General features: G+C 38.7%; 5 protein-coding genes and 1 pseudogene across 6 annotated transcripts; 3 read left to right on the forward strand and 3 right to left on the reverse strand.

Annotated features, from left to right (window-relative positions):
- The first annotated feature begins 1,192 nt into the window (after positions 1–1,192).
- LOC115753738 (heparanase-like protein 3) lies at positions 1,193–4,656 on the forward strand. Of its 2 annotated transcripts, none has more exons than XR_007198212.1 (9): positions 1,193–1,681; positions 1,855–1,891; positions 1,992–2,175; positions 2,288–2,436; positions 2,653–2,883; positions 2,974–3,163; positions 3,257–3,382; positions 3,724–3,833; positions 3,909–4,036. XR_007198212.1 is itself a non-coding variant. In XM_030692506.2 (9 exons), exons 1-9 carry the CDS (start codon positions 1,445–1,447, stop codon positions 4,272–4,274), a joined length of 1,620 nt encoding a protein of 539 aa, XP_030548366.1. In that variant the 5' UTR covers positions 1,193–1,444; the 3' UTR covers positions 4,275–4,656. The 2 variants fall into 2 exon arrangements, 1 of the variants encoding a protein (XP_030548366.1); XM_030692506.2 differs by having other exon boundaries at positions 3,734–3,833; positions 3,909–4,656.
- LOC115753739 (ER membrane protein complex subunit 7 homolog) lies at positions 4,550–7,411 on the reverse strand. Its single transcript, XM_030692510.2, has 7 exons — positions 7,254–7,411; positions 6,940–6,983; positions 5,906–6,014; positions 5,571–5,634; positions 5,376–5,492; positions 5,185–5,293; positions 4,550–4,981 (listed from the first exon to the last, which is right to left on the reverse strand). The coding sequence occupies exons 1-7, from the start codon at positions 7,346–7,348 to the stop codon at positions 4,887–4,889; spliced, it is 633 nt and encodes a 210-aa protein (XP_030548370.1). The 5' UTR covers positions 7,349–7,411; the 3' UTR covers positions 4,550–4,886.
- A 17,601-nt stretch (positions 7,412–25,012) lies between these two features.
- LOC125314748 (alpha-aminoadipic semialdehyde synthase-like) lies at positions 25,013–25,393 on the forward strand. Its single transcript, XM_048277710.1, has 2 exons — positions 25,013–25,233; positions 25,313–25,393. Exons 1-2 carry the CDS (start codon positions 25,033–25,035, stop codon positions 25,391–25,393), a joined length of 282 nt encoding a protein of 93 aa, XP_048133667.1. The 5' UTR covers positions 25,013–25,032.
- Positions 25,394–51,176: 25,783 nt separating this feature from the next.
- On the reverse strand, positions 51,177–52,913 carry LOC125314808 (F-box/FBD/LRR-repeat protein At5g56420-like). The gene is made up of 3 exons (XM_048278006.1): positions 51,819–52,913; positions 51,532–51,693; positions 51,177–51,446 (listed from the first exon to the last, which is right to left on the reverse strand). The coding sequence occupies exons 1-3, from the start codon at positions 52,911–52,913 to the stop codon at positions 51,177–51,179; spliced, it is 1,527 nt and encodes a 508-aa protein (XP_048133963.1).
- Positions 52,914–59,823: 6,910 nt separating this feature from the next.
- On the forward strand, positions 59,824–62,179 carry LOC115753743 (60S ribosomal protein L15-1-like). The gene is made up of 4 exons (XM_048277947.1): positions 59,824–59,855; positions 60,445–60,610; positions 61,439–61,636; positions 61,761–62,179. Exons 1-4 carry the CDS (start codon positions 59,851–59,853, stop codon positions 62,004–62,006), a joined length of 615 nt encoding a protein of 204 aa, XP_048133904.1. The 5' UTR covers positions 59,824–59,850; the 3' UTR covers positions 62,007–62,179.
- A 3,666-nt stretch (positions 62,180–65,845) lies between these two features.
- LOC115753731 lies at positions 65,846–68,297 on the reverse strand (annotated as a pseudogene).
- Between the last annotated feature and the right edge of the window lie 3,035 nt (positions 68,298–71,332).

Raw genomic sequence — 71,332 nt, forward strand, 5'->3', positions numbered from 1 at the left:
CTAGAGGTATTCACACTTTGAACTTGATGAACTCAAATTGTAAGTCAAAGTTGCGACCTTTCCTGTGTTAGTGTTTAGCCCCTGTTTCCTATTGATAATGAATCATGAAAAACAGTTACAGCTTAATAAGACTTATGTTTTTCCATCGTGTCGGGTTGTCCATTCGCCTTGAGCACACTTACTCGTTCTTTTTTCCTCTCTTTCAGTCTTATTATAACTGGCAACGCTATGGAAATCGAGACCCTTTTCGAAATTTTAAAGATCATACGGACCTTAAGTTGGTTACTGTATGGCCCTTTTTCTCGTCTTTCTTAGATAGCGGTTCCGTCCGTTCTCGGAGTTCTTCAATATCTATGACCGTTTCTGTCATCATAAGCATGACTTTCTTTTAGGGATGCAACCACTTTGCCTAGGACAGTTTGCTTCCAAAGAGCATACCGACAAATTATTCACCCTAGTGATTTTGATAGTGATGGTTCCATCCAAATTTTTCTGATGGGGAAGGGAAGAGCTCTGAACAAGATAAAACACGGTCAATGAACATTGAGAGGATCTTTTGGAGCCTTCTTTTGGTGTATAATAATGAACCTTTACAGGTTCATTGTTCTGAAAGTTTGTGCTATCTGCTCGAGATCAGTAACTTTTCGATATATTCTAGTGCAGAAGTTTGACCTTTCCTTGGATTTCTGATTAATAAATTGATTAAACAAAACGCAAGTAGGGTAGTGTTAGATATACATATCCATCCAGGGAAACATGGAACTGGGGATACATGCACTGCAAAAAGAGTAAAGAATCTGTGGGGCTTCAATATGCCTTGCACACTTTCATTCCCTGACTTTTCTATGTCACAGTGTGAAACTAGACTCCCCCACTTACCCACTTTGAGTCATTTGGGTCCCTCTTCAAAGTTCTTTTGTCAAAATTTCTTTGTACTAGTGACCTCACTTTCCATGGTAGGACCCTTGGCAACTTAAATCTGCATAATTTAATACATGCTCAAGGAATCAAATGTTCCAGGCTCCTTGTTCCACCCATTTGAGCGTTTGTTTCTTTGGAGTCAACAAGAATCATGAGCGCCGGCTCTCCACCACTGGTTCATTCTTATCATCAAGATAATTCAGCAAGAAGCATATTCCTAACCATGCACGCAGCAGTTGTACTAGCTTCACATAAACAATTAAGCATCGAGGGAAAACATTGATCACTTCAGTTGTCCCGGAAGTAGATGAACATTTAAAATATCGAGGAAACTACCATTTCTCCACGGACCCTCCAAAGAACACAGCTTTCAAGTATCAACTTTTTCTTCTCCTCTCCTTAGACATCCTGTGTCTCACAAGTAGTCCTTCAATTCCGAGAAGAAGATAGCAACAAAAGCGTTCATGCTTCCTCCACCAATGAATTTGTTTGGAGCCTAGGACTGTTCTTGCCATTGTTTTAAATGTACTGTGGGATGGGGTCTCTGCTTGTTCTTGTGGGGTTGGGTGTTTTGGTGTTCTGGGCACATCACAACTCCATCTCAGCGGTTTCGCAGAGCACCGGAACTTTGCTCATCAATGGAACAGCATCCGTTGCTAAGACAGACGATGATTACATCTGTGCCACTTTGGATTGGTGGCCTACTGATAAATGTGATTATGGCACTTGCAGCTGGGGAAGAGCCACCCTCCTCACTTTGGTATGCCTCTCTCTCTCTCTCTCTCTGTTCAATTATGTATTGATACTTGCGTCTAGCTCTGGACTCTGCACTCATGCGCAAACAGAGCCACCAAAAGAAAAAAAATTAATCAAAGAGAGCATAACTTTCTTTTTGCAAGTCTTGGCTTCTCAATATTGATTTTCTCTCCCCAGGATCTGAACAACACACTTCTGCTAAATGCTGTAAAAGGTATGTGATTGTGCATGCTGATCCTCATTGAACAATTTCAACATGTCACATCATCTTGGTACTTCAAGATTAAAGTTGTAGATTCTATGCTGTATTGCAGCTTTTTCACCCCTGAGGATTAGAATGGGAGGGACTCTGCAAGATAAAGTAATATATGAAACACAGGGTGATGAGACACCTTGCAGCATCTTCACCAAGAACAGCTCGGAATTTCTTGGTTTCTCACAAGGATGCTTACCAATGGCCCGATGGGACGAGCTGAACTCGTTTTTCAAGCAGACAGGGTAGGCCTAAGGCTGAGATTTAGTTTACTATTTGTTCTACGTATGGCATTAATTCGAAGCCCCTTGTATCCTAATATCTGAGTACACTGACGTTGCTTTGCATATATTACAGGGCGGCCGTCACATTCGGGCTGAATGCGTTATACGGCAGGATAATCAGTTCAGACAGTTCTGTTAATATGCCCTGGAATTCTAGCAATGCCAAATCTCTCATTCAGTACACTGTCAATAAAGGCTACTCTATCCTCGGTTGGGAGCTTGGTAAGCATAGTGGTTCATGTTTCAGCATGGACCAGGAAAGGTGGAAAAGATACGGTTACGGGCCAGCTTAATATATTACCATATAGTCATCAAATTAACTAACCCTTCGGATATGACAGAGAGACATCAGAATATCAATTCCTGACATTTTTCTGTAGTGTTTTCTCAACAGTGAAGTGTTGTGTCTCTGAAATCTGTGCTTGTCTTGCTGGTTAGGCAATGAACTAAGTGGAAATGGAGTTGGAGCAAGAGTTTCAGCCCACCAGTATGCATCAGATATAAAAACCCTTCAACACCTAGTGGATGATATATATGCAGGTTTTGAAGTTAAGCCACTGGTCCTAGCACCAGGAGGATTCTTTGATGCAGATTGGTTTGCCGATTTTGTAGAACAAACAAGTAAAACTCTTCAAGTTGTCACCCACCACATTTATAACCTTGGTCCAGGTAATATCACTTCAGAATCAAAGCTTTGCTGTACTATACTATTTTGAGACAATGTGCATCAGCTTCATCAAGTTGAACTGATTTATGTAGGAGTCGATGACCACCTTATTCAAAAGATCCTCGATCCTTCTTATCTTGATGGGGAGGTGCAAACATTCAGCAGCCTTTGGACTCTTCTAAAGAATTCTGGAACTTCGGCAGTTGCATGGGTTGGTGAAGCCGGAGGCGCTTATAATAGCGGCCGCAACCTTGTCACTAACTCCTTTGTTTTTAGTTTCTGGTAAAATAGAACTGCCACGCATAACTACTTTTATTGGTGATTCTGATGAGAGATCATGACACTAAGAATTTTTATGTCATCTGTCTTGTATAGGTATTTGGACCAACTAGGAATGGCGGCCACTTCCGGTACAAAAACATACTGCAGACAGACATTGATTGGTGGAAACTATGGCTTGCTAAACACTGAAACATCCCAACCAAACCCAGATTACTACAGGTTGGTTAGTCATGAGATTTTAGCTTAAGACCTTAATCCAACTCAACTATTACCTAGATAAAATGAAAGGAAAGGGGTAAAAGAAGCTATCCTAATAGCCCTCTCTCTTTTTTGATATATTCCAGACGAAAATATTGGATCTCTAATACTACACAATGAAAAACAGTTAGTTGAGTGGTAATGGAATAGCTTTGCCGGAGGAGACTGTAAACTAAGAAATAATCAGCTTTTGACAGTGTAGAGGCCGGTCCGAATCCAAAGTTGAAAAGCAAACTGACAATCTTATTGTGCTAAATGAACAAACTAATTGAACGTTCAAGCTGATGCCGATACGTCACTAGTGCTCTGCAGTGCTCTTCTTTGGCATAACTTGATGGGAAGCGATGTTTTATCAACTAGCTTCTCGGGCACTGATAAGATTCGCGGTTATGTTCATTGCTCAAAAAACTCTGTAAGTGTCTTCTGCTCTCAAAACAAGGGATAGACCATTATAGTTGGGTTATATGCTGTTTCTTGATATCAACAGCCTGGGATCACTTTGCTGCTGATCAACCTTGATGGCAACACAACTGTCCAAGTTCACGTTTCGACTGGAAATGTAGCCAGTAATTTGAAACAAGAGAGCCAAACTCGCAGGACAAAATTTGCCAAAATGTCAAGAGGGTCATCTAGTGATGGGAACATCAGAGAAGAGTATCACTTGACTGCTAAAGAAGGAAATATACAGAGCCAAGTCATGCTTCTCAATGGAAAAGTTCTAAACACAGATTCATCTGGCAATATTCCTTCCTTAGATCCAATACATGTAAGCAACTCAGATCCGATTACGGTGGCTCCATTCTCCGCTGTATTTGCTCGGATTCCTAGCACGAATGTCACTGCATGCCAATAGTGCAGTACAGGACCACAGGCGCAGTGAACTTGCTATTTGTAATGGTAATTCTGAGGTGACCATAGCAGATAATTAATTCTTGAAAAGATTGTGACAAGCACCGGCAAAATTGAAACAGTCGCGAGTGAAGGCCAGTTAATTCATGTTTTGAGTTCAAATCCAGAGCGCTAATGACATGTGAACTTAAGCCTCTTTCTCCCTATCGGTAAATTGAATCATCACCAACAAAAATAAAGAGCCTTTCCTCATACACCCATCAGACATTAGCAGCAAGCTTCATAGAAGTGACTCAACTCCTGTATATCACCCCCTGTTTTGTGGCTACTAGAACAACGCAGCAGAGCTACAAATCTATATGAAGAAGGTACACGTTTGGTGAGTCTCCCAAAAGTATGCCTCAAGCATCAAGCTAAACAACTTCATCCCTAAAGTAACCTCCAAGAACCAAACATCCACTAAGCGGTTCAAGAGAAAATGCTTCAGAAATGCTTTTAGATCCTCTATTCAGTAAAACTTCTTGACAAGTAAACTTTCGGCCACGTGATTCCTGTAGATGATTTTGAAATGCCATCCAAAGAGAATGATAGATTCCTGGTAATCAGACTGCACTATTTAGTTGCTCCTTGCCGCTCCAGGCAACAAGTTTGACAGAGATGGAACTCCCTGATTCCTCATCTCTTCTTGTGCTCGCCTCATTTCTTCAGGATCTATTACCATGAACAAGCAAATTAATAAAAGGACAAACAAGATGATATGTGCTTGCAAGCCAACTCAACTGGAAATCAATTAAAAGGCTCAAATATTCATTTAATATCACTAGGTTGCTAGCAAATTTCGTGATGCACACCAACAATTGCATATCCTCAAGATCATTATGGTGGGATAACGCTATCTGGAAATGAGTGCTTACCCATGTTCTCAACTAATTTCGGCATTAGGAAAACGACAACCAGCATGAACCCAACCATCAGACCCATCGGGCTCTTCACCAGGGACATTAACGAGAAGGGTTCTCTAATCTGTTGAAAATCAAGATTTGAAGGGAAGAAGTTAAAACATCGTAACTAGAAATCAATAAGACCAGGCTCTGATCAAATCAACCTCATAGTACTGTTCCTCTCTCAACGGCTCTAAAACCAACTCATTCAAGATCCTCCTATTCTCCGTCAGGGCAGCCTGTACCTTGCCAGGATTCCTAGCACTGACATCAACTCGTACCTGAGCATTTATAAAAACATTGAAGTCAGACAGTGATCGGAACTTGGTGGATAACTAGCAAATCAAGATCATACCCACCGGTGAAAAGAAATATCCAATGGAGGCCACCTCAATCAGATGTGTCCCAGCCGAGATGTTATGGCTTTTTCGAAGTATAAATTAAGGAACATTCTCATGCCAAACACTATCAGATACAAGTGTATGGCCATCATCTTCGCCCATATCAGCTTGTGACAATTGAAGTAAAACTTGAAGGAGGTAATAGGGCAAGTCATGTTAACATTAGAGAAAGGAGCCCTGCATTCACTTTTTTCCAAAAAAAGGCATAAGAATTTACATGGAACAAAGCAGGATATGCCGAAGGTGTAATAAGAAGCATCGAGGGAAAAAACTACAGTTTAAGAAGAGGATACAATGAAAAATATCCATCTGGTCTGAGGAAAGTAATTTTCTTGCCACCATTAAGGATAACTTTAGCATCTGAAATCTTTCCCATAAGACCAAATGTCCTCACACCAGCTCCTGCCAAAGCATTAGTAATTTCGGGTGAAGAGGCAAGGAAGGATGGTTGCATTGAAAGGAAGATCAAATGGATAGTTCTTGAAATTGAGAACTAAAACTGGAAGGATCAAAATCTTCCAGTGAAAACTATTTGCACCGTCCCTCAATCGACAAAACAGGGAGAATATACATTTTAGACAACCAAAATTAGCCAACTATCTCCACTTTAAGTAACTAAGCAGGGTAGACTTCTGAGCACCGTTACCTTTCTATAACTTCCCTTCTAGTTCTATCACACATGATAGACTTATTTGCAGCAAGATTAGACATTTCTGTCTCTTCCATGATGGAAAAATGTGTAATTTCACCATTACATGATTCCAAATAACTGACGAGCTTATAACTGATCGGCAGTAAAATTTATTATCTATCAGCCAAATACTAACAGCCCCATATTAATCTACATGTACAGAAGATGTCATCAAACATAATAGCCTGAAGCAAGCATCGGATAGTTGCTCTAAACATAATACTATGGTGAAAACATGACTGAGTGCCAAACAATTTCTTTGAACTTAGCAATACCTGCCTTATCCCAACCCCAACAGTTCTCAAAGACCTACGAATACACTCATGCCCCAACTTGATAAATTCCCAATGCTACCTTTTGTAGTAGCTCATACTCTCCCTGGTCTTCACTATCGCATTGTCTGTCTTGAACATGGATAGACACATGTGGCTGAAACATAAAGTTCTAATATGCCCTTTAACTTTACGAGGTTCCAGAGGCAAGAATCAAGCATTCAGCAAATTCTACCCAAAACAATACTCACAAGCTACCATCAGAATCAGACTCCAACAAAAACGAAAACTTCCGGGCACAGAGCAACAAATTAGCCAACAAAATTCAATAGAAGGATAACCCAAGGGCAATCCAACATCGTACCAGGGATCCTAACGCGGCCATTGATCGTGAAACCATCAGCAGACCTGCAAAACGAGGACGGACCCAACCACATTAAAAACAGCTAATCGAAAGAGAAGCAGCAGACTTAATTTGGAACCAAAAAAAAAAAAAAAAAAAGGAGAAACGGAATACAGTTCAGACAAGAAGCATAATTCTTCGGTCTACATAATTTCTGTGCCCATTCAGTTCGAGTCTTCGATCGGGTCAGGAAGGAACAAAAGTAGATCAAAAAAGAAGAGGAAAAAAACAGAAATTTAAGCTTCGGAGAGTAATTGGATGAGGAAAAATCATACCCGGATGAAACAGCAGCTCCGACGGAGAGAATGAGGAAGAAGAAAGAAGCTGAGAGCGCGAATAGAAGCGGTCGAGATCTCGCGTTCGGAGCCATCGCAGGAGAGAGACACACGGTTGCAAACGTTGGAGCCTTGACTCTTATTGCGCGTAAAGCAAGAGAGGAGTCCATTTCGGGCCTAAGATGGGCCTGAACACGGACATGAAATGAGCGTTGGACGCACAATTTGGGCTTGAAACTCTTCGTTTTTGTTCCTTTGAAAAAAAAACATGTTTTGTCCTAAGAAAAAATTCAAATTATTGTTCTCGCTTTAAAGCTTAAAAAATTAATCCTAGTATTTTTTTTTGGGTCCAATAATCCTAGTATTTTTTTTTTGGTCCAAATAATCCTAGTATTTGATAAGGTCAGTTTTACGCAAAACCCAATAACAGCGGGACAATGAGCCCGTTTGTGATTGCGGCGGAAAGGACAAAGCGGCGGCAGAGGCCCAGAGAGGGAATGGGGATAATAGGGTTAGGTTTGGATTTTTGAGTTTAGGCTCGTCAAATAGCACGACTTTACGGAATCTATAACTTACTCGATAAAAATTCAAAAAATAGATTGCTAAAGCATTAAACAAAAGATTGTTTGATAATAGCTTAAAGTACAACATCAAATGTCATTAGCCCTTTAGGAAGAACATGCTTTATCCCGTTGATTATGGGTTCCCATTCGGTGCCTTAATTATCTTTAAGTATTGATGACCCATCGAGGAATTAATTAGCTTCACAACTAACCTTTTCACATGAATCAACGGTTCAGATGATCGAACAAACAAATAGGAGGGCTGATGGAGATGGGTAGAGGATCTCCATCCAGCTCTTTGCCAATTATCGGACTGCGAATGATATGGGTAAGCCCTAAAAAAAATCCATTTGGTGTATGTTCATTATGTATTCGCCCATTGAACGCCTATGAATATTTTACTTAATCGAATAGTTTAAGTGAAATGAGCATTATCAAATATAGATTTAATTTTATAAGATTTTGACTTTTCTCTTATGCAGTACTTAATTAATAGAATTATCCATCTCGATTTTACTTTAGAAAATAAGTAAGAGGCAAAAAAGTTTCCAACATAATTATGGTAAGAGAAAATGAGGGGGCTTTTTTCAAAAATAGGTCCAAATTTTTTTTACCAAATTCGGTTTAATTCTTTTTTGTTTATCAATTGGGCCCGTACGGCTGTCCAAGTGCCGCATGGGCCCCGTGCGGCCCTTTTTTTGTTTTTTTTTTAATTTTTTTTTACGCTTTTTAAATTATTTTATATTTATAACATTCATATTTATATAACTTTGTAAAATATAATTTTTATTTTATTTTGAAGTCTATTTTTATAACATAATTATCTGTAATAAATTGATAGTATTTATGTTATTAATCTATTTAGTATGTAAACAATTGATAAAAAATATTCATAAAACTTCAAAATAATTAATTTATGTTATTAACTATATATCTTAATAAAAATTTCAATTTATTATTGATAATTATGTTATAAAAATAAGCTTCACATTATGTTTGTTTCATGTCTTAACAAAAAAGGACTCGGGGATTAAAGCTTTGAGAGATCCAAAAAGAGACGCCAATCTAACAAACAAATAATTCTTCATTGCTGCTTTGCTCCTGCTCTTAGGATGCAAGAGTCAATGTTGTATCTAATTAGATAGTGAGATGCTTACATGGCAAGGAGAACTAATGTGAGCTTTCTAAATGGGGTAAGCATCAATATAAGTGGAGGTTTTAGATTCTGGAGAGAGAAAATTCTTTGGAACCGGAGATCCTTGAACTTGCTTATCATTATTCTCCGGGTAATTGCTTGGTTGTCCACTATCAAGTCCAAGTTTCTTTGTTCTAAAAGGTAATAAAGTATTCACATAGAACTACATGACAGTCAACTTTGTGTGGAGCTTGGTAATGATATTGCTAAATACCGTTGTAGCCTGTCTTGTTAAAATGAAGTGGTGGGGCACCGAGTTTGCGTTCCTGCCGTTCCATTAGATGCTAGCAGGAAATCCTGCTATAGGTTCATCTCTTTTCAATAGATGATCAATCCGCTTTCGCGGAGGCTAAGTCAGTATCTTATCAAACTTTCTTTGGCCTCATCGGATGTTGTTTCCTAACCATAGAAAGCGAAGCACTTTGGGAAGTCAACATGTACTAATCGCTCCTCCGCACTCCACCCTCGCCCCCTATTTGAGTGAGCTTGGAAGAAATTTGCAGAATTTGGTTAGGTACCAATAAGGGGGGACCGTGTCATGTGACCAATATAAGCTAGACTTTGAAGCAAATCCAAGATTTCATAGAAGGAGAAATCAACATGGTGGATGAGCAGGAAGCACCTAAGAACCCCAACGTATTAGATTTTTTTTTTTAAGAACTCGCTCTCTAGTCACACTCTGGTCTCAACATGCTAGGCCGAGGTAGTGTCCGATTTTCTGAAACTAACCAAAATCAATAAATAGGGAGAGAGTAGTTAGATAGGAAAAGTAATCAATTGACGAAGTTCATGCCACGACGATCTATATGGAAGAGCAATATCGTTGATGCATTCCTGTTGAGAAAGTTTTCTATTTTCTTATATTCTCCAACTCTAGATGAGTTTGAGACATTATATTGCGCTCCTAAGGGAGAACTTGGACACTTGGTATGATCGCTAGAAAGTATTAAAAGTATATTCTGTTCGTGTATTGGCTAGCACGTTATTCAACATTGGTTAATTCTTTCACTCTTGCTCTTCTTCCTTGTGCATTGAGAACCTCATGCCTATTTCTTTCTTTGAAAGACAATGTTAGCCTTCTAACTAATAAAGTGAATTGCTGTCTTCCTTTCATCCTATGTGGGATGCAAAAAAGACAATATTTTGTTTGTTTTTAAACAAACTTCAACAATCCCCCACTTTGTTTGTAAAACAAAATTATGAAACAAAATTTCTATAAAAAATACAGCCAACATTTCCATGAGATTAACACACTTGTATAAAGGTCTTTTTCGAGTTAAACCTTTATTTAATGCAAGTATCTCAAAACTCTATCAAAGTTATAAGTAGCTTAGCTTTAAACTTGTTACTCTAAATAATAGAATCGAACATACCGCATATATACTAACCTCTTGTTTCAGCGAGAAGTTCATAATTACTAGCACTATTATGGCCTTGTGCTTCTTCTTGTTTCATAAGCTCTCTAGAAAGTAACCCAAACTTTCGTAAGAAGTGGCACTACTTCTAAGCCAATGTAGGTGAAGTATTACCACGTGTTTCCGTTACTAATAAACACTCTACTAAATTGTTTTATACTTCATTAAGAGTATAGCTCAGCCTCTAAAACGTAACGGATGATATTGATTTCTCATGTTTGGGCTAATGTCGGTATCAAACAATTACTTTCAATAACTTGTTTTTACCCATTAAACCTTATAACTAGTGATGTGCTAGTATTATGTTGGGTTACCATTACTGTTGATTTTAATCAAAGGGTTTCAGCCCAATTTCTTTTGAGGTCACCTTTACCACATCTCTTGGAAGAGCCTTTGTAAATGGATCAATTAGATTCTTGCTTGACCTCACGTAAACAATTGTTATAGTACAATCATGAATCAATTGTTTCATGTACTCATGTCTTAGATTGATATATCTAGACTTATCATTATAAATGCTACTATAAGCCTTTGCTAAAGTAGCTTAATTGTCACTGTGAATAGAAATAGGAGGCATAGGACTAGGTCATAATTTGATGTCTATCAACAAATTTTTTATCCATTCAACCTCTTTCCCACTTGCTGCTAAAGCAATAAATTCGGATTCTATAGTTGAGTGAGTTATGCATATTTGTTTCTTGCTCGCCTAAGAAACAACACATCCACCTAACATGAAGATCCATTCAAAAGTGGAATGTTTATCTCCCACACTAGAAATCCAACTAGCATCGGTGTATGCTTCTAATACTGCCGGATAATTATTATAGAACAATCCCAAATTTTTAGTTCTCTTAAGATACCTAAAAATTATAGTAATTGCATTCCAATGTTCTATATTTGGATTGCTAGTGTATCTACTCAACTTACATACCGAAAAAACAATATCGGGTCTAGTACAATGCATCGCATACATTAAAGACCCTATAGCACTCGCATATTCAAGTTGTGCTACTGCTCTATTAGTGCTATAATTTAATTTGATACTGGTATCATACGGAATACTTGTTTCTTTGAAACCAAGATGTTTAAATTTATCTCCCACACTAGAAATTCAACTAGTATTGGTGTATACTTCTAATACTGCCGGATAATTATTATAGAACAATCCCAAATTTTTAGTTCTCTTAATATAACTAAAAATTATAGTAATTGCATTCCAATGTTCTATATTTGGATTGCTAGTGTATGTACTCAACTTACATACGGAAAAAACAATATCGGGTCTACTACAATGCATCGCATACATTAAAGACCTTATAGCACTCACATATTCAAGTTGTGCTACTGCTCTATCAGTACTATAATTTAATTTGATACTGGTATCATACGGAATACTCGTTTCTTTGAAACCAAGATGTTTAAATTTATTTCACATTTTCTCAACATAATCACATTGGCTCAATGAATAACCCCCACTATATTTTTTAACTTTAATACCAAAGATAGTATCTATTTCGCCCAAGTCTTTCATTTTGAAATTTGAAGTTAGATACTTCTTAGTCTCAATGACTCTAGCCATATTAGTCCAAAGATAAGCATATCATCAACATCTAAGAAAACTAGAACACCATAGTCTTTAGTGAATTTAGAATATATATACTTATCAGCACTATTATGTTTAAAATCATTAGATAATATGACTAAATCAAATTTCTCATGGCAATGCTTCGGTGCTTGCTTAAACCCATAAAGAAATTTGACTAATTTACATACTTTCCTCTCATTTTCAGGAAGAACAAAACCTTCTGATTGTTCCATGTAAATTTCCTTATTTAAATCTCCATTTAAGAAAGTAGTTTTAACATTCATTTGATAAAGACAGAGATTATAAATGGATGCTAGAGCAAAAAGAATTCGAATAGATGTTATACGTGCTACAAGAGTATAAGTATCAAAATAATCTATTCCTTCTTTTTTTTTTATACCCTTTAACTACTAACCTAGCCTTAAAAGCTTGGATAACACCATCAGAATTGTATTTTCTTCTGAAAATTCGTTTGCACCTAATAAGTTTAGATCTTTTTGGTAAATCTGCCAATACCCAAGTATTGTTGGACATGATCGGGTCCATTTCATCATCTATAACTTCTTTTCAAAAAGAAGCATATCTAAAAGACATAGCATCACTAAAATTTTTAGGATCATCTTCTAAATTTAATACTATGAGGTATTTATTTACCTCATTATTATCTCTGTCTTCTTCTACGAGGAAAACATGAGTGATAAAATCTAGACCAAAATCCTTTGATTTTCTTGCTCTAGTGCTTCTCCTAAGTTCAATCATGATTTCATAATCATTTTTTATTTTCTCATGAGAATCTACGTGTATTTCTATGGGTTCCGAATTATTTGTATCTTGTATTTGAGCATTATTCTCAATAACTTCAAAATCTATAGAGTATTTATTCTCGAAGAATTCAACATTTCTTGATTCTACAATGACATTTGAATCTAAATCAAGAAACTTATAAGCTTTACTATTCTCAACATATCCAAGAAATATACTTTTCATAGCTCTAGGGCCAAGTTTTGTTCCCTTAGGATCCGGTATTCGGTAATATGCCAAACACCTCCACACTTTAAGATGTGACAAGTTCGGTTTTCTGCCTTGCCAAACTTTATATGGATTGATGTTATTTTTCTTGGATGATATCCTATTATGAATGTAACATGCAGTAAGCAATGCCTTTTCCCAAAGATTAATTGGGAGCTTTGAATTCGAAAGCATATAATTAACCATTTCTCCTAAAGACCTATTCTTTCTTTCAGCCAAACCGTTTTGTTGTAAAGTGTACGGTGCCGAAACTTGATGAATAATACTATGTTCTTCACAAAAGGCTAAAATATCATTTAGGAAATATTCTCCCCCTCTATCCGAACGTAGAACTTTAATTTTCCTATCTAATTGATTTTCCACTTCAGACTTATATTTTTTAAACATAATAAACGCCTCATTCTTTGATCTTAGGAGATAGACATATAAGTATCTACTACAATCATCCACAAAGGTAATGAAATACCTTTTACCACTACGTGTTATCATGTCATTGAATTCACATATGTCACTATGCACCAAATCTAATAAATTCAAATTTCTCTTAACACTAGAAAATGATTTATTTGTTAACTTGGACTTAGCACATATTTCACATTTATCAAATTCTCCATTAAAATTTATCAAGTCTAACTTTTTCATATTCTGCAAATAGCGAAAATTTAAATGTGCTAATCGACTATGCCATAAATGAGGAGAATCAACAACGTAAGCGTAAGACACAATATTATTATTGATACTCGGTTGATACATGCCATCATTGGCGTAACCCTTTCCCATAAACAGCCCATTCTTCGACAGGATAACCTTGTCGGACTCAATCAAAATCCGAAACCCCATTTTACAAAGCGGATCAACAGAAACCAGATTTCTCCTAATTTCGGGTACAAATAGTACATTAAAAAGATAAACCTTGTCTCCAGAAGTAAAATTTAAAATGACTGTGCCTTTTCTAGTAACATTTGCAAGAGTTTTATTTGCCATCTCAACCTCTTGAAGATGCACTTCAACAATCTCTTCAAAGTGCTTGAACATTGATCGATCCTTGCATATGTGCACAATTGCACCAAAATTGACCCACCAAGTAGATTCGACGGTGGTAGAATTGACTTAAGAAATCATGGCCACAGAATCCTTAACCTTTTTAAAAATATTTAAGTTTGAAAACTTAGTTGAAACCATGGCCACGTAGTTCTCTTCAACCATATTTGCATTTGTCTTAACTGTTAAAGTATTATTGTCCTTAAATGTGCTCTTGCGGTGTATGCACTCCTTTGCATAGTGACCCTCCTTGCCACAAACAAAGCAATAACCATTTTTCTTCTTTTGTGGCTTCTTAAAATTCTACCCTCTCTTGCGTTTCAAGTTTTGGTGTGTTTTGGATTGAAATCCATTTCCCTCCACAGAATTCACTTTGGTATCACACAAAACAGGTTTATCACATAAACGTGACTCTTCCTCAATGCGAAGATGTTTTTGAATTTGATCCAAAGTGATGTCCTCAAATTATGCAGCATCCTTTTTCCATAATCTTTCCAACTCGGAGGCAATTTTGCAATAATTGCTCCAACTTGAAAAGATTTTGAAATATCTATCTTGAGAGTACGAATTTTATTGCCCAACATTTGCAATTCGTGGACTTGCTCCAATAAGGGTTTAGTATCAACGAACTTGAAGTCAAAATACTTAGCGATCAGATATTTGTTCGTATCTTGCTCCTCCGCTTTATACTTGAAGTCGAGCGCATTCCATATTTCTCTAGCAAACTTCATCTCAATGAACAAGTTATAGAGACGATCCGATAATGTGTTCGGTTAATGGGCCCGACAAAACAATTCGTCTTCTTCTCGTTTCTTCCTCTTCTTGTTAATCCTCTCAACATCTTATGTACTAGGTTCTCCTCCTTCAGTGGTAGGTACCGGATCCTCTATAGGCATTAAATTGGGGTCGAGGATATAGGAAATCTTCAAGGCAGTAAGGAGAAACATCATTTTGTCTCTCCAACGAGCGAAATTGTTGCCATTGAACCGGTCCAGTTTCATCATATCCTAGTTCATAACCTTGATTGATTCTGACTCCATTGTTGAACGAATAATTCCTTAAAATTGTTGGAAAAATATGGTCAAACATGATGAACAAATGAATCGGACTACGAGATGTGATAGCACTTTCTTTAAGGAATTATTTGCCTCACAACGTTGCTGATGGTTTTCGAAAAAAATCCTCCAGGATACAACAGAGTGTCAAGCAAGAATATTAGATAGCAATTCTAATATTCTCCAAGAACTCTCTAGGAAACAATTGAAAACGAAGGTTGTATTTCTCTTATTTGGAAAGGATGAAAATTGAAATAAGAAGTTATAAACAATGAGCAGAATAGTTGAATATATAATGAGAAAAGAACACACCTTTTCGCATCCGAAAATGTGTTAATTCTCACATATCTTTCATTGTTTGAAAACAGTTTTGTTTTTAAAAAAATTGCAACTCTTCGTGTCTAATAACGGATAGTTCAAACATACCTCTTCATATTCAAAATTGTACATCCAATCACACATTTTCTTGTTTGAATCGGAAGTTATTTTCGAATAAACACAAACATTCCAAAGGTTACAAGAGTGTCGGTTTGGTGGTTATGTCCGAACAGACATAAACCTTCGAAAAGATGCAAGAATGTCTTATATCCATGAACAGTCACACTGTTCCAATGAATCACGAAATTTATTTATGTAATAATAATTTTGAAATAAAAATAAATATAATTGTTGAATAGAGCTAATTCCGGACCCGCACGTAGGTATAGTGGGGTGTAGCCCACTTGCCCATTTCTTTCTTTGAAAGACAATGTTAGCCTTCTAACTAATAAAATGAATTGCTCTCTTCTTTTCATCCTATGTGGGATGCAAAAAAGGCAATATTTTGTTTGTTTGACAACATGACTACCATCAATGCTTTTGGAGAGGCCTCTACCTCTGCTCCTCCTCTACCCTCTCCCCCTCCGTGGTGGGAGTGGTGGCTCAGTGAAAGAGTGAGTACGATCGGTGCTTCGGGAGAGGGCTTTGCCTCTGTTCCTCCTCCGCCCTCTCCCCTCTACGGTGGGCATGGTGGCCTCTGTCTCATCCTTGGCCTCGTCTACTGCGTTCAGTCTCACTTCCTCAGCCCTCCACCGAGCAATTTTCGCCGCTGTCGCCATTTTTAACACCGACGTCAACACCGAGCCCGCCGATCATCAGCATCAATAACAACAACAAGACGCTCATCATCATCAACACCAACACCCAGCTCATCATCAACACGGGGCTCGACCCTACAAGGAATGTCTCCCTTACAAACACCGCCACCATCTCCTCCCGGTGGTCCACTTCCTCTATGTCCGCCCCGGTTCCATCTCTCGCCCGGCTCAAGTGGGGATGTGTTCTTCGATTCCCTCAAGCGTGAATGTGGTGATGTTGGTATGTGATGATGTTCTTCAGTTGGAGATGTTTTGTTGTTCTCATCTATGTCTGCGTTTTTCTAGTCCGTGTCTGTGTTGTTCAGTCTGTTTTGTTCAAGTTCGAGTCTTTTGTTTCTTTTGTTTGTTAGTCAAAAGGAAAGTAAAATTGCTCAATATATCGTCTCTCTCTACTACTACTACTACATGGCTGGGCTATTAATGTTGAAAACCATTTTAGAAAGACTTTGCTAGATTAGGAGGACCTTTGTGCACGTTTGGATTTCGTTTGTCTTTATTCAATTTTTTTAAAACTTTTTGTTGTGTTATGTTTTTTTAACTTTCCTTTTGGGCAGGCACGTGGAGAAACAAAAAAAGAACACAAACAAATTGATCCTTTATTGAATTAGGAAACCTCACCACTTGTGTCCAATGAAAGCGAAAGCAAAAGACGTCCTTAATCTATGTTTCGCTAAAAAGGTAAAATAAATATGCGGAATGGATTAATTGGCCGTCGAATCGTGGCCACATGAAAAGACTAGATTCTTGTTTTCGATCCCTAAAAAACCATTTTTCAGTAGTGAACGCATTTTGTCATCTAAAAAAAATTAAAATTTTTGATAATTTTCAATTTTTTAGTCTTTAATTGTCCTTTTTTTCCTCTTTTCTAGCAAGCTCGAGCCCGAATGGAACAGTGCGATTGTTTATGGACATAAGACATTCTTGCATCATTTCGAAGGTTTATGTCTATTTCGGACATAACTACCAAACCGACACTCTTGTAACCTTTGAAATGTTTGTGTCTATTCCGTCATTATGGATAGATTGTCTGAGCATATATTACTATTTGTGAATAACGGTGCCTTTTGCCACACTGCATTGAGATTCAATTGGCAATCGGAACCAACAATCCTACATTTTTTCATCCGCGCGACTATTTATATGTACTATTTTCTTTCTAATATTATGATGCATGAGTACGTAGTCCAATAAATTCCAGAAAGCATGCAAATGCAAACAGAGCTTACCCCTAAAGTAAAGAAAAAAAGATAAAAAAGAAAAAACGAGATAGCATACCCTTAATTTTTTGAATAACTCAGTGAAGGGTTTTCAATTGATGAAAGAATCGAGTCAACAGGACATCGGAAGAAAATGTTATGTCTAAATAATTAGGAGAAGGGTTTTTCATTGATAAAAGAATCGAGTCGATAGGATGTCGGAGGAAAACTTTACGTCCGATCAAAATTTGGCCTAATTTTTTTTTATAAATATCCAAATACCATTTTTCAAAATTTCCCAATTAGATTGCTTGAATTAATTGATCGGACATAATGTTTAAATAGAAAAATGAAAAGAAAAATAGAGATAGCATACCCCTTAAATTTTTAAATAACTGGGTGAAGGATTTTCAATTGATGAAAGAATCGAGTCAATAGGACGTCGAAAGAAAATGCTATGTCTATATAATTAGGAGAAGGGTTTTCTTCTGATAAAAAATCATCCTAATTTTTTTTTATAAATATCTAAATATCATTTTCAAAATTTTTCCAAATAGATTACTTGAAATACTTGATTGGGCATAATGTTTAAATAGAAAAAAAAAAAGATAAAGGGAGATAGCATACCCCTTAAATTTTTAAATAACTGGATGAAGGGTTTTCAATTGATGAAAGAATTGAGTCAATAGGACATCAGAATAAAACAATATGTCCAAATAATTAGGAGAATGGTTTTCCATTGATGAGGGAATCGAGTCGACATGGCGTTGGAGGAAAACATTATGTTAGATAAAAAAAAACTAGCCTAATTTCTTTATAAATATCTAAATATCATTTTTCAAAAATTTCCCAATTAGATTGCTTGAAATACTTGATCGGACATAATGTATAAATAGAAAAAAAAGAAAGAAAAATGGAGATAGCGTATCCCTTAAATTTCTAAATAATTGGGTGAAGGGTTTTTAATTGATGAAAGAATCAAGTCAATATGATGTTGGAAGAAAACGTTATGTCTAAATAATTAGGAATTAGCAGAAGGGTTTTCTGTTGGTGAAAGAATCGAGTTGATAGGACGTCGGAGGAAATCATTATGTCCAATCAAAATTGTACCTAAATTTTTTTATAAATATCTAAATATCATTTTTCAAAATCTTCCCAATTAGATTGCTTGAAATACTTGATCGGACATAATGTTTGAATAAAAAAAGAAAAAAAGAAAAAGGGAGATAGCATATCACTTAAATTTTTAAATAATTGGGTGAAAGGTTTTCAATTGATGAAAGAATTGAGTCAATAGGATGTCCGAAGAAAGCGTTATGTCTGAATAATTAGGAAAAGGATTGTCCGTTGATGAAAGAATCGAGTCAATAGAACGTCAGAGGAAAACATTATGTATGATCAAAATTTGGCCTAATTTTTTATTAATATCTAAATATCATTTTTCAAAATCTTCCCAATTAGATTGCTTGAAATACTGGATCTTATGAGATTTAGAGGTTTCTAATCATCTAAATTATTTAGGTTCACCCATGGTGATCAGATTTTCGAAAACAAAAATCATGGATGTCTGTTCGGTTCTTGTTGTGAATTTGCAATCCAAGCATTTTTTTTTTAAATTCAAATCACATTTTATAAATGATTGGGCCACGGGCCTTCTGTTAGTGAAATATCCAATAGGACGAAAAAGTTATGCCCAACATAAATTTGGCTAGATTTGGGTAAAAAATATATAAATATCACTTTTGAAAATTTTTTGAAAGCAAAGAAAGGTATCGGCAACAAAGAACTTAGAAGATAATTTAATTTTTATTTAGAGTCTATAAATCCGTCTATGGTTTATGGTTTACTTGTTTTACTTTTTACTTTAAATTCGTCTATGGTCTATGTGTATCCTTTCTATGGTTTATGGGGTTTACATTTCTCTCTCTCCAACGTGCATTTCTCGGCCCCTCTTCCTCGTTAAAGCGAGGTGTGTATTTTCACTCCCTCTTTTAAGTCATCGGCGTGTTTTTGTCTCTCTCCGCGTATTAACAGAACTGAGAAGCGGATCGAGAAATCCTCATTCTTTTCTTTTAGGTTTATCTTGCATCATGTATTCTTGTTGTTGTCGCCTTTGCATTTGGTCTTTCACTTTATGCTCTACTTCGCCTACTTCAGGCTCTTCATGATGGAGTGATGAAGAAGTGAGATGAAATGAAGAAGTGAATAAGATGGATATATAGATTCAGAGAGAGAGAGAGAGAGAGAGAGAGGAAGAGAGAGAGGTGATTGAATGGTGCATGCACACTTGCATGCATAACGGATTCTTGCAACGGTTCGGGGTAGGGGCCTCTCTGTAATCTGGACGTAATTAAACTCAAACTTATTTGCTAGGAGGTTCTGTCATGTGGAGAATGTTTGCTTGCTTGCGCTGTACTTCTATTGATGTTCATTCTGTTTATCTTTCAACAGCAAAAATTGAGTTTGACTTCAATAATCGGGATTGGATAAAAAAAAGAAGCAAATGAGGTGCAACTGATGCATATCCTACTTTCTTTCTTTCTTTTATGATGAATGATCGGTAATTATTTTGTTTAATAGGTTCATGATCGAGCACTACTCCCATTTTAATGATATCTGTGATGCTCTTCAAAGGGTAACAGAGAAATTACCTCCTGCGACACGACGCCACTGGAAGGCAGTGATAAATCATCAGAATCAAGAAATCAAAATGGAGGAATTGGAAGAGATGCTAGTTAAACGGAAAGCAGAATTTGAGGTGTGGTTCATTGTGACTAACGTGTGTAATTGATAAGAAAAAGGGGCAACATTAAAAATTCTTTCACATTCTAATCCGTTCAGTGTGCCTGTGAACATATCATACCAATAAATAATGTATTAGAGTTGCAGTATTTTGACACTGGTCAACTTCATGGAATTTGGTTTGGTAAAGATCTATTTTTATTTAGTTTACTCCTTGCCTTTCCTTCCTTTTCTTGGGGGGCCATGGGAATGGGTTTGGGGGTGGGTGTAGAGTGGAGTGCTGTGTTGTGTGGGCGGTAGCATTCTCTTTTCTTTTCGCATGAGAATTTCTTATAATTTTTTTAGGTCTGTCTAAAGATGGTTTTAAAATTGGTAGCACTTTGGCACTTGCCAACTTCTTGGGGTTTGGTTGGTAAAGGCCATACTTTCTTCTTTGCTTCTCTTTCATAGTTTTTTTTTTTTTTTAGCTTTTTGATTGAAAGTTTTTTCTAGTCTTTCGGTTCTTGTATCTTTGCTACTTTCGATTCACACTACAGTTTTAAGCATGGAACCAAACGTTTAGCTACACTTGGTTTCTACTTGTACTACTAAAATTCATGTAACTCGTTATTTCTGGTGTTGCCCATTTGAGAACCCTCACAGGATTATGGTGTAGGGATGACGGATGGGCCCTAGCAACCAAGATGTGTGAACTTGATGAAATCATTCCTTCTAACGTGATAATGTTTGATCAAAGCTATAGCCCTTATCATTGTCAATTACATAGTTTAGTTTTGAATAATAATAGGATGAAATCTAGTAACGTAAAGACAAAAGTTACGAAAAATATCATGTCCGCCTTAAACGTGGGGTTTCCCTAATTACATTCTTGTCGTGCTTGTGCATTATTTAGATCGCTAAACCAACTAGTGGGTAGTTGTCTGCCATGACATGTCCGCCTTGTGATAGGTTTATTCATCAAACTACGGTCTTGCAGTCCTTTCTCATTTTTTTACATGTAGGTAGAATTGTTGTTTACTAGTCACATTACATGGCATGTAATAATTAGAAAAAAAAAAAAAAAGAGGCTTCCCTTGTAGAGAGAGATTTCCTTATTTGTTGGACTTGGGTATAGTTCTTAAAATATATGTTTTCTTTGCCTTATGCACAGTCTTGTTTATAATTCTTCATGCTGCAGGACCTACTAGGAAAAGTGCGAGTTGGCCATCCCACGGTTGATATTCTTGAAATCAATTAAATTGCCAAGGCAGTTACTCTTCCATTCCTAGACTTGGGATCGTTGCCTGATTCACCCGTTGATATCCAATAACAAGCGTCTGCAGGAAGGTTTGAACAGCTCTAAAAACCTAGCACTGCTAAGGAGAAAACTGTCACTTGTGCTAAAGGCTTTAGCAATTGTGATTCCTTTCTTCGGGAAAAAATGTAACCAGCGCCTTAAAATTATCATGTTTAAATATACCAATCATAGTTTCATAAAGTAGAAAAATTGACACCCCTTATTTAGGATTCATTATTCTTGATGCAGAATTACGACGATCCGATGCTCAAGAACTTTTTCTCTATGAACCCCTTAAATGAGATGGCCCGTCACATGTTCGCTTTCTGATGACTCCTTGTGAGGTTATGTGAACATTATGGATTAAGATTTAGATGAAGGACTTATTATTTGTAGAGATTTTAACCTATCCTTTTATTATAGATAATACTTACCTCAGCCCATACTATCTAGCCACATATCCAATTAAGATTAGGAAATCTTATATCTTTTATTTATTTGACCAATAATTAATGACAATAACAATTAATAAAGCCTACATAAAATATATTCTAATAGAAAATACCTCTTGTAGGCTTTAATCGAGTTGAAAATGGGCAGTGAGGGTAGCGAGAAAAAAAAAAAAAACCTTTCCTTACATAACAAAAGAGCAGTCGGGCAAGAGAACCCTAATCATTTTCACCCGGCGTGCGGCCGACCGATCTACAGACATACACAAAAGAACAATTTGAGCAAACCCATCAAGTGAGGGGGACCTAAATGCATGTACTTCTTTTCAGTGAACCCAACTGACCAAATGTATGTGCATTTAAATCAGACATTATGTATCTCAAGTTCAACCATAGGACCTAGGTTATAACCCAATACTAGGAAAATAGAAAATAATTCAAAAGATTATGAGGTTCACCAAATGTTGCTGTCAGGAATGTGGTCCAACCGTCGACGAAGCTCCGATTCCCCGAGATCACGGTCATGCCCATCCTGTCGCCGTCCATCATAACGTTCCACTTCTTCTTGATCTCCACGTTCTCCCTAAACACGCCCTTCTTCACGTAGATCACGAACCGGCGTTTCCTGTAATCGGGTACAGCCGCGACCGCGTCCTCCACCTTGGTGAAATTGCCGCTTCCGTCTTGGGCCACCACCAGATCCGCCTGACCCGTTCGCTTGCAACAACTCCCGGTCCTCACTTTTCACCCAATGAGGAAGTCGGGGCTGCTGTTATTTTCCTTTTTTTTTTTTTTTGTCTTTTGACCTATGCTCTTTCTAATAAGGCTAGATTTAGCTTAATAATAATAATAATAATAATAATAATAATAATAATAATAATAATAATAATAGCAACAACAACAACAAGACAAATGCTTGGCCAACACAAACTTTTTTCTCTTATTTGAGATCTGTTTTAGTGATGTCCTCTCTATGTAGGATTTTATAGAACTCCTTTTGATGAAATTTGGATAACCAACCCTTAATTGAACAATTTTATCCTAATCTTCTGAAGTTTAGGTGCAAAATTCCCGAACTCATGCTTACTTTCTTCTGAAGTAGTAGATGGACCCTCTCACTTACCTTCCGTATCGACTTGTTTCACATACACAACCATTAAAGCAAGCTTGATACATCTATATTGATTTCGCATCTTTGAAGATCGATTTGTGTTTCGGAATTGGACGATCTCCCTTATCAACTTATTTCACATGCATAACCATCGAAGCAAACCCGATACATCTAGATTGCTTTCGTATCCCTGAAGATCAATTCGTCTTTCGGAATTAGACACGTTACACTACAAAGCTCGCTTGGTGAACCAATGTGTCCTTAATGTTTGGTAGTGAAAAATTTCGGAGGAAAGGAATGGGTAGCACCAAATTTTTTTTTTTTTTTTTTGGGTTCGCATTCTCTTTCGATAATATCATCAAAAAAGTTATTGCAAGTTAAGTATGTCATGTTAACAGCTCGATTTATATGCTCATGCATCTTAAATAATGTACACATGTCAACGTGTTATAGGAAGTATTATTACGTTATGATAAGATTAGCTTGACCGACGTCGGGAGAAAACGTAAAGAAGTAGGAGGTAACACAAGTGATCAATTAAGGGATAGAATACTCACCACCAGTGGGAATCTACCCAAAAGATAAGAGTAGAAACAAGAATTCCTTCTTGTTAACAAGTCAAAGGCTCAAATAAATTTATCAATTAACAAGTCTGTCGTTCTCATTCATCGAAATGCCATGATATAGGCGAGCATGGAACAACTCTCCAAGCTTGAGTAAATGAGACTCTTACGAAATATCAAAAGACTCTTGGAAAATAGAAAATACAATTAAAGTCTGGGAACTAGAACTTGACTCTTAGGAAAGACGCGATACAATTTAATAAGACTTGGAAATCTAAATGTTACTCAACTACTCTTGAAAAGATAAGAAATTATTAATGCCCTTCGACGCCGTTAAGGAATGCTCGTGCATCACTAACCCTCATTTTAATAAGTTAGATATAAGTACGCCTTATAATCTATAAGTTTGAAAGAAAGGCCTTGATCGAAGCCGTTTTCTCGAAAAAAAAAAAAGGATCCGAGTGAGCCTTTCCTCAGCAAGAATTCGAAATGGCCAATTCAATCTCAAGTTAGGGCCGACCTTGCTCTTTCGTTCTCTGCTTTTTCCAGGTACGCAAGTGATCTGTCCTCGCCACCGTCACGCCTCCCGTCATCATCTAAATCTTCTCGATGAAATTATTATACGCCCATGAATGTGATATTATGCGTAATATAATTCTTCTGGGGAAGAAAGAAATGATCTTGGAGCACAGACCGTGTTGCAGGATCCGAGAAAGAACGCTGCTTTCACTCTTTCTGAGTAAAATATAGATAGAGACCGCTTCTTTGCAATTTGCAGAGAAACAGAGAGGTACCGTCCAGAGATGCACGTTTCTTGCAGGGTTTCTGTGATGTCACGAGTCTGAGTCTGTCCATGGCTTTCTCGTGAGAATTTTTGCCTTGATTAGTTCCAAGTCCAACCTTTCTCCCAACGGTCTGTGTTTAGAGTTACCCGCTGGGTTATAACGATTGATGCAAGTGATTGTGGTTGTGTGATGTGCTCCGTTGTTAAGGGCTCTCATCGGTTTGAATGAATTCAGAGCCTTAATTCTTTTCTGATCTTCTGTGGTATTTTGTTTGTTGAATTTCTTGAGTGGACTGATGAAATGTTCTCCAGGTTTTGAATGTGTAAAAATGTAGTGCATGCAGGCAGATCCATGACAAGGGTCTATACTAAACCGTCGCCTTCACTTCTGTCGGATTATTTTGTATGAATTACCTGAGAAGTTGTGCGAATTTGGTCGATTATGGAGTCCTAGGATTGAGTTAGATATGTCAGAGCTGCCGCCGTAACGAGCTATTTGCTCACCTATCTGATAGCAAAAGTGTGTTTGTGTGTGTGTGTGTGTGTGTGTGTGTGTGTGTGTGTGTGTGTGTGTTGACAGATGAAAGGGCACAATGCTTGGGAATGGAGTTGCGGGATTCTTTCCGAGTCTTTAAATAAATGGAAAGAAGAGTGCCCCTTACACCTTCTCATTGTGCTGGGCTTTTGCTCAGTGGCAAGGAAAAAACTGGAGCGGCCCGCATCATCGTGCAGCCATCGACGAAGCAAATCCATCACGATGCGCTTTACAAAGTCGTGGGCTGTGAAATATCAGATGACTTACCTGAATGTGGTCTTATTGTGGGTACCAAACAGCTGAAGGTTCGGAATACCAACTCTTGGTCCAAACATAAGCAAAATATTTAGTCATTTTTGTTGAATTATATTTGGTCTTTTGCAGTTGGACATGATTCTTCCCGATAGAGTGTATGCCTTCTTCTCTCATACTCACAAGGCCCAGAAGAGAACATGCCCCTGTTAGACAAAGCACATTTTCTTTCAAACTTATTTGTTCATGATACTAGAAGATGGCAAGTCCATCAAAAGAAAAGGCCTATTGGACTGCCGAAGATGTGGATACATTTTGTAAGTTGTGCATTAAAGAAATTGTAAAAGGCAATCGTCCTGCAACCAACAAGGGAGATAGATGGACAGTAATAATTAACAAGTTTGAGGAGTTGAGGGGCAAAAAATATGATAAATCTCAAATGAGGAGCAAATGGGATAATCTTAAGGAAGAATGGAAAAGATGGAGGTTTAAGTGAAACAGGACTAGAGTGGGATTCAAGGAAGAAAACCATTGATGCGAGTGATGAATGGTGGGAGAGTAAATTTCAGGTTTTTATCTCCTCTTTTACTTTTTTGTTAAGTTCATCTTTAATGATATAACTTACTCAATTGCTCTATTATAACAGGCCAATCCTAAGCTTAAGGTTTTTAGGACGAAAGGCATACCTCTTAAAGTTGAAATGTCGTTAGATAGAATTTTTAGGGACACAGTGGCTACCGGAGGAATCACATGGAATCTTGGACAAGGTTATGTATTGATGAAGATGTTGAGCCCACACAACTTGATATCGGTGATGATACAGGATCTATTGATGGTAATATAGAGTGTAATGTGGGTGACAATATCGTTGAACCAATTGGAACATAGACCCATAAAAGAGCAATGCAAGCTTCAATGAGGCAAGCTCGAGGAAAGAAAGAAAAGAGATTGAGCCTAGCACTACAGCTTAGAAAGCAAATGAGCAGGCTTTGTTCCGCTGTTGAAAGTAGGAATGCTGTTATTGCATATCAAGCAAATGATGGATTAGGTCCTTACAAGGACCTAATGCACATGTCGGATAAGATACCTAAGATTGTGCAAGATGAAAAGTTATACTTTTTTGCAATCTAGCATTTTAATGAAAAGAAGAACAATAGGCAGGTCTTCATGAGCTTGAATTGTTAAACTATGTCTCGATTTTGGGCGGTTAGTCAATTCGTTTGCATATGATAATTACGTTTGACCGGTTTGACCAAGTTTAAGATTTGCCCACTTCAGAATGTGGACGTTTCTTCTTGTCATTGGCCAAAGAATAGAAAAGAAAAGGCTGCAGATTGGTGGGCCCATGGACCAATAAAAGAAAGAAAAAAAAGAGAAGAAAAGGAAAGAAAACAAAAAGGGATTGGTTTGCTTTTTAGGGTTTTCCTCTCTGCACGCCAAAGAATTGCAGACTTCGTACAGGAGCCGCTCCAAGAAGCCACACAATAGACTCTATCCTAGCGGCGTACGAAAGATAAAAGACTTTGGTCATTGGTGTGTCACAAAACGGTGAAGAGTCTCGAAGCCGCAGGGAGCGTCGCACGAAGGGATTCTCTAACGTGGTGATATTTGTGCTTCGTGAGTTTTATTATATCCAATTAAGTTGTTTATTTATGAAAACTTTGGGTTTGGGTATAATCTAGGTGCAGGAAACACGAGTGTATTGAGCGATTGTAATTCCGATTCTCCGATTATAGTGGATTATTCGTGCTGGCTCTCTCGTGGATATAGGTACCGATATTTGGACCAAATCACGTAATCTCTGGTGTTCTTTATCGTTCCTCGTTATTTTTCTGTGCTTTTATATTGACTTATTTGCAAGATCATGGTTAGTTGCGGCGTGTTAGTATTTCAACAATCGGTATTAGAGCTAGGTTTGGATATTCTAGATTGTGATTTGGGGCTTTTGCTTGTCTAATTATTATTTGGATATTCTGTTATTGCAATTATGCATGGAGTGAAAGCTGAAATTGAGAAGTTTAACGGGAGGAACAACTTTGGGCTATGGAGCCTCAAGATGGAGACGTTATTGACAACTCAAGGTTTAGCAGAAACATTAGAGGGCAAGGCTGAGTTGCCCGAAACGATGGCAGATCTTGAAAAGAATGTGGTAATGAGGAAAGCTAGAAGTTTAATCCTGTTGAATTTATCGGATGAAGTGTTAATAGCGGTAGACGAGGAGAAGGATACCGCAGCATTGTGGACAAAACTTCGGGCGCTCTATGTAACGAAAGGTTTGAGCAATCGCTTATACATGTTGAAGAGGATGTTCCGGTTCGGATATACTGAAGGTACGTCTATCAGAACCAATCTAGATGAATTTAATAAACTCATGATGGATTTGAAGAACGTCGATAAGACACTTGATGATGAAGAGCATGGCATGATGTTGTTAGCTTCCCTACCAGAGTCATGAGAGCACTTTCTTGATTCACTATTGCGGGGGCGTACTACGATTACCTCGGAAGAGGTAAAGTTTGCCTTATTTTCTAAAGAGTGGTAGAGAAAGTTGCGAGATGACAGTCCACCGCAGGATGTAGCGCGAGGACTAGTGATTCGGGGTAGAGAGCAACAACGAGGGTCCAATAGCAGCAAAGGTAAAAGTAGATCTAAATCATACCATAGAAAGTCCAAAGGACGCGTGAAGTGCTTTGAGTGTCACGAAGAGGGGCACATCAAGAGAAATTGTCTCAAGTTGAGAAACATATGTGATAAGCAGAAGCCACAACTAGTGTGGCGAACGTTCTTGAAGAGAGCAATAGTGATGCAGAGGCTGTCATGCGTGTGATTGCGGGTTCGTCGGGAGACGAATGGGTGCTAGATTCGGGGTGTTCTTATCATATGACACCTCATAGGAACTGGTTTACTACTTACCAGGCTGCAGATGGTGGTAGAGTTACGTTGGGGAATAACGCAGCCTGCAAGATTGTGGGGATATGGATAGTTCGAATTCAGATGCATGATGGTGTAGTGCGCACATTGACGGACATGAGGCATGTACCGGAGCTCAAGAAGAATCTTATTTCTCGGGAGACACTCGATGATATTGGTTGTAAGTACACCGCTGAAGGTGGAGTCTTGAAGATCTCTTGAGGTGCCATGACAGTGATGAAAGGGAAGAAAGTGAGTTCTCTCTATCATCTACTGGGAGAGACCGTGATAGGAGCTGCTGCAGTTTCATCAAGTGAGTCAGATTCTGATTTAACTCGTTTATGACATATGCGTCTAGGGCACATGAGTGAGACAGGTATGACGATACCGAGTGATAGAGGGTTGTTAAAGGAATAGGCAAGGAATTTTGGGCCGAAGTAGTGAACATGGCCTGTTACCCGATTAATCGATCTCCATCATTTGCTATCAAGTGGAAGACTCCATAGGAAGTATGGTCGGGGAAACACGTTAATTACTCCGGATTACGAATATTCGGATGTCCTGCGTATGCTCATGCGAGTGATGGTAAGCTAGAGCCGAGGTTGAAGAAGTGCATATTTCTAGGTTATGCACATGGGGTGAAATGCTACCGGCTGTGGTGCACCGATCCTAGAATACCCGATTTTCTAATCAGCAGAGATGTGATCTTCGACGAGACCGTAATGATTCAACAGAGGAGTTCTGAGACACAACCAGCAGAGCAGACGGATCATTGTGTTAGTAGTGAGGTGGAGCTTCGGGTGGAGACTCCGGAGACCTCGGAGGTAACAGATGTTGAGACCGCAAATGAGGCCGCAGTTCCCGAAGACGGTGATAATGAACAACCAATACAGCCATAATGTAGTATAGTCGCAGACAGACAAAGAAGGCAAATTAAACTACCGGTACGTTATGGTTATACGGATATTGCGTATGCTTTGACCGTAGGTGACGAGGTGGGGACAGATGAACTTTCGTCTTACTTTGAGGCGATGGCTAGTTACGAGTTGTTGCGGTGGCTAGGGGCTATGAGTGAAGAGATGGAATCACTCTATCGAAATTAGACATGGGAGCTAGTTAAAGTACCCAAGAGCCAGAAAATTGTCGGAAGTAAATGGGTCTATAAACGGAAAGAGGGCATTCCTAGTGTAGAGACAGCAAGATATAAGGTGAGGCTTGTTGCGAAGAGGTATACCCAACGGGAGGGCATTGACTACAATGAGGTATTTTCTCCTGTGGTAAGGCATACTTCTATTTGTGTTTTACTTGCCTTAGTTGATACACGGGATCTCGAGTTGGAGCGACTTGATGTAAAAACGGCATTTCTTCACGGTAAGTTGGAGGAGTAGATTTACATGAGGCAGCTAGAGGGATTTGTTATTCCGGGTAAGGAAGACCATGTTTGCTTGTTAAAGAAATCATTATATGGGCTGAAACAATCTCCTAGGCGATGGTATAAACGTTTTGACGCTTTCATGGCTAGTCGGGACTATTCGAAAAGTCAGATTGATAGCTGTGTTTATTTTAGGAGATTGGAGGACGGGTCTTTGATATATCTGCTATTATATGTTGATGATATGTTGATAGCAGCGAAAAATATGTCTGATATTGATGTCTTGAAGAGGCGGTTGAGTGTTGAGTTTGAGATGAAAGATTTAGGTGTTGCAAAGAAAATTTTGGGTATGGAGATTTCGCGTAACAAGAATGCGGGATTATTACGTTTGTCTCAAAACAAATATATTGAGAAAATTGTCGCACGTTTTAATATGCGATCAACGAAGTCTGTAACTACTCCATTAGCAAAGCACTTTAAACTTTCAGTTAAGTTATCACCGCAGAGCGAGAAGGAGGAGGAACATATGTCTCGTGTTCCTTATTCTAGTGCCGTGGGTAATATTATGTATGTTATGGTATGCACTAGGCTTGATATTTCACAAGCTATCAGTATAGTTAGTCGTTATATGAAACGTCTAGGTAAAACTCATTAGGAAGCTATGAAATGGATTCTCGGATATTTAAAGGGGACATCGGATGTTGGTATAGTATACGGGAGGGACAATGATGGCGGTGAGACCACAAGGTATGTGGATTCTGATCATACATGTGACTTGGATGAGTGCGGGTCATTAGCGGGGTACGTGTTTACGCTTGCGGGTGGTGCAGTTAGTTGGAAGGTATCCTTACAAGACCACGTAGTCTTGTCGTCGATTGAGGCGGAGTACATGGCACTAACCTTTGTAGCGAAAGAGGCGATATGGTTACAAGGTTTGCTTTTGGCCTTTGGGTTAGAACAGAAAAATGTTGATATACAATGTGATAACCAAGGTGCGATTTATCCGGCATATAATCTGGTTTATCACGAGCGAACGAAGCATATCAACATCATGTACCACTTCATCCGAGATGTCTTAGCGAAGGGTAAGGTTGTTGTGAAAAAGATTTCTATAGCAAAGAACCCAACAGACATGATGACTAAGCCTGTTCCTTTGGCGACGCCCAAGCTCTGCTTGAGCACTATTGGCATTTGCAGAGAGTGATCGCCCGTGGAGGCGTTGAGAGAGCAGCATGGATAATAAGCACTATGATTTGGTTTCAAACATCGAGCCAAGGTGGAGTATTGTTAAACTATGTCTCGATTTTGGGCGGTTAGTCAATTCATTTGCATATGATAATTACGTTTGACCGGTTTGACCAAGTTCAAGATTTGCCCACTTCAGAATGTGGACGTTTCTTCTTGTCGTTGGCCAAATAATAGAAAAGAAAAGGCTGCAGATTGGTGGGCCCATGGACCAATAAAAGAAAGAAAAAAAAAAAAAAAGAGAAGAAAAGGAAAGAAAACAAAACGGGGTTGGTTTGCTTTTTAGGATTTTCCTCTCTGCACGCCAAAGAATTGCAGACTTCGTACAGGAGCCGCTCCAAGAAGCCACACAGTAGACTCTATCCTAGCGGCGTACGAAAGATAAAAGACTCTGGTCATTGATGTGTCGCAAAACGGTGAAGAGTCTCGAAGTCGTAGGGCGTGTTGCACGAAGGGATTCTCTAACGTGGTGATATTTGTGCTTCGTGAGTTTTATTATATCCAATTAAGTTGTTTATTTGTGAACACTTTGGGTTTGGATATAATCTAGGTGCGGAAAACACGAGCGTATTGAGCGATTGTAATTCCAATTCTCCGATTATAGTGGATTGTTCGTGCTGACTCTCCCGTGGATGTAGGTACCGATATTCGGACCGAACCACGTAATCTCCGGTGTCCTTTATCGTTCCTCGTTATTTTTCTATGCTTTTATATTGACTTATTTGCAAGATCTTGGTTAGTTGCAGCGTGTCAGTATTTCAACATGAATAGTGATGCACTAAGAGTCAAGTATCTCAAGTATGAGATGGGAGTTCTTAGTTTTAGCTAGGATGTTACAACATCTTATTTGAAATCTTTTGTATGCTACTTTGTTTTCATTTGAGACTTGTATTTGCTTTACATGTGAACCCAATTTGAATTAATATTTTAATGTGAGAACTACTTCATTTGATTTTGGTTGAGTTTGCATATATATGATGGTTTATATTGTTTCTCTTGATGGATGATCGAGATTATACATCGTTTCATATTGTAATTATAAATTTTGTTAGGCAATTGCTCTTTATTTTGTTGTGTTTGTGCATTTAATCTTAACAAATATGGTATGTTCTCGATTTCAAAAACTAGAACCAATCTCGATACCGAAACTCATCACCCTTAGCACCAAGGACTGTCGACCAGTGAATAATGAAAAGCTGCGTTCGCCTTGCAAGGAGCGAAACTTAAATGTCGGGATATTCTAATAATAAGATTTACTATCTCCTTTAGTCGCCAAGGAGGCATGGATCAACAGAAAACTCTCTCGATCTCACAAGAAAGGGGAAGACGGTCTCGAAACGACAATTTTCAGGTCACTGGCCGAACACGTCGTGTGAGGACAAAAGTTGGACAGAAAGAAAGGTCGTTCGAATCAGTTAGGAAGTCATTGTCCGGCAACGTGCTCTCGTCCAAGCAACGCCGATTTTCACGTGCGCATATGTTAAAATAAGGACAAAATGATTGTGATTTTTGTTTTTTGTTATTATTTTCCTTAGGCTTGTGACGTGTACCCAGTTGCCACTTTATTTAAATAAGCAGAATAACAATAATCATGACGATAGTTGAAACAATGAATAAGATTCGAGCATATGGTATACACTATATTCCAAGTGCATCCATTTAGGGTGCAACACTAGTGCAACACTAAAATTCTTCGTCGTACGATGGGGCTGCATTGAATATCCAACTGTAAATTCCACCGTTCACGGCACTTGGGGAACAACAAAATATAGGGTCGTTGCATGGCAAGCCATCCTGTGGATAGAATCATGAGAAGTTGAGGACAAATTTCAACTTTTTAGATGCAACTTTTTCTTTTTCGAAAAATTACCTAACTAGTCCTGAATATATTATATGGACTTCATTTTAGTTATCAACTTTTTAATGTGGCCAAATTAGTCCCACCCCTTTGCGCGAAATTGCAATGTGGTCATTCTAACTGATTTTTGTTGAAAATCACTTATTGGACCACCACGTTAGCGATTTTCGTTAGAATTCGACCGATATGACTGCATTGGATTCTGAGTAAAATTTTATGACATGTATGGCAACATTAAAAAGTTTAGTACTGAATTGACATCTATACAATAAATTTAGGATTGATTAGACAACTTTTTTTTCTTTTTTTAAAAAGCAAACTTAAGTATATATTAAAAAATCGTCTTGATCCCACTATTAGTTCTTGTAATTAATCTAGGGTTTAGGATTACGACCCGTGGTATTATTTATTTGTAACAACAATTGAGGCTGATAATCAACACATAAAGCCAAGCCACAATAATTAAAGTCAAGACATATGAGCAACCTTTGTCGTATAAAATATTCTTTGACGTTACATCATCCTAAGGATTTGACACGGCGGATTGTTTATCGATCGAATTTCCTGAAAAAGCACGTTAAATTATTGGAATCTTTGTGTTCTTCTTTTGCATCTAAGAATTAAGTCCACAATGAATAACTTCAATTACATCACAACTATTCTTTCAATGCCTAGGTGTCTCATAAAAAGCGAATTGCTCATATAAATACGACTGTCAATGTGAAAACGTGGCATAACTAAATAATTTAACATCGATCATTTGAAGCCCACAACAAAATAATTTAACGTTGATCATTTGAAGCCCCAACCTAATCTCTTTAATTACAATACAACCGTACAAAACAGAAAAACGTGCCGGTCTTGATTCGATCACTCGATCCAACGCACCATCCTCCGCATGACGTCATCATTGAATCATGACTTGTCGTACGAGGTTTGTTCGGGTTGTGTCCGATTCAAGTGTCGGATTTTTGACAAATCACGTCGCCTTAAATTGGAGTTGGCACTGAAGTGATTGTTTTTAAAAGAAGTTGGCACTTAAGTGATCATTTTTTAAAAGAGTTGACACTTAAGTGATCGTTTTGAAAGTTTTGGCACTAAAATGAACGTCGTACACAAGTTTTGGCATTTCTAGTGTACTTTAGCCCCGATTTCGCACATGGAGTTCAGGCCATTCTGCGTAGTCTAGCTTCCCCCTCTTTTTTTTTTTTCAGATGCCAAGCCCACTTTCACGGTGCGATTGTCACGCTAGCAATTCTTAAATTTTGCATTTATGGAAAACATAAATAATCCTAAATTTTGACTTTGCATGCAATGACGCATCTCAATTTTTAATTTGTTTAATGTGGTTCGTAAAATTTAGCCAAATATGCAACGTAATCCCTAAACTATTAGTATACCTTAAATTTTGTCCCTTAAATATATGATATTGTTCATTTGTTGTCCCTGAATTTGTATAAATTGAAGGATAACGTTGGACATTTTTGTGTAGACTAGGGGCTAGATTGAATATTTACTAAAAGTTTAGAGATCACATTGAACAAATTACAAGTTAAGGGATTACATTAGGCCAAAATTTAGGGACTACATTGAATAATTAAAAGTGCAATAATGATATTGTTCATCGGACTAAATTTATAGACCATTTGCAATGATTGTTTGAATGAGATTGTTACGAGCAAACGAGTCGTCTTGGCATGAGTGTGAACGGTACAACGGTCTTGGTTCATGGTCATCGGATCAGAATGATATTTATTCAATTATTCACCGAGAGCCGTGAGAATATTATTGAGAAGCATAGGAAAAAGGGTCAGGCAGACAAATTAACCCTAAAAATTTTCTTGTGACATGAAAAATCCCAAACTTGCACTTTGGTGATATATTTACCTTACGTCGGATGATTTTTCAGTCAAAATAATGTTGTTTTTAATTTGAAGTTTTTGGTGGCTTTTGCCCTTAAAAAGAATTCAAATAGTTTCCACATTCATCAAGCCTTCGAGGGCTCGAGGGTTTCTTCTTCCCCCTCTTATTTGTTTCTTTTTTTTTCGAAAAAAATATGAAAGAACGAAACTAGGTTAAAGGTTCAAATGGTTAAAGTGCAAACAAAAGGTACATGGCAAAAAAATATATATATATATGTGTGTGTGTGTGTGTGTGTGTATAAGAACGAAACTCGGTTAAAGGTTCAAAGGTTTTTTTTTCAATCAGATCGGAAGTTTTTTTTTTTTTTTTTTTGCAAAAAATCAGATCAGAAGGTTCAAAGGGCTAAAGCGCAAACAAAAGTTGCATGGCATGGACCATGAATCGTACAACATCGTGGGACAACTCCACATATGTCTGGTTGCCATCCTACTAACGTCAGATTGTCCCTCGTCCTGCTACTTCCGTAAGTCGTAACTACCAAAGGTAGGACGGTGAGATTCTCGAGCTCTAATAAAAGCATCCGGAAAGCTTCATTCACGATCTTCTACTGTCCTCAAAGGACTACGTGCTTAATGTAAAGCTCTGTCTATTTCGCAAAGAATAAAAGCTATGAACAACATTTTTCTTTATAAGTAATCACTTCTATCTCCTATAAAAACGAACAAGTGAAAAGTATTTTAATAGCCTACTAAAATATTTAAACATAAATTATCGTCGACAGTGAAAACATCCTTCATCGGCCAATTGTTTGAAGCAAGACAAACGGAACTAAGCTCAAAACCACCTTATTATGATCGCTTAGACCACAAAGGAGCAAATCCCATGAAGGCATCATAATTGTATGTTAGTATACAAAGAGTGAGTATGCGCGTTACTTTAAAAGTAGAAAACCTCGTGCCATAATCAAATCGAAACCTTGGGCCCTAATCAAATCGAAATGAAACAAATCTAAAGGATTGCCTGTATGAACTTATAATGTGTTAGACAGCATAAGTGTAAATAAATTAGATGAAGACATTTCATCTTCCGATATGAACATGAGTTGGGGATTTACTTTTCGAGCTGTTCGTGTACTATCAATTTTTCTTAAGTCTCTGGAGTCATATAACTATCACAACGAAGCAAACTTCTCAAGTGAACGTAATAATCGCTGCTGATTTAAAATTATTCTTTACACGACTCACCTTTTTTATTATATTTTTATTTTTTTCCCATTGCCCTTCATTTAGTGCATCTCTGCCGACGACCAACCATGGCCTCTTTTGTTAATTTTGCAAAATATCAACCCCGTGGCCAGTTGGGTGACGCGGGAGAATCTTGGACCGTGCCTGATTTGGCTATAAGGACTTGAAAAAAGAGTGCTGAACAATGGTCCGTGGATTGAGACAGATGAGTATCCCTCGCCCAACTCCCGTTCGATTAGGTCAAACGAACGAGAGTATGCTCTCGCTTGATTAGGTTAATGCTCGGTTATGATAAGCAAGTTTTGCTAGTATGCTCTTTATTTGCCACTCTGTAGATATCGTAGATCGGAAAGTTTGTAAAACCCGAGAGCCTTATGATGTAGATTAATGGTGTTTTGAAGAGTAAAAGACAGTCACTCGTAAGAGTCGTGTTTCTTTTCAACAAAGTGGGCTCAGGTCATTAAAGGAAAGAAAGAATTGAAATTTTAGTCTGTTTTTGAAGTCGGTTATAGGTTTTTTGAAGTTATTCACTCTGTTCTTTTGGTAATTAAAGTTAATTAAGTTCGAAATTTTAACACGCACTTCACATTTTCTCATCCTCCTTTCTCTCTCAAAAAACATCAAAGTTGCTTAAATTTTCTCCTACTCTTACAGTGAAATGGAATTATCACTAGATTTGGTAAAAAAGGGGTCTTTAATCTTTTGATAAGTAACTAAATGAATTTGACAAAAAAAAAAGTAGCTAAATAAAAGAATATTACAATTGGTATTACACCGATTATTCTCATAATAAATACAATCAACATAATTATCATAATCTGTCTATTCCCAATTTGTGTTGTACTATTCATTACAAGCGAGTTCCAAGTGTTGTACTATACATTATAAGCGAGTTCCAAGCGCCTATGTGTAATGCATATATATATATATATATGTATGTATATATAGGTGAATGGTCAATCTCCTAAATTACTCGTGAATGTATTGATTCACAATTGAATACATATCTATTCATTCAAGGATTCAATTGTTTGCATGCTTACCGATCAAATGATGTACCTTTTTTTTTTATCTTGCGAAATATGCAACATTTGATAGTTTTTCAAAATAATTGAAAGTAAAGTTTGCACTTTTACAAAAAATTATATAATGCAATCTTTAGGTCAATAACAAAATGTTTAATATATCTTCTTACATAGAAATCATCACATATACACAAAAGTAAGATTTTGTTTCCATAGGTCATTAAACTCGCTTAATTTGAAATCGTATATTATCCCTTACAAAGTTTATAAAACTCTATGACATAGAATGCTAATTTTTGATGTTTAATAAGAACTAAGAAGACGGAACCGTTACGCATTCGCTCCCTGGGAGGCCCGGGGCTACCGCCGAGCTTGGTGAGTTGGCGGCCAAATGGCGGAGCAGCAGAGGAAGGTGAGGAAGGCGGTGATGGCAGAGGCAAGCTTAGGAGCCATGGATGTGAGGGAACATGAAAATGAGAGAGAGAGAGAGAGAGAGAGAGAGAGAGAGAGAGAGAGAGAGAGAGAGAGAGAGAGAGAGAGAGAGAGAGAGAGAATTAGAGTATTTAAGGCTTAAGCGTGGTGAGAGAGGGGGTTGGATTTTTCAAGATTAGATTAGGTGGTAGGGGGAATTTATTAGGGGAATTAGAGTATTTAAGGCTTAAGCGTGGTGAGAGAGGGGGTTGGATTTTTCAAGATTAGATTAGGTGGTAGGGGGAATTTATTAGGGGCCTTGTGTTATATCTGTGCATCAATAATTAAAAAAAAGTCAATTATAGGCATTTTTCTTTCTTTTTCTCAAAGATGTGAATTTTAATCTATTAATTGGTTCTCTAATCAAGTTGTAGTTAATATGTTTTAGAAATTTAAAAAGAGAAAAAAAATTATTTCAGGTCAACTTTTAGGAAATATAAACTTGCTTTTTATTACATGTTTTTTCATGGTTGAAGGTATTCTGCATATCTTAGAATGGTAACTTTTTGTTATAGATCAACACAATTTGCCTCTAATCAAGGTAATTATCATAATAAAGGACTGCCTTAAGTTGGGTCAAGTTATCATTCATTCTTGATTGCAGAAAAGTTTTACTAACTAATCTTGTGGTTGATGAGTTATGAATATGAAGATATATCATAGAGCTTTCTTTTTTTGAAAAAAGGAAAAAACTCACACATGGGTCATGTTCATATTTATGACACATTAGTTCGAGCCATCAATGCACTAAACTTACTATTATATTGGTGATTTGAAATCTTTAAAAAAGAAAAAAGAAATATTATGGAAAGAGAAAGTGTTTAGAGAGAGAAAATCTAGGAGAGAATTCTTTGTATCACTCAAATGTTGGACCCAAATTAAGGGGAGAACACCTCTATTTATACCAGAGGGTTTCTTATTACAATCGTTGATCGAGTCTTGATCTAGTGGATATGAATACATCTCCTCATTTAACAACTACCCATTAAAAAAGAGAGTTCTAGAATATGGTTACATTTACGATATCGTCCGTCCTCTAAGAATAATCTAGAAGACTAAAAAAAACCTTAGAGACTAAGCCACTTTAAGTCTTGCGGTTTACCTAGGCAATGAGGTTAGGTAGTTGGCTCAAGAAAACCTTGGTCCATGACATTTTCCCCCACCCATTTGAGCGATGTCCTTGGTGCTCTTGGCTTGGAATTGTTTGGTCTTTTTTTCCTAAATATGCATTACTGTATTCGATAACTGTTACTAATAATTAATGTGACCTGTTATCCTATTGTTTCTTCTTCTTCTTCTTCTTCTTCTTCTTTCCTTTTTACATATTTACTTCTTAAAGCAAAATGCATATCATAAGTACGATATTTTAAGTTACTTGTCTTCCCATAAAACTAGCTATTTCAATACCACTCCTAAAATATGTAGACAGAGTTGGCCGGGTTTAGCGGAGACATGCGAAAGCATCGAGAAAATAAGAAAAGAGAATTAATTATGTAATAAGATTGTTAAATTAACAATTTATTTTTGGGCCACAAAAATAAATAAAAATCAATTAAAAATTATTGTGAGGTCCATTCCTTGAAAAATTTGTGGCCGATAACATACTGTTCTCGAAAACATAATAATAAAAAATCATTTATACTTAGAAATTATTCACGAGAACATAATTATTACCAAACAAATCCTGAAGCATTTTATTATGAGTTGTTTCTTTATTTCTTGAGCTATTTACAATTTTTTTTCCACTTCAAAATTGCGTTCTTAATCAAAGGATATGACACTTGATAACGATGAAACGTGAATTGGGAGTGACCGCTCAACCTTCCTTGTGCTAATCCCTCGTTCACCTAGCTCTTGGTTATGCATTCTCTAAGCACCACAAACGACATATTTACCAAGGGTTGAACTTTGGAGGACCCTCTGATGCTCAAGTCAGTCTGAGTTTTAAGAGAAGCAAAAATTGACCGATTGATAGCTAACGTATCTCAAGCGTCTCATGCCTCAAATGGTGTATTTTGATCGATGAGTTCGGACTTCTCTATTGCTCTCCTTCCAAGACCCCTTTGCTTTTTCGTTCGGATCAAACTGAGCCAGGCCATCCATTAATTTATCACATCATGATTTAAAAAAAAAAAACAAACATCAATGAGCTTATTATTAATATTATTATATTTTGTTATTGGGCATTGTGCAAAACTGATGCTATTCAATACTCTAATTCACTCTTGAAGTTTCAATTGGATTTCTTTTGTTTTCCCAGGAGAAAAGGAACCATCTTCATAACGAAGACCAAGTATAAGAAAAGTGCATCCCATCGAGCATCCCATCAAGCATGACCACAAAGTGAGGTAGACAAACTAAATTTGAGTGTTAATCGAGCGACCTAAATTCATTAAGTTCTTCGTCAAAAACATGAACCTAAGCAAATTATCTGTCTTTGAAGCCCAAATCACACGTATGGGGTCCAATTTCGTGTCAGTGTTCGGGCCCATGTTGGCCCCGAGATCAACTCCTCCCCTCTCTTGCTCTAACGAGCAAAATAAGGGCACTTGATAACATTTCTAGAATAGAATTTGTGTTTTAGAAGTGCCTTTGCAGCATAGTATGATGTTAAATCACCATTGGGGTTGTCCAATTGTTGATTTTTGTTTGCTAATTTGTTACTCTGTCCGCGGATTTATTGGGGGGTGTGATTATGATCGTAGCTTGTGAGTACCGAGTATTGTGAATACTAGGACTCTATCTATTCTATTGGCCACATGTATCCATCCATAGTCCAAGACAGACGATGCCATAGTGAAGGCCAGCGAGAGTATGAGCTACAGCTCGAGTTGGGGCATGAGCGTATTTGGCGGTCTTCGAGAACTGTTGGAATAGGGGTAAGGCTGGTATTACTGAGTTCGAAGAAATTGTTTGGGCCCGGTCACGTGTTTAGAGCAACTATTCGATGCTTGCTTTCAGGCAACTATGCTTGATTACATCTATTGTATACGTAGAAATATACAAAGTTATCCTCTCCTAAAAAAATAATAATAAAAAATTAAGCCATCAAGAAAAATAGTGTACAGGTTAAGTTGCTTGGCTGGGCATTCGTCGGTCACGCAGCTTCATGTCATGTCAACATAAGTCGTAGCGAGCATTGTGCTTATCAGCATCAGTGAGAGGACACCATTTTTGTACATATATTAAAAGCGGGCCTTTTTATGTGAAACTTAATTTCATAATTATTGGAAAGAATTAAATCTCACTGTAGCTTACTGAGAAACGAAGAAACTAGTTATAGTTTTTAAATCTCAAGTTATCATTCATTCTTGATTGCAGAAAAGTTTTACTAACTAATCCTGTGGTTGATGAGTTATGAATATGAAGATATATCATAGAGCTTTCTTTTTTTGTAAAAAAGGAAAAAACTCACACATGGGTCATGTTCATATTTATGACACGTTAGTTCGAGCATATATTAGTCAAATTAGACAATTTTCGTGTGTCCACGATGCGTAGCCGGCTTAGTGATCTCGTGTCACCTATCTTATGTAAAATCATGAGTTCATATTCGTGTCATGTGCGAACAAACGATGACGTGTTCTCCTGGGCACTGTTGCCACACCTAAAAAGACTGAAAAAGCTCTTAATCCGTCGATGGAGCTATGATAACATAATGAACTTCGATCTCTCGGTTTAATGTCTCGGTCCCAAAAGGGAGTGAACTTTCCGGCCCAAAAAAAAAAGGGAGTGAACTGGGACGCGAACAAAAGTACCCCTATGTTATCCAAATGTCGGCGGTCGCCGAGGTGTCTCTTCATGCCTTTAAAGTTCAATTCCCACATGCTTTCCCCACATTCCTTGCCATTCACTTTATTATATGAATTACTTACAAAAAAATAAATACAACGCGTTGCTGATAAAAGTATATTTATAAATAATCTATTTTATGTCCCCTAAATGTTTGCTCGAGTATAGCGAATACTCCATAAAGTATTTATATCACGTAACACATTGGTCTAATATCGATATTGGTACTGTTAACAGCGTGAAAATCGGCATTTTTTACGCGCTACTGTGAATTAGCTGAATTTTTTTTTTATATGCTAATATCCATGTGCATTTCATAGTCTTGATTTATAATTAAGGAATTGGTAGGGTTAGGGTCAAACCGGAGAGCGATGCACTTCCTTCCAACATGTGAAGACATATGCAGGTCGCCTTTGCACTGGAGCGTCTTCCAAAAGGCAACTCTTTGATATGTGGGGAATTGTACATAATAACTGAAGAAGCTTCGACCATCTTCCGTGGAACCCTTCCCTATGAAGGCGTGATGAACTTTTTTAGATCTTTTTATAATCTCACTACCTCTCATTTTTAGCCTGCAATAAGCTAGCTCCAAAAGCATAATACGAAAGCCTAACTTTTGAAAGAAATAAGAATTGAAGATGCTTGCTGTTCTTGACAGAGAGACTTCGAAAATTGACCAAATGCATGTTATTGACAAGAAATCTCAATTTACGGTCTCATATTTTCATTAATCATAAATTTCTATTTATGACAACTTGTGAATAGACAAGTAATTGTCTTTTTTTATTTTTCGAATAGTGTGAGTGAAACTATAATTCAAAGTTGAAAGTTGAATTTAGTCCGATCTTGTTAAAAACTAAAAACAAATATTCATCAAAAAATGGAAAAGATTTACCTGTTAAAATCATAATAAAATGTCAAATATATTTATTTTTAGATATGTATTAACAAATGATAAACACATAAAGGGAAAAACCTGAAACTTCGTGCTATTAAACTCCTGCTATGAAGAAAGTAATTGACATCGATTGTAAATACTATTTCATAGCAAGTGGATTAAAAATTTAAGAAATTCTTGAAACTTTCCCCTAAGAAATCTTACGCAAGTTCGAAAGCGTAGATTGTGTAAACAAATATTCAACCATATCTTGCAGTTCATATTTAAAAGTGAAAAGCCCAAAGGAAAGCATAAATAAGCAATGCTTAACTTTAGAAACCTAAAAATTTATTTATGAAATCACCCACAGGTCAAAATTTGCTTGATAATTAGATTAAAATTTAAATTTCTAGTCATAACGGCTTAAACAAACAATTAACTGCAGTTAATTGTGTGTTTAAGCAGCCATGGCTAGAAATTTCTAATTTTTTATATAAATTTTCTAATTAAAAGCATGAGTGCATAAATTAAAAAGTAAGATTTTATTATGAGTTGTTTCTTTACTTCTTGAGCTATTTACAATTGTTTTTCCACTTAAAAGTTGCACTCTTAATCAAAGGATATGACACTTGATAACGATGAAACGTGAATTGGGAGTCACCGCTCGACCTTCCTCGTGCTAATCCCTCGTTCACCTAGCTCTTGGCTATCCACTCTCTAAGCACCACAAACGACAAATTTACCAAGGGTTGGACTTTGGAGGAACCTCCAATGCTCAAGTCAGTCTGAGTTTTAAGAGAAGCGAAAATTGACAGAGTGATAACTATGGTTCTAAGCAATCAACATACATGAAACTGCAGACGTCGGCTCCCTTGTGCATGCGGACCACGTGCTTGAGCCGGTACTTGGCGCAGTGGAAGTCACAGCATGGCATTATTTGTTTACCAATGAAAAATATGATTAGATGGATTTGTCTATTACACTTCTTGAATTAGAAAACCTAAAGATTTGACCTCCATGTAACTTACATGGCATTATTTGTTCTTTCTAAACTTAAAAGATGTGTGATATTCATCGAAAGATATAAATTTGCTTTTTTCTATGGGATTTTTCTCTTAGTTTACCATTTACGATATATTGCCATCAATGTACTAAACTTACTATTATATTGGTGATTTGAAATCATTAAAAAAGAATAAAGAATTATTATGAAAAGAGAAAGTGTTTAGAGAGAGAAGTTTTAGGAGAGAATTCTTTGTATTACTCAAATGTTGGACCCAAATTAAGGGGAGAACGCTTCTATTTATACTAGAGGGTTTTTCATTACAATCGTTGATTGAGTCTTGATCTAGTGGATAAGAATGCATCTCCTCATTTAACAACTACCCATTAAAAAAGAGAGTTCTAGAATATGGTTACATTTACCATATCGTCCGTCTCCTAAGAATAATCTAGAAGACTCAAGAAAACCTTAGAGACTAAGGCACTTTAAATCTTGCGGTTTACCCAGGCAATGAGGTTAGGCAATTGGCTCAAGAAAACCTTGGTCCATGATATTTTCCCCCACCCATTCGAGCGCTGTCCTTGGTGCTCTTGGCTCAGGATTGTTTGGTCTTTTTTTACTAGGGAAAAGTACACTAGAAGTGCCATAACTTATGTACGGCGTTAACTTGAATGTCATAATTTTCAAAACGTTCACTTAAGTGCCATAACTTTCAAAAATTGTTCACTTAAGTACTACGTCGAAGCAAAATCATTCACTTGAGTGCTACAGTAACTTTTCCGGCGTGCCACGTCAGCTTTTCGGCGTGCTACAGTAACTTTTCGACGTGCCACGTCAACTTTTCTGGTGTGCTACAGTAACTTTTCCGCGCGTGCCATGTCGGCTTTTCCGGCATCCACGTCAGCATGGCACTCAAGTGAATGATTTTTGAAAGTTATGACACTTAAGTGAACGTTTTGAAAGTTATGACACTCAAGTTAACGCCATACAAAAGTTATGGCACTTTTAGTGTACTTTTCCATTTTTTCCTAAATATGCATTACTGTATTTAGTAACTGTTACTAATAATTGATATGACCCGCTATCCTATTGTTTCTTCTTCTTCTTCTTCTTCTTTCCTTTTTACATATTTACTTCTTAAAGCAAAATGCATATCATAAGTACGATATTTTAAGTTACTTGTCTTCCCACAAAACTAGCTATTTCAATACCACTCCTAAAATATGCAGACATAATTGGCCAGATTTAGCAGAGACATATGCGCAAGCATCGAGAAAATAAGAAAAGAGAACTAATTATGTAATAAGATTGTTAAATTAACAATTTATTTTTGGGTCACAAAAATAAATAACAATCAATTAAAAATTATTGTGAGGTCCACTCCTTGAAGATTTGTGGCCGATAACACACTGTTTTCGAGAACATAATAATAAAAAATCATTTTCGCTTAGAAATTATTCACGGGAATAGAATTGTTACCAAACAAATCCTAAAGCATTTTATTATGAGTTGTTTCTTTATTTCTTAAGCTATTTACAATTGTTTTTCCACTTCAAAGGTGCATTCTTAATCAAAGGATATGACACTTGATAACGATGAAACGTGAATTGGGAGTCACTACTCAACCTTCCTCGTGCTAATCCCTTGTTCACCTAGCTCTTGGCTATGCATTCTCTAAGCACCACAAACGACATATTTACCAAGGGTTGAACTTTGGAGGACCCTCCGATGCTCAAGTCAGTCTGAGTTTTAAGAGAAGCGAAAATTGACAGATTGATAGCTAACATATCTCAATCGTCCCATGCCTCAAATGGTCGATTTTGATCGATGAGTTCGGACTTCTCTATTGCTCTCCTTCCAAGACCCCTTTGCTTTTTCTTTCGGATCAAACTGAGCCAGGTCATCCATTAATTTATCATATCATGATTTAAAAAAAAAAAAATCAATGAGCTTATTATTAATATTAATGTTAATATTAATATTAAAACTAATAATATTATTATATTTTGTTATTGGGCTTTGTGCAAAACAAAAACCGATGCTATTCAATACTTGAATTCATTCTTGAAGCTTCAACTGGATTTCTTTTCCCTAGAGAAAAATTGTTTTCCCAGGAGAAAAGGACCATCTTCATAAGGAACACCAAGTATAAGAAAAGTGCATCCCATCGAGCATCCCATCAAGCATGACCACAAAGTGAGGTAGACAAACTAAACATGAGTGTTAATCGAGCGACCTAAATTCATTAAGTTCTTCGTAAAAAACATGAACCTAAGCAAATTGTGTCTGTCTTTGAATCCCAAATCACGCGTATGGGGTCCAATTTTATGTCAGTGTTCGGGCCCACGTTGGCCTTGAGATCAACTCCTCCCCTCTCTTGCTCTAACGAACAAAATAAGGGCACATGACAACATTTCTAGAGTAGAATTTGTGTTTTGGAAGTGCCTCTAGAGCATGGTATGATGTTAAATCACCATCGGAGTTGTCCAATTATTGATTTTTGTTTGCTAATTTGTTACTCTGTCCACGGATTTATTGGGGGTGTGATTATGATCGTAGCTTGTGAGTACCGAGTATTGTGAATACTAGGACTCTGTCTATTCTACTGGCCACGTGTATCCATCCATAGTCCAAGACAGACTATGCCATAGTGAAGGCCAGCGAGAGTATGAGCTACTGCTCGAGTTGGGGCATGAGGGTATTTGTCGGGAATTGGGGTAAGGCTGGTATTACTAAGTTCGAAGAAATTTTTTGGGCCCGTCACGTGTTTAGAGCAACTATTCGATGCTTGCTTTCAGGCAATTATGTTTGATTACATCTTTTGTATACGTAGAAATATACAAAGTTATCCTCTCCTAAAAAAAATAAAATAAAAAATTTAAGGCATTAAGAAAAATAGTGAATAGGTTAAGTTGCTTGGCTGGGCTTTCGTCGGTCACGCAGCTTCGTGTCATGTCAACGTAAGTCGTAGCGAGTATTGTGCTTATCAGTATCAGTGAGAGGACACCATTTTTGTTGTAGTGGAGCCTTCAGCTTACAACCCACCATTTTCGTACATATATTAAAAGCGCGCCTTTTTCGGTGAAACTTAATTTCAAAATTATTGGAAAGAATTAAATCTCATCGTAGCTTACTGAGAAACGAAGAAACTAGAATTAAGTTAACTAATCCCACTTACCCAATAACCGACCTTATGACCCAGTGTGGCCAGGACAAAATGAATTACAGATGGTGAGGCGTCATGATGGTTTCTTTCCTGCTGGGGAGATACCATACCATCTTTGGTTCCCGATGAGCTGCCGCGAGGTTGGCGGAGAGAAAGAGATAATTGGAAAACGACTCCAAAAAAGATAAAGTTTATTCTGAATGATAATGATAATTTTAACAATGACTTAGGCGTCTATTTATAGAGAGATCGCCCTTTAGGAAAGAAACAAGTACTCAAAATCAAATAACAGAATTAAAAGATATTGATAACGGGAAAAATCTTAAAAACGAATATGAAATCTGTGATCTCGCAATAATCGAAACGATCTCGCAATCTTCTAAATCAACATAGTCAATTTATATCTTCTAAGATCTCGCAATCTTCTTTGATTTAATATGTTGTCCGCTCTTGCGACGCTCGAATGTTTCGATGTACGCATTTGCTAACTGTTCTACATCAGAGGTCATGCGAGAGTGGAGAGGAGAGAGACCCAAAACCCTAAACAACAGTAGGATGAGCGTAGACGCAAGGAACAAGGATGGTCTATACATACAAGGGCCTGATGAGCGTTGAACCATCAGAGCTCGCTCATTCATTCATCATGAAGAAAGCATTCTCACTGGCCCGTTGCCATTGCTCGTGAACCTGATCGAAGGCCCATCGGGCTCGAGCTCCGTCCATGGCGACATCCTCTCTCCCTCTCTCAAAGGCTATTTCGTCATTGCTTACATGCGAGCTTTTCAATGGCGAATTGACACTAATGATTTATCAATTTTAATACAACGTGTCACGCGGTTCATGAATTTTAAATTTATTCAATGCGATCCTTGAACTTTAGTATATTGTGCAATGTCGTCCCTGTGGTTCATTGACTTTTGATACATGTTCAATTTGATTCCCGGATTGTATGAAGATATTCAATGTAGTCCCTGAATTTGAATTAATAGAAGGGAAAATGGTTCATTGGACAAATTTACGGTCTAGGGATCTCAATACAAAGTGGTTCAAAGCTCAGTGACCATTTATATGATTGATCCTATTGAATCATCCCTTTTGAAGCCATCGCGGAACATGTACGCACATGGAACGGAAAGGGATGCCATCCTATTCAATTAACAAGCCAATGATAAGGAAATGGTGCATAGTCTCCGATCGTTGCCGCCGTCGGTTCCCGCCGCCTCTACTAATTTTTTATAATGAAATGAAAAAATTATAAAAAAATTAATTTAGGGTAAATTTATCACAAAAGTACCATTTTGGGATTTTTTTATGGTCAAAAAATAGTTCGGGGTAAATTTATCGCATGTGTACCAGTTTGAAATTTTTTGTGGTAAAAGGAAAAAAGTTTGGGGTAAATTTGTCACAGCTGTATCGGTTTGAGGTTTTTCATGGTATTAGCCCTTTAAAAAGTGTGTGTAATTTAATATAGAAAGTCATACAAAGGGAGAAGTAATGGCTCTACCATAATAAATTGACATTTACAATACTTTATAAAGGGAAAAAGAAGGAGAAGAATATCAAAATTTCTTATTTTATCTATTTTCTCCCTCCACAATTGCTTATCATTCTTTTATTACCGGGTACGTTCTTGTGGATCGTCAGAAGAAGACACTCAAAATAAAATAAATAGTTCAGTAAGGAATAATTATATGACCTGTGAAAACATCTAGAATTTATAAGAACAATCACAAAATCATCAAAAGCTTACTCCAAAACATGCCCAAAAAGGAAGGCTACCAAGTACTTATCTTGAAGTTGCCATTGTTACGTGCTATACAAGTAGCAATTATGGAAAATCCAGGAAAAGAAGTAAAATGGTGTCAATCTTAGTCAATGGTTGTTGGCATATTTGATAGGAGGATCTCGACTAAGGAAACGGGAAATCTGTGCTTCTCCTTGTTGCATATTTTATAATTTGAAATTGTATGCGCCCACTTGGTATGTTCGGTAGGAAAAATTATATTTCTAATTTGGGTGTCTTTACGATCTCAATTGAGTAGGAACGATAATAGCCTTAACCCTGCTCCTCGACCTGCGCCGTGCTAGCTAGAAAAAATTTCCCTCACTTATTTTATACACGATGGACATTCTAATGGAGATCATGTGGGATAGATGTAAACATTTAGCTTACAATGCATTCTTAAAACTAATGATTTAATAATGAAAATATAAATGTTATGTAAAATCCAACACAACGGCTACCTTGCCAAAAAAGTTTCGTAAATGGAAAATAAAAATTTAGCAATGATGATATAAGAGTATTAAAAAAAAACTTAGAATAACGTACTTACAATCATAAAAGAAGGAAATGTCTATAAGACAAAATATGTAAGGCCAAAAGTGGCGAATCGAGGAGAGGCGTGTTGGGGTGTGGTTCATACTTCCCAATGACAGGAAAGCATGTGGGCGATAGAGGACCGGAGGCGCAATGGCGGAGGAACGTTCTTGAGCGCTTGTTGAGTGGAGGAGCAAACCGCAACAAGACGGTGGCACGGCTAAGAGTTATGGCGTGCAGCGACGGAAGTGGAAGGAGAGATGAAGGTTTTCACTGGAAGTCGTAAAGGATGACGTGGAAAAAACTCTCAGATCGAAATCGAGAGAGAGAACTCCCATAGAAGGGAGAGAGAGGCGAAGATTCCTTTTCAGACTGCTCGTGGACATCCTTTTGGGCCAAGATTCTTGAAATGTATCAGAAGTTGTTGCAATCTTTGTCAGGATGGCTGGTGTTGGCATGACAATTCTTGCGGAAACTATGGCAGCCGACGGCTCCAAATTAAACACTTTTTTGTAAGTTTCTTAATTACTATACACATTTAAATTAAATTTTGGTACTTTCAGTACCATACTTTTCTAAATCGTGTATAAATGAAGCGTAAATGACTGGCAAAGTTGGTGGTGCCATTATTTCCTTTTATATCTCGTATGAGCGTTCTCCATAGAGTTGCAAACTGGAGAGGCCTTTGTTGCTAATTCCCTGGCTAGTGGCTAGGTTTAAGAGAGGTGCATGTTAAACTTTAATTTATTTCGAGGAAGATGTTTTGTGAGATCTTCAAATTTGACTTCTCTGTCGTCTTTGGTGTCGTATTTGTATTTGGCTTCTTCTTCCTCCGTGCATCTGTTTGTCTAGGTCTCTTCGGCCAACGGCCAATCTGGTCGCTTCGCCGTCCCGTCGTCACCATGGCTCCAGATCTGGTCTTCAGCTTTGTTTTTGTCTGTACGTCTGCTTGTTTTCAAGTCTTCCACTGACGTCATTATTCAGATCTGGTTGCCTCCATCCTTTCTCTCTACGTCTGTTAGTAATATCAGGTTCTTGTCCTCCATGAAGATTTGTATTTGTTACCATTCTTTTATAACTTCTTAGAGGCCTATGGTTCATGTTATCTCCAATTCGTCGTTCCACGAAGGATGCCAATCTACCATTGGAAGCTGCATTAAGTCAAGGTTATTTCATATTTTGCTTCAAATAGCACTAAGAACCATCAGTATATGCAAGATGGCATGCTTCAATTCATGTTTGCACACGGTGATGCCTAATCTGGTTTATGGCAATTACATAATTGTCAAAAAAAAGGAAACGCTCTCTTCTTGGGATCTCTGGCTCGCTTTCAGATATGTTATATGGGCTATTCGCAACTCTCTCTCTCTCTCTCTCTCTCTCTCTCTCACACACACACACACACACAATACTGTCATTCTATATGAATTAGTATTGTTATGCTGGCATTTCCCTTGGCTAACTGGCATTTCCCTTTTTGTCTTCTTCGCAATAGAGATGCACAAAACAGATAAGACGTGAGAATTGCATATTTTGATTTCTAAATTGTGTATTACAATGAGCGATGACTTATACATGTATTTTCACTCAGAGAGAATCTCAAATAAAAGATATCGACAACAGGATTGGTAACTACGACTTGAATCGATCTCTGATCACTAATCAAGCAAATATTCTGACTGTGCTTTGATTTTGGCGTGAGCTGGAGATTGCATGTCATGTGGATATTCTAATTATGCTTCGATTCTGGTGCGAGTTAGTGAGAACGTTTGATTCTGGCGTGAGTTAGAACATCTGTGAGTGGACTGGGTCAAAATTTCTCATGAATTCCTATCTCTTTTGTTGCTGGGAATTTCATGTAGACATCTATGAGGCTTTTTCGTCTGTTTTCTGAAAGAGAGGGAACATAACAATGCCCTTTGCATTTAGGTCATTGATAAAGGATGCTTCGAGAATTAACTGGTGGAGCTTTTACCTTGCATTCGCTTTTAAATTACCTGAGCTGAACTTACTGGAGGCGATCAACTATATGTATTGTATTGCTGTATATATGATAACATTCTGTTCAAGGGTGATTGTGAGGAACTAAAGTCGAAGCTACGCATTTTGTCGCATGCATTTCAATCGGGGTATGAAATATTTGAAAGCAAGAAGAGAGGTTTTTTGGTGAAATAGCTGGTTTACTTGACATCTTGTGCCCAGTGTCCCTAGAGTAAGCCTCTTATGCTGCTATTATCCAAGTCTTCTCTTGCTCCTCCTCTCGTTTTCACTACTCTCGTGACTAGTGAAATCAACTTAAGATATTTCAGTTAAAATTGCTTCTGAGCTTGATCGATGAAAGATATCGGGGAAGTGGGGTAAAAAATACCTAATCTTTGAGTCTTTGTATGAATTTCCAATCATAAAAGATTACAATGGCGGGCACTCTTTGTTTCTTTTACTTCTTTTTCCTCGTACAATGTGCTTGAGTTATGTCTCATGTGATGCGAACTTTGCTTGAGTTATGTCTCATATGATGCGAACTTTCTCTCGCTAGGAGGTATTTTTACAGATTTCATGCTGCCATTGTCATGCAGAACATGTTTGAAGATGAATCTGCGACTCCAGAAAAGATGGTGAAGCAGACCCCTCACCTAATGGAGAAGAAAGTCCATGGGTTTCTGTTTTGGTCAAAGTAAAGGGACGACCACTAACAGTACTCAAAAGTATACTACTAAGGCAAAAAGAAGTTAATCAGACAAAAATAAAAATCAACCTTGACAAAAGAAAGGATAGAGTCGCAAATGAATAAATCTTGGTACAATAAGCGGAATAATAAAAATTCAACATCTGCGCTTGGGCATAGAAAATGGATCACACACCTAACAAAAATTCACATTGGTCGGAAGTCCTGGGGAGCTCATTTAGAAGTTGCAGCAAGTTCCCTGGCAGTTGCTTTGTCCGTAGAGGATGTATGAATAATTTTTCTAAAACTCCAGCCATCTTGAGTAGAATCCTTATGGCTTTGAGTGCCCTATCATCCGCTACAAAGTTACAAATTTTGATCACCTTAAGCGACGATTGGAGACACTGAGGCACAGGGCCGAAGTTTGAATCGACTGTTCCGGAACGCACACAAATGCCCTGGTTTATCACATTTCTGTGTTAGTTGATTTGATAGTTAATTAAGCATTTGACTGGAAACGATAGCAATTGAACAATTACATACCCAAGTGAATTCGAGATAACTCAAACAAGGACTCTTGTGGAGAATCGCACCAATGAATCCAAATTCTAAGAGCAAAACAGGACGAGACGTCTCCAATACTAGCTCATTGAGGTGACGGAAGAGGGTGAGAGAGGTGAGAAGATCCGGTCTCTTGTATATAAGCTAAATAAGAAAGCCAAAAGACGAAGTTGCTATATCAAATTCAGAATGATCAAAAGCACCATGAGATATATTATATGATCCAAGGAGTGATGGCTGAAGCACTAAAGAGTATAATAAATACGTACCTCGACAGGGTTAAATAAAGACAGGCGTTTCACGCACGAAAGATCCTTTAAGAGCTTATGTTCATGGTAAGCACAACGATGACGATGACGAGGATGAGGCCATCCAAACAAAGGGAGATCAATCTGAGCAGCAACTAGAGAGGACGAACTCGATATTGTATAGTAATCGATAAATCGCCCCCTATAAATGAAGGACTTGATACGAGCTCCACGGACCACTAAATGGAGGGTACTTTCCAAACCCTCATAAAGGGGATGCTCAAATATGCGCACGTTCAAAAGCTTGGGAGCAGAAATTTGAATAACCTTGAGTCTCCTCCACTTGCATCTGTTTAGAAACAACTCCTCAAGAGAACAGCACGACAGATGCTTCTCTACTGAACTGTCACTCCCGAAATCAACGCACGCAAGCGTTAAGACCTTGAGATTATTTAGACAAACTAAGGAAGGGAGTCTCAGTTCATAAGGCATAGATAGACAGAACTCAATCAGTGTTTCAGAGTTAAAGACACAACTAGGTAGCACATATTCGAGCAATCCTTCATTTATACACAGATGGAGCACCTCAACTTTGCGCTTTACCACCGCTGTAATCCAAGCATCGATGAGAGATGTATCAGAAACACTTCTTCTTTTGCAGAAGAGAGAAAACACTTTCACGGGAAAGTCGTGAAGTAACAATGCTTTGTCCACAAAGTTCACGAAATGCACCTGATCTCGGAAATTGAGTTGGGAGATATGGAGCCTAGGATTGTTACTAGACAAGTGCTCCCACTTTTTTGACAGCACGCTCGTTCTCACCACATCTTTCGGTTGGAGAAAGCTTAGGATGTGCCAAAGAATGTCATCGGGCAGATCACACATCTGTGTGGAGCTGCGAACATCTTGCTCTTCATTCAAGTTCGTGCTTGGGCATTTCTTGGCGGCACAACAAACCCCAGCGCAGAATGCGCCAAGGAACTTGGACAAGCGAGAACGTCGACGGTGTGCCATGGGCATTGAGCAACCCTCCTTATCCGTAAAAAGTTGGCATTGAGCTTTTTGAACCGGAGGCCTCCCGTCCATGAGTTCCGCAATCTGTCGTGAAGAAACCATGTGAGAGGATAAGGAAGGTTCTCCTTTTCGTTTTCCATATATGTCATGTGCTTTTTGGGTTATAAACTTATTAAGCTTAGCGTGTCTCCTTTGACGTTGGGTTGCTTTTTCAATAGAACGACTGTCTTAGACTTTTTTGTTTCTTTTTGTTTTTGCAGGGGAGGATTAACAGCAAAGAAGAAAGCATATAAGATGATAGGAATGGCTTGAAGATTAATAACGACAGTAAACCCTAAGGCCAAAAAATAAGAGAAAAAGAAGTACCTTTTCTTAGCGATGGAATTCAGCAGTCGAGGAATGAGCAGGACGACAAATTCTTTGGAGAGAGCTTCTTTTTATAGTATTCAATGCCAGAGTGATGCCAAATCGTTCATTTCCTTACTTTGTTAATTACGTGTTGACATTCGTTTATAGAATTCAATGCAGAGAGATACAAAACAAGATCTCTTTCTTAATTATAGCAAGATTATATGATATGCCAAATCGTTCATTGCCTTTCTTTGTTAATTACGTGTGTACAATTCCTATTTTTAAGTCATACATACTTTTTCATTTCATGTGATCTCGACTAGTGTGTATATTTATATGATGTAAATTAGGTCTTGCTTTTCTAAATTGGGTTTTGTTTGTTCATATTTTTAATGAAAAATATAGACCTAGATTGCGTCCATGTGTTCTTGTTACCAAGTATCCAGCGAAAGAGCACACGTAACGCACAAGCAACTTGCGGGCGGGAGTCGAGATTAGGAATGGTTTAGCTAGAGCAAAAATAGGAAAGATTTGTTGCTTAAATTTGAAAAGTCTCAGAGATTTAAGAAATTGTGATTTGAAGAGTTAGAGATTCATCTCACATTTAAATTCCAATCTCGTCCTTCGGTTGATGACATGCCATTCTAATTCATGTCGACTTTTCGTGAATTTTACGGAAAAAAGTTTGGACTTTTTTTTTTCTTTGGAAATCTGAAATTTTACGTTGCGTTTGGTCGTCGGGATTTTTAGCTAGGGTAGGATTGGATATGATAAGATATGAAATACAGGAAATTTACCATATCATATCTACTGTTTGATAAATCACAGTAATAAAGTTGGATATATTCATATCCTATTATGTTCATTATTTGGTATTACACATATAGATGTAAATGAATATGAAAATACATAAACGCAAACTATAAGAATCTCTCATAATTCGCTGCCAACTCTAATAAGAGAGAAAATATGATTATTCGCATTTGCAACTTCAAAAAAATTTGTCTCTCTCGCTACTTTCGTTAAATTTTAACATGAACCACAAAGCTACAAAGAACAATGAGTTTTGACTCTTTTTCCGTTTTCATAGACTTTTGAGGTGAACCAGAAACCAATGCGGGATAAGAAGTTTCAACTCTCTCACCGTTTTTGTAGCATTTTGACCTGAACTAAAAAACTATAAAGAAGTGGTGAAACTTCAACATGAATCAAAGATACATAGGAGAAGGAGAAGGAGATTTCTATTTTTTTTTTAGAAATTTCATTGCCACACGTTCTTCAAGAATTTGAAAGATCATTTCAAGTTCGCATTTGTTCATTTAAAATTTAGGTTCTTCTACTTCATTTTTATTTACTTATTTTTTTATCACTTTTTCCATTATTTTTATTCCGTTCCATCATGTCTTAATAAATTTTTTATTAAATAACAAATTGTACTGCCAAAAAATCCTTCTTTGAACTCACCCAATAAAAAATCCTTCAATTCATAATGACATGGTTATGAAGTGTGTATAAGTATGTGCACAGAATATATATTATAAAGTAGAAAGAAATTAAAATTTAAATATATATAGGAATAAATAAAAATTTATTTTTATTTTATTTTTAATATTAGGATTCAAATATAATTCATATTTAATTATTATTTTATTTTATTTTTTAAGAAGTTTGTTATTCGAGAAAAAAATAACTTTTATACTATGAACATAATAAATCCTATCCACTTTTATCCCACCTCCCCATGGGATAATTTTGTCCAGTCTATATTCCCTTATATCCCACTTTATCCAGTCCTAGGCTGTCACGCCCCGATCCTCGAGCGCGCAACATCCCTGTCATCTCGTCCCTTGGGTTAAAAGGATAGCGTCCCGGGCACGCTATCAACCCATGAGATTAACTACGCATGCGGAAACGTATAATATTCCCGGACAAAAATATAAAATAGGGATAGGCAAGTAGGAAAAACACATTAATTCAAAAAAAATCATTTAATTTACAATCACGTCGTGAGTCAACTGAAATGACATGCTAGTTGGTCCCATACTTCGGGACGGGGTAGGTCAACTTAGTACCTACTTCAATAGGGCTGCGTCACTCTCGTCCTTATTAGCTTTTCAAGTACTACTAGCTCCATCACTTAGAACCCGAAAATAGTTTAATAACGATGGGGTGAGATATAAATTTCGGTGAGTCAACGCCTAAGCCTGGCTAAGGCGTTGATTCGTCTAGAGGGTCCTATGAGTCAATCACATATTGATCCATAAATATCTCAATCACATGCGGCTCACTTGCTGAAAATCACACGGTATGCAATAACCAACATAATATGCCACACATAACAATCCATGATTGTCACGTCAATCACACACGCAGACACCACACGTGGTCCGATTATTAACGGCCATCCGGCCCAATTGCACACGACCGGTGTGACTTTACACTACGATCGGCGGTGTCCACTCGCGGGACCAGGCTTCGTCCCTTACTTCCGGCGACGGCATCCGATAGCCCGTGTGAATCGTACGACCGGCACGACACGGCACTATCGGGAATCCCCGTAGGGGCTTCGGTCCGTCACAAGCCGCAACCGGCATCCGTCAATCCGTGTGATCCGTACGACGGGCACGGCACGAATTGACGTGCATCCGACAAGTCGTATGATTCCGTACGACCGGCACGGTACGAACTTGACAGGAATAGTCCATCGTGTGACCACTCAAGCATACTCAGCAAATAGCCGGTTTATAATCCGCATTTAGTCAAATGCTCACACGATATGCTCACACAGCAAAACTCTTGAGTAATCACACAAATGCATATGTTGTCCATGCGATCTCGCATCCATAAATCGAGTGATCGAACTCCAACCAATCAATCAATTTAACTAGCCATCCATCAAGGCATTTCATCAATTAATCCACTTAAATTATAATCGAGCGTAGTTCAATAATTCAATGACAAACATTCAATCCAATCATACGTAATTAAATCCAAATCACCAATCAATCATATGCTCACCCTCGACCTATTATTCGCTCGCGATCAAGCAATGTCAATCAATTAATCAATTATTCCATCTAAACTAGCCACAATTAAATTAATCCAATTAATTAGGGCCATTTAACCTAAACCGAGTCTCTAGCCTAAACTGGCCCTAATTAATCTACCAAAACACCCTAATAATCTAGTTAAACTAATCCAAACGTAATTAACGACTTAGCCAAGAATTAGAGGTCGACTCACCGTTAATTGCGCGAGGTTAAGCCGATGATGATCCTCCGAAAAATCCTTAGCGTGAACTTTGGGCTCGAACGGATCGTGAACCAAAATCCTCGAACTACGGGCCCAACTTTTGATTTAATGAGTCCGCGGGCCTAATATAAAGCCCAATTGAACAACCCACAGCAAATTGGGTCGAGGCCCAACTCGCAGGCCCAATAAACAGGCCCAACAGAAACTAGTCCAGCCCCAAAACAGGGGAAACAGCAGCTGGCCGGGGCTAATTGGGCTCTTACGGTGGGCTACGGGCGGCGATCGGCTTCGGGATTGATGGTGGAGGTGCAAGGTGGTCGGGGGGAAATATGTTGGTGGCCGGTGGTGGCTCACGGTGGCCGGAGGTGGCGCCGGCAGCAGCAAACAGCAGCTGCAGCAGCAAAACAGAGCAGGGGAAAGTGAAACAGGGGAGGAGGTCGGAGCTGTTCCGGGGGCTCTAGCGGCGGCGGGAGGTCGTGGGGATGGTTTGAGGGTGTGTCGGGGAGTTTATGGTGGCCGGAGGTGGGCGGAGAAGGGCGGCGTGACGGCGGATAGGGGCTGCGAACAGCACCGGGTGTAACAGAAGTCAAAACAGGGCAGCAGAGAAGTCCGGCGGTTCTGGGGCTTTGCCGGGCTTTCCGGCGGTGGCTGGGTGAGCTGGGATGGCTGAGTGACGTCTAGAGGTGTCTAAGGGTGGTCGGAGGCAGTGGCGGTGGCTGGACTTGTGCAAAACAGAAGCGAAGAAGCAGCTGCAGCACAGGTCCGGCGAAAACAGGGCAATCCGCGAAGCCCTTTTGCAGCGGCCTTTCCGGCGACTCCGGTGGTGCAGCGGCCGTCCGATCACTTCGAGGGGGTTATATGGATGTTGTAGTATGGTGGGGTGGTCGGTTTCTGTGAGGTTTGTTGCTGAAAATGAAGAAACGAAGGGAGGAAAAAGAGCTGGAGCAAGTCGGTGGAAATAGGGGGAGGTGTGCACGTGTGAGAGAAAGAGAGAGAGAGAGAGTTCTGGAAAATTTTCTAAGGCTGAGCTGGTCATGTGGGGTCCACTGAATTAATTACCTTGTCCCTTAGCTCATAAAACCCAAGGGGCATTTTTGTAATTTCACACTTTGGCCGGGGGTATTTTCGTAATTTCGCACCCTAGGTAATTCGGGCGTCCGGAAACCTGACGGTGGGTTATTTAATCCGAACTTGAGTCAAATTAGCCCGAACGAGGATTAATATGGAATTTTCTAATTCTAAGACGCAATTACTCATTTAATCGGAATTTATTCCAATTCGAGTAACGGTCCTGGAAATTCCCGATTTCCGATTTCTAATTTCATAACATCCAAACTTTGAGCATCAAATTAAAATTTTATAGTCGTTCCATAGACTAGACTTCACTATTTTCTTTGCCCAAAATTTAGGGTGTTACATAGGCGGTAGCCAAACACAACATAGCATAACTTTTATCCTATCTTTGTTTTTATCCTGGCCAAGAAATGTAGCCTTAAGGTTCTTTGTTTCTTTGGACACCGGAGGGCTTTTACAATTTCAGTCCATAATTTTTCATTAGTAGTTTGGACTTAGACTCATGAATAGCTATTACTATATATATACTCTTTTTCTCTTGTAATTGAGGATTGTAATGAGATGTGCGATATACTAATTACAGTGAAATTCTCTACTTGACATAGCCCTAATTTAATGGTGAACTAGGATAAAATTTTATGTCTCGATTTCTCTTTTTTTTTTATTTTACGCTTTACTTCGTTTTATTGTGCGTCGATCCTAACACTTTTGCACAAGCTCGAGGATTTGGGTTTTTTGGCTAGGTGTCATTAAGAAAATCATAAACGACAATATATCTTTAGAAAATTAATGGACACTGTTCATTCAATTTCAAGTGAACATCAGTACATTCGTGGATGAACCTTTTCTGCTACCTTATCAAGATTTTTAGACAAAATGCCTAAATAAATTTTAGATTTTATGGCATTACTCCAAATAAATAATTTTACCTTCTTGAAACTTGTTAAATCATTGATGAAAATACACGACACAAAAAAGAAAATTGTATACATTAATGCGGAAAGGGAGGAATTACCAAAATTTTGATTTTTAGGAAGGTTATTGTTTTCACAGAAAAGAATCACCTTTTGAATGAAAATTCTAAGAGATAAGATAAAACTATTTAGTGACAATCAAGTGTTTACAACCAAAAGACGAAAAAAAAAAAAAGAGTTTAAACGATTTTAAGTTCTTTGGCTAATCGAGGAGGCCAAATAAGCAAAAGGGCACAGCTAAATCGATTGGATGGATTGGTGCTTCCAATTTTTTCTGTGATGAGACGAAACTACCCAAAAAAAGGAATAATAAGATCTTGACGCTTTGCCTTCACCGTCTTGCGCCAAAAACAAGAAGGGGAAAGAACTTTCCCTTAGACCATTTAAACATTAACTTTAACAATGACATCGCGTCGTGGTAAGAAAGCACGCTGATGAAGACCTTATGCAACTGTTACAAATTCATAGTTACTCAAAGAAAAGTCACAACCACTAATATTACTCAAAGTATACTAATGAAGTTAAAAAAGGAAGAAGAAGAAGAAGAAGAAGAAGTTACTTAAGCAGAATAGTAACAACCAATCTTGACAAAAGGAAAACTATAATCCCACGTGAATGTGATCTCAATGTCAATTACTAATAATAGAAAAATTTGACGTCTACACTCAGGCGTGGAAAAAACGCTGTAATTTCTCCAAAACTCCAGAAGTCTTCAGAAGAATCCTCATGGATGCTACGTATGTGAAGAATGAGACAAAGCGGGGACATGTATGCACATGGAACGGGAAGGGACGGCATCCTTTTCAATTATCAAGCCAATGATAAGGATAAATATATACAGAAAGCAAAAAGAGAATATTGGAAAGAGACCAGGCTGTGCAAATCCCATAGACTGCCGGGGGCCAATTCAAAGACACAGATTTTCTATTACATCAACCCCCTCCCTTAAGGCATCTCTTTCTTTGTTTTGCTTCGTTTTGCTGACCAAACCGCGTCAAGAAGATTACTTAGTTCTTCATCTTGACGTCTTAATATGTAAAGTTAAGATATCATATTTATATACTATTTAGTGTTTACTAACAGTTAAGTTCTAGTATTACAAGGTTTTAGGTCAATGTTAATACATACATATAACTGTAGGGATTATAACGCAAAATAACAAAAATTACTCCAAGCACCAAGTTTGTTCGCGATGCTCGATCTGTCTTTAGTCCTCTCGATTTATGTTTTATTGTAAGTTGATAAAGCTTCCTTTGATACGCATTAGAAGACATATTCAAATGGAGAATATTTGTTTCCACAATCACTATAAATACAATCGTCATCGACTGAACGAGAGTTTATTTTCTGCAGCTCCTGGAAACCCTAGACACCAGACCGCCACTCCAATGGGTACCCTCCTCCTCCTCCTCCTCCTCCCTCCTCCGTCTATCTGCATGCACTTTCCATTAGGAGTTATTGCACGGTCTCCGTCTGAGTTTGTTCACGTTCATGAGCTCTCGATATTGTCTAGGTTCAGTGCTTTTCGGAGCTTCGTTCTGCTAGGTTTATCGGTCTTCGCTCTCTCCATCTGTTTCGTTTGGGGGCGGAAATTCTTTGCTGGTAGACGTGCATTTAGGTTTTGGTTGGTGATAGCCTTGTTAGCATTTTCGGGTTTGGGCTTGGAGTTGATTCGGACAACATATAGAGAAGTTTGTGCTTGCGTTTCTTGCTTGTTCATTGTTTTTGCGTTTGTCTATGTTCTCTCCCACTGGAGGACTTTGTATGTGAAGATGAAAAGTTTCGACAAATCTATCGGGGATGCTTGAGATCCGCCTTTTCTTTCGTTGTTAACGTTATCAGTAAAGTCAAACAGGCATAGCTCTTTCTCTCTCTTGCGTCCCCTCTCTGAGATAACATGATATCTGTGGCGTGATTTTATGTGTAGCGCTTCATTGTCAATTGTTCGGGGTTGTTCTACTATAGTTTGTGCGTTTTTTAGGGGCTTACCAGTACGTGTCGGAGCTATGGAGGAAGAAGCCGTCCGATGTGATGAGCTTCTTGCAGAGGGTTAGGTGTTGGGACTACCGTCGACACCCTTCTATCGTGCGGGTCACCCACCCTGCACGCCCTGATAAGGCCCGCCGATTGGGTTACAAGGCCAAGCAGGTAAAATACAGTTCTCCAATGGTCTACACGAGTTGCTTATTGACCTCTGAAAGGATAATTTGTTGATTTCAGTGTTTTATGTCCTTTCATTGTCACTGAGATGGTAGCTAAATTAAATGGTTGCCTTGCGATAATTCCTGAGACCTAGAAAACCTAGCCCTTCGAGGTTGTTTTTTTGTACGATTTTCGAAGTCGATATTTGATGTCTCGTTCGTCCTTGGTTTGAAGCGTGCATACGAATCAAAACCTTTTGTTATCCTCTGACATTGACTGACTGGGGACGTGCATTAGCTAGTTAAGCAGCGTCAGGACATTTGTACTTCCTCCTCCAGGAGGATGTTTACATACTATGATTAGATGCTTCCTGAGACCCGCTATATAAAAGCAAGTCAGATCACCTGACCGAGTAGGTTCTTTTTTTTTGGTCTCGATCGATACATTAGAAGTTTCAAAACTTTTCTGTTCCTGGAGGTATTGTCTGACTGAGTAGGTTCTCTTAGTTCGAACTTTCTTTTGTCTCGATCTATGCATTATAAGTTGCACAACGTAGGTTCCTGAGGAATACCTCCCTTTATTTGGATATGCAGTTTCTTATATGGCTTGGGTTCTCTGATGCCTTATCCTGATTGACTACATCGGTCAATCGCCTCATGTCTCGTCTGATTATTTATGCTGAAGATTTGCCATTTCTTTTGGGTTGGGTCATTATGTGGTGCAGCATATTGGCGTTTCGATTTTATGATTGTTTAGATGGAGGTTTTTGACATTGTGCAATATTTTCTTTTGTTGGGCAACTCTCCGGAATCTGACTAATTTAAGTGATTGCAGGGTTACGTGGTTTATCGTGTCCGTGTAAGGCGTGGTGGTCGCAAGAGACCTGTTCCCAAGGGTGTAGTGTATGGCAAGCCCACGAATCAGGGTGTTACTCAACTGAAGTTCCAGAGAAGCAAGAGGTCTGTTGCAGAGGAACGTGCCGGCAGAAAGCTGGGAGGCCTTAGGGTTCTGAACTCCTACTGGCTCAATGAGGTTTGTATATTCTCTTATGTGTACTCTTTTGATTTCTTTATGGATTTTGTTGAGCTGTTCTTTCTTTCATGAGCTCGGCGGGTTGCTCGCTTTTGATATTTTCAAATATGTATTTTCGTCGCAGGATTCTACCTACAAATATTTTGAGGTAATTCTGGTTGATGCCGCCCACCAGACCATCCGAAAGGACCCGAGAATCAATTGGCTCTGCAACCCTGTGCACAAACACAGGGAGCTTCGTGGCCTTACCTCTGCTGGAAAGAAGAACAGAGGCCTCCGTGGAAAGGGCCACACGCACCACAAGGCCCGCCCTTCACGCAGGGCAACTTGGAAGAGAAACAACATCCTGTCTCTGCGCCGATGCCGTTGATCTGGCCTCATTGCTTGTCAGAGTATTTTTGTTCCTGGTTATTTGTTGCAGTACCTTTGTTTCCTGGATATTTATCAGGGGCGTATCATTCGTCGGAGGGAAGTGTCAAATTTTGGAGATCGAACTGTTTAAGAGCATGTTCTATTTGATAAAATACTTCTATGGCCTGTTTATGCTGTGTTGCTTCTTGCTTTTCCGATCGTGATTCCTTTTTTTTGCAATAGAAACGCCTTGCATGTTTGAAGGTCTGTATTGCCAAACCGTCCTCCTAGGGTTGCAGTTTAGGAGCAAGCTTGTCGTTTCCTCTTTCTTCTCAACACAACAGAAAAAACTGTGCGTCAACTGGAAAAATTGGTATTCCTCCCTGCGTTTTCCTTCCTCAATTCAATGCCGCCGTAATTTCCCACTCGATTTCTTTGCTGAACCTAATGATGATGGTCGAGTTCAGTAATTTCCTCATATCTGCTTGGTTCATCTACATTCGTTTCATCACGCATTATATTAGACCTCATCTTATAGATATGGGATTCGAGAATTGCATTCGTTTAATTATTCATGCCTATTCCGATGGCCTTAAGTATTTTGGTAGAAGCTGATTTCGAATTTTTGATGCTTGAAAGTGCGCCACTTCTATGATCCATACTCTTTTGTGTGGCTGAGATGCAATAAAATCAGAGCAGCAAAAGCAAAAGACCAGAAAATTTCATGAAAATCATGATGCCATGAAAGAAACACAAAATCTAATCCTTGAATCAAGTCGATGAAAATTGAATCGTAAAGAAAAGCAGTTGTTAAGGAGCATCACCACTTGCTCAACCATGAAACTACAACGGTTTCATTTGTCCAAATTTTTGGAAGTGAGCCAGTGATCCTACCAGTAGTAAAATTTAAGTTCAAACGGGAAAAAAAGGCAGCCATTGTACACCATCCTTCTACCAGTTAACTCTGAACCCCATCTCTCCCTCTAGCGCTTGCACGAATGTGTTTGTCCACTTTCTCTCTCATTTCTTTCTTGGATAACTAAGACAACTGCTTGCTCCAACTATCTCTCTGACCACACCTTGCAACGCAATTTGAATGAACATGATCACGGCCCTTCTACAGTTTAGTGTCGGAAAACACAGGTTAGCTCTCCCGCAACAATAAGTTCCTCGATGTGATGGTAGTTTCCTCAATTTGGGCTATTTACTTTTGTTATTGAGTCAGTACTCTTCCAAGATTAATAGCCATGGGACCACAGAAAAACCAAGAATCCCATATGTTCAAATCTAATTCACAAAAGTCCTTCTATTATTACTCCACACAGTACAATTTGAGTGCCCAATCAGTCTGATCAGTCCTCGCATTGATGATTGACTGAGAAATTTCTTAAAGCCCCAAAAACAATACCCAGAGAGCAAAACAGAGAGAGACGAAGAAAAGGGTAGGAATAGTACCTTCAATGGCCAACCAAAATAAGCAGAGAGATCGAGAGCGAGCTGCTGGGAAGGGACATGAGGGTCGGCTATGGCAACAACTTGGACGCCAAAGGGTTGAAGATGGTGCAGGTTCATCAGATGCTCTCTGCCCATCATCCCCACTCCGATGTTTCCATACTTCACTGTCTTATCACCCTTCCATGGCACTTGGAGCTCAAGACAGTCTTTGAGCTTTTGAGTCAACTCACTCGCTCACCGTCCCACTTCCACTTTCTAAATGGTATCTGAATCGTCGTGATGGGAAAGAAAGTAGGGCAATAAACGTAAATTGCGGGCCCCACATTTGTCATTCAAAATGAGGGGAAAATACTTGAGAAATTTCTAAATGGTATACACATACCAAGGTGTAGTACCACCATTTATTCTAAAATTTCAAAGTGATTTGAAGATGTGTTGTGCCATTTTTGGTATAATTTCTGCAAGACGTCATGCAAAAGGATAAAAACAAAAAATGGAAGCAATGCCCCTCGGATTAGTCGAGCTGACGAGTAGAAATTTCTTCTATCATGTTAGATGAAAGGGATTAATTTTGAAACATATCTATTAAAATAGGAATTTAATCGAGTCTATTTTCACGATTCATATTCGGACTGCAAATGAATAAATTCATGATAGGAACATTCTTGACACTTGAAATTTAAGCTAAGAGTTGACTGCAAAAAACTGCTTTTCGTTTTACCGATCCATTTATAGAAATCAAGAATCTACAAAATTTCGCAAAATAAAAACTCAATCTTTTTATCAAAGCTGCATGAAAGTTTCCATATTGCAATGGAAACAGATTGGCAATTTTCGTCCTCAAGCAGATATTTCCTTCATCAGATTAGTATTTACGTGAGACTTGAGCGATGCCCAGAAATGGGATCTTCAGCCACTCGTCATGTCTAACGCACCCCACCTAGAAGAAACCACCTTTTCGCGGTGGCGGCTGGTGGTTGTCGCCGCCGGACATTGTGTAGAGGGAGAGAGAATGGCGTTCACGAAGAAAGCGGCTCAAGTTCTGGGAATAATTGCTAACAGGCCCTTCAAGTCCTCGAGATTCGCTGGGCAGTCCCCCGATTCGAGGTCTTTCACTTCTCTTGCCCACGGAGTCCACGTTTTCCATAGCCCCCGTAAGCTTCAAGTCAATCCTTCAATTTCTTCTTGCCCGCTTGCTCTTCTTAATCAACCTTCTTATCATTTTCGGTTTACGGAAAAATGCTCCCACCTTTTTCTTCTTTTGTCTCTTGAGATTTTGATGTTGTTCGCGCATTGAAGCATTTTTAAGATTTGTCATGGACTCTTGATTGTTTGGTTTCTCCCCTCCATGAAACTTTGTGGATTTCATTGTGATTAGTGATGGTTTTTGTGGTTGCTAAATTGGGTATTGAGTTAGGAGCGCGAAGCTTGATGGCTAATGCATGTAACAGGATGAGGTTGGAATCGTGGCGAAGCTATCAGATTGCATCGCTTCCAGAGGCGGGAATATACTTGGGGCCGATGTTTTCGTGCCCGAAAATGTCTTTGTTGAGGGTGAAGAAGAAATCTGAGAAGCAGAATGTAACTTTATATGGCTGGACTTGCTTATGAAGGGCATTTTTTTTTTCTTAAACCCACGAGGTTGGCTGAGTGGTTAAGGAATAGACATGTGCCTGTGCATTAGATGCACAACACTAGTTTGATTGTGCACGGTGTCCAGTACAAGCAATTGCAAATTCGAACCTACCCACCTGGGCTTTGGCCCATTTCTTACCTGCCAGAGCCAGTAACTGATGTTGTTAGAATATTTCATGGCATGAGGTTTTCTTACTGGAAATGAGAAATGTGATTTGTTTTTCATCGATTTGGTCATCTTCATAGGCAATTAGCTCTGGCGTTAGCTTTGGCTGTCATATTGTGTTTAAGATCATTAACGATTTTCGTCTTACCCCCTGATTTTATTTGTTTACTCACGTCAAGAAGACAATTTCTTCTGCACACTATGTCTAAAAGACTCAATCCGCTACTAGTCCAAAAAAATACTTCATCTAATGAATCTCGCTTTCTACTAACTTTTTGAACCTTTCTAAGTGTAAGCTGGTTTTAACATTTCCTCTCTCATTGCAGGTTGAGAGGGTATCTCACAGAGATAACTTGCTTAGTTTTGTGCAGAAGTCAGAGAGCCTTGAGAAACAATGTCTTTCGAAGGCGATAAAATCATACTGCGAACTGTGAGTATTACCTTACGAGAAGAATAAGACCGTTGTATTTTGACAAGGGGAGGTACGGTTCACGGAAACTGCAATTCCTGTGTACAACTACTCAATTGAGAATTCATTACGACAAACCTCTAATCTTGCGAAGAATTCTAGAGATATGTCCACATCTGTTGCTGTCACTAAACTTGCTTTGACTATCTAGTTTGATGAAAATTGAGTGAAGCTGATCTGTAAATTCATTGTTGCTATGAGACCCAAATGTAAAATCTGCTAATTCTAATCTTGAGACGTACTGTCATCAAGATTTCATTCTGTTGTCATAAGAGTGATATAAAAGCAAACGGCAATACCAAAGAGTGTTTATTAATACCATGCTCCTGAGAAATACCCAATTACAGTGCTCAAAGCTTGTGGGGACAGTTATCTTGCTTTTTCTGCATGTACGAGGACATTGGAAGAGGGGGAAAAGATGTGTACTGTCTAAATATAAACAGGCATCGGATTCAGACTTCTGATTCCATTGATGGAGTTTCTTCATGTCCTGTTACTGGAACAGACACCATCGAAAACTCATATGCTGATGCCGTACGTTTAGAAGCTCCGGAGAGCACTCAGTAGCTTCAACCCAGTTACCGTGATGAAGAAGGTTGTGAATCGCATCGACCCATCTCTGCTTATGGGCGTCATTCTTGCACTTGAACTCTAGAACGCGGTTCTGAGACTGAAGAAGACTTCTTCGGGGTTGTCTCTTTCTTTCCTGTATGGCCAGGCGGAATTATCGTCGCAGAGTCCATAAACTATGCCTGGTAACGGTACAGAAATGTCAGAGACCAAGTTGACGATAGCGGATATATGGCAAATGGAAGAATACTAGGAATTCTAAGGTACCAACATTTACTGTTCATCGAGAATGCTCCTCCAATGTGCTTGCTTTTTAACTTAAGAATGACTTGACAATGCGCATTGAGTTTCAGTGTCATTTCTTTCTTTCTTCTCGTAAGTTTCTTTGTCAAACTCCGCAGTAGAGAAAGCTATTCACCTGGGACTTTTTGTTAATGTATACAGACGAATGCTTCATTTGAAATAATCCTGAAAAGTTAAATGGCAGAGGAGTCCAAGCTCAAACTTAATAACGGTAGTGGCTCATTGCACTAAAGATAGTCAACCCATTGACTTCATGCGGCGTTATAGAGAGAAGCTACTATCCTCCTCCAGATGATAATATTACCTTTTGTTGTGTGCTGCCAAAGTTCACCTCCGCAGGGAGTGCTGCTTTCTTCGATGTGGCTGTGAAGCGTCGTGATGGTACGCGTTTCTGCCATTCCCCTCTCATAGGGACCGATGGCTGCGTTCCTCTTCGCTTCATTTCTCCTCCTTACTTTCAGCGCTGCTTCTCCTCTCAAAGCTGAAGCATGGTAGAGCCAAATTCAACTAAAGATCATCACTTTTGCGTACTGGTTTACCTGAACTTCAACGGTGCATAAAATCTGTTGATTGCAGCACCTGTAGCGGCAGCTGCCATGAGAGTCACGAGATCTCCCGCACTATGTATGTCCACAGCTGATTGGACGACAGTTGCCGCTTGATCATGCTCCGCTCTGGCTAGTTCAGCAAGTTCGACGCAGTGTGATGTTAGTAGTTCTGTGGTCGAGGCCAAAGCCACGCTCATCTTTGAATCCGAATTGGAGCTTTGCACTGCAGCCACAGCAGGCAAACTGGCAGCTAGCCCGGCAATAGAAACAGCCGAATGCACGTGCCCATTTTGCATGCGCACGCTCTATTTCTTCTCCATCTCGTTCCTATCGTGCTCCTTATGACCATGGTGGTGGTGGAGGTGGTGGTCGAACCATTTCCCAAGAGACCCCATCCTCCTAGCGTGAACTGAATTCATAACCTTCGCCGCCTGTACAGAATGCGAATCCGCAGGGTTGCTCGGTACAGTTCGTAAACCAACCAAGTTTCAAACCGAAGCCAAAGTAAACCATTCGAGCCACGGGAAATTACTGTTTGGACAACATAACTCGGACTTTTTCATGTGTAGAATTTATACATGCTTGACAGGTGACAATACAAGTGAGAGCTATCAGAGAGAATGGCTAGTGTGACTCACAAGGAGTTGAGCAGCAACAGGTGCCTGTGGCTGTGGACATGTACTGAGGTTCTTGTTATGTATCGTGGGAATGTCGTTCCTTATGTGAGCCAGAGCTTTTGAAACCTCCGATGGGGAAGGGCACCATGACCTCGATAAGAACTCCATTGGCTCCTTCGGCGTCTCTGGTTGAGGGACCGATGGCAGCGAAGACACTCCTTTGAGCTCCTCCCGCTCTTCCACATTTTCCAGCTTGAGTGAAGTTGAACTTCCAACTGAAGTGACGCACCCCGTCCATAACGATCCCGAAAGTTATTTCTTTTTTATCGTCTTTCTTCTGAGAACCGTATAGCGTTGGCCAAGTGCAATTCAGACTACTTCAGCCACTCCTGCGGCATCAAACCCGGTAAAAAGCCCGCTGAGTTCCGCGCTCCATAAAAGGGGTAAACTTCAAGAAGAGAAACTTCTCATCAATCAGAGATTCGCTGAACACTCGCTGCAAAACTCCGAGATGCCGACCGGAACAAAATCGAAAGTAAAAGGCAAAGCAAAGGACCGAAATGACACCATAAGCTTCACATGCTTAGCGTTGAGCCTAACCCGATTGAGAGAAAAGGAGACTCCTTTCCACAAGAGACCAGAACACATGAAAATGGTCCTCACAGAAACATGAAGCCAAGCGGCTTCTCCGCAGCCAAGAAAAGTCTCAATCCCTTTATGAACATAGACAAACATGGCCTGAAACAGGGAACGGAAGGAACAGATGAGGACGAGGATCAACTCATTTTCTTGTGCTTTGAAATGTTCCCGCGCTGAGGCTGTATGAACCAGACAAAACCCAGTTCGCGGAACTCGATCAAAGTTCCGAATCAGGGAACATAAACAAAAGACATACCCAGGGTTGACGGAGGCTGTTTACATTTGATTAAGGGGAATAGCATTGCGAGAAACAGACAACTCGGAGTGATAAGTTAAATTAAGGGCGGTTTGGACATGATACTTCGCGGGTAACGAGATCAATGGCTTTCTGTGGATTGAGTCTTAGTCCCAAAACAGTGCGTGCAATGCCGACCAAAAAGTCATTGTGCATGAACCTTACCCGGTGACCGGACTGCTGAGAGTTCTCTCTCTCACTCTCTTTTTTTTATGTGCTCTCGGTAGGGTTTAGGAGTGATCAGTTCCAGGATGGATGGTTTCTTTCCTTGAACCGAGAACTACCCGTTAGGGACCAGTTCCGCAAAATGTGAATCGTGAAACATCCACTCTTTTCGTGAATCCACCCGAAAATCGAAACGCCCGTTCAGTCCTGTTCCTGGTTGGATTCCGGTGTCCTACCGAGCACCAACATCAATTAAAAAAAAATATATAGCGGTTGAAGGAGGAAAAATTTCAATAATGCAAGCTAACAATGGGAACAATGATTTAGTACCATTGCCACATGAAAAAAATTACAATATGCAAGATAACAAGCATTGTGATATTTGCAAAAGTTATTTCAAAAGAATATATATTTTTATTATATAAAAGAATCAATCCGATTGGGCTGGTTGGAAGGTTCTCACTCGAAATCGAGAACCGAACCGGTACGCGACAGTTCTAGAAAATCGGAACCGGAATCTGGACCGTACCCACCGGTTACCATCCAAAATCGGCCCGTTGGATGGATCGCGGTCCGGATTCATCCAAACTAGACCAAACCGGACCGTACCTAATCGGCTGATCTTCTGATGTTTTGAGATGATCTGTGGCATTGCGAGAGTCGCCCAAGAGGGCAGTAGGCCCTTGCTTGTGGCTTGGCGAGGGAAGTTGGCCCTTTTCGAGTGCCTCGGGGAAGACGGGGCAGCTTCGCCCTATCATCGCACCAACTGTGAATAAGGAGTACAATCCAAGCAGACAAGAAGTGAACAGAAGCCAAGTCCCGAGCGCAATCTGCTGTTATATGGATCAGCAACCATATCACTAACTTAAAAACGATAAGGAGGCTAAACCTGGTCACTGTGATAGAGCAAGACTTGTTCCTTCGCCTTTCGATCAATGTCGTGAAGCACATATCCCTCACTCCGGTACATAACCCCCTTCCTTCCCGCTTTTATATTTCTCATCATCCTCGTAAGGAGTTTCGGATTTTGGAACTTGCCGGTTCCGTTTTTCCCCCTTGAGCATGTCGAGTAGAGGGCCCTGGCTAATGATGCTCGAACCGTGTAAACATTTACGTAGGATTGATGAGATCAAATTCTCTTCTTTTTTCGAACCCTTTTAGGAGAATGCAGTACGTTTGCCTCTGGTTTGACGAGAGAGTAACAGATATCAAACTCTTGCATGTGGATTGTGCTCTCTGTAATGTTCCTGAGACCAGGTGCGGCATTGCGAGGGTCGCCTGAGAGAGGGCAAGAGGCCGTCGCTTGCAGCTCGGTGACACTTGCTGGCCATTGTGAACAGGGCAGCCTCGCCTTGTCGTTGCACCAGCGTCGACCCGACATGCCGTTCAAGTTGGTCTAGTATTAGCTTGTAGCACATCCGTTGCTTTGACCTGATGTGTACCTGCGCCCTTTAGTTGCGCAAAACTACTGACTATAATCTCTAAAATAGAAAATCAAGCAATGCGGCCATATGGACACAACTACATGGAAAACAAAGTAACAATGCAGCAGGCACACCTAAATAAAGGGTATGGTCTTTCATGGTTTTGCTCACCAGATAACACACATAACAAACAACAGTCATGATGCAATTAAATAAATGCAATGCATGTTATTCAATTTTTTATCAGGTACCTCATAAATCCAGTGAACGTCTCGGGCAACTCAAGTAATATTTTTTTCCAAAAACTCGTGAATTTGTATGCAATGCAACACCGGCCCTTTTGCAGATAAACCCCATGCGAGTGTGCCGTCCTCAAGGATAGACTCACTCGTCATCTTACTTCAAAGGCATCTCAAGCTCATAAGGGCGGAGGCATCTCCAATCATCAAAAAGCATTAAAGGATATTTTCGGCTTCCATGGGGCATCGCCAGGTAAATCTCATGGTGGTATAACATCGGATAGACTCATAATGAGTGTTTAACTTGTTTCATCATGAAATGTCATGTCATGCATACACAATGCAATCTTACTGTCGTTGGCGTTCAAAAGTTTTATGAGATGAATGAATCATTTGTATCCATGATCATATTCTTTTAGAAATTCATCAATGCAGGAATCAAGCATATCAAATCAGAATTCAAGAATACGATCCAATTTTCAAACTATTGATGAATGATTCTAACGCCAATCCAAACGAACTATAAAAGTTAGAAATTCATTCCCTTATTAACGGAAACTCCAATATCCGAAGACAACGAACAGGCAACGAATGGTCGGCTAAGGGTGCGGTGGCCAAAAGCGAATGGCAGCCGTGGACAGCTCAAGGACAATCAGAAGCGGGGTGACGACGTTCTGACGGTTTTTTCGACGAATGAACTGGCTGTCAGGTACTTATAGGGGAAGCGGTTGAAATACAATCACCTTAAAACAATGAGCTCATAGTAAAGTTAGTTTATGGCTAGTCAACAGCTTGCAATAGCGTCGGACCGTGACATCCG

This window comes from Rhodamnia argentea, chromosome 4 (genome assembly GCF_020921035.1).
Source record: "Rhodamnia argentea isolate NSW1041297 chromosome 4, ASM2092103v1, whole genome shotgun sequence".
Classification (NCBI taxonomy): domain Eukaryota; kingdom Viridiplantae; phylum Streptophyta; class Magnoliopsida; order Myrtales; family Myrtaceae; genus Rhodamnia; species Rhodamnia argentea.

Excerpts from the sequence above, each read along its gene's own strand:
- LOC115753738 (XM_030692506.2), top strand. The coding sequence starts at position 1,445 with ATGTACTGTGGGATGGGGTCTCTGCTTGTTCTTGTGGGGTTGGGTGTT. Across the intron at positions 2,437-2,652 it reads TATCCTCGGTTGGGAGCTTG|GCAATGAACTAAGTGGAAAT; the intron begins GTAAGCATAGTG and ends CTTGCTGGTTAG. Across the intron at positions 3,834-3,908 it reads TTCATTGCTCAAAAAACTCT|CCTGGGATCACTTTGCTGCT; the intron begins GTAAGTGTCTTC and ends TGATATCAACAG.
- LOC115753739 (XM_030692510.2), bottom strand. The coding sequence starts at position 7,348 with ATGGCTCCGAACGCGAGATCTCGACCGCTTCTATTCGCGCTCTCAGCT. Across the intron at positions 6,015-6,939 it reads TGGCCGCGTTAGGATCCCTG|GAGCTGGTGTGAGGACATTT; the intron begins GTACGATGTTGG and ends ATGCTTTGGCAG. Across the intron at positions 5,294-5,375 it reads GAGAGGAACAGTACTATGAG|ATTAGAGAACCCTTCTCGTT; the intron begins GTTGATTTGATC and ends GATTTTCAACAG.
- LOC125314808 (XM_048278006.1), bottom strand. The coding sequence starts at position 52,913 with ATGGTTTCTTCACGACAGATTGCGGAACTCATGGACGGGAGGCCTCCG. Across the intron at positions 51,694-51,818 it reads CTTTATTTAACCCTGTCGAG|CTTATATACAAGAGACCGGA; the intron begins GTACGTATTTAT and ends TTTCTTATTTAG. Across the intron at positions 51,447-51,531 it reads GTTATCTCGAATTCACTTGG|GGCATTTGTGTGCGTTCCGG; the intron begins GTATGTAATTGT and ends GTGATAAACCAG.
- LOC125314748 (XM_048277710.1), top strand. The coding sequence starts at position 25,033 with ATGGAAAGAAGAGTGCCCCTTACACCTTCTCATTGTGCTGGGCTTTTG. Across the intron at positions 25,234-25,312 it reads TGGGTACCAAACAGCTGAAG|TTGGACATGATTCTTCCCGA; the intron begins GTTCGGAATACC and ends GGTCTTTTGCAG.
- LOC115753743 (XM_048277947.1), top strand. Across the intron at positions 60,611-61,438 it reads TGGGTTACAAGGCCAAGCAG|GGTTACGTGGTTTATCGTGT; the intron begins GTAAAATACAGT and ends AAGTGATTGCAG. Across the intron at positions 61,637-61,760 it reads ACTCCTACTGGCTCAATGAG|GATTCTACCTACAAATATTT; the intron begins GTTTGTATATTC and ends TTTTCGTCGCAG.